This window comes from Podarcis erhardii (assembly GCF_964252035.2).
Source record: "Podarcis erhardii genome assembly, chromosome: 11".
In the NCBI taxonomy this organism is placed as follows: Eukaryota; Metazoa; Chordata; class Lepidosauria; order Squamata; family Lacertidae; genus Podarcis; species Podarcis erhardii.
In genome coordinates, this window is record NC_138501.1 from 32,521,040 (window position 1) to 32,593,128 (window position 72,089).

The window sequence follows — 72,089 nt, forward strand, 5'->3', positions numbered from 1 at the left end:
GTTGTAGTTGCACTGACAGACCGAACTAAAAGAGTGCTCACTGATGGTTCCTTGTCATTTGGGGGGAAAGTGATAAGTGGAATGCCTCTGTCCTAGGCCTGTTGTTGTTCAACATCTTTATAAATGACTTGAATGAAGGTATTGAGGGGAGGCAGTGTCAGCTATTTAGTTGCCAGAAGCGTATTCGTGTGTTCAGTGCACCTTAAGAGCTACTGTAAGTGTGTGCTATGTCAATAAAGAATTAAACTACTGTCTGTTTGTCCTCCTTGGGATCACTGGTGGAGGAACGGGGGGGTGTTGGGAGTGGACCGCCCCCGGCACCACTTTTCCGGTAGGGTGCCATCGCAGTGGCCCCCTGGACACACGCCGCACACACACCATGCGCTGGGCGGCATGCCCCCACAGGCAGTGCGTCACACCCCCAGAACGCACGCCGTGGCCCTGTGGGCAGCGCACCATGCCCCCAGGATGCGCACCACGCACCCGGGAGGCACCAGCCGTGCCCCCCCGCCTGCTCTCCGCCCCCGGTAGCGGTGCATGCAGCTTCGCCACTGTTTGGGATGCGTATGTTAAGAACACACACATAGAGATTCATCCCAAAATCCTATGTCAATATTCCATTTTAATCTTTTGGGTCTTTCTGCCCTCTGAAGTTTAGCCTTCTGGTATTATTTTTGATGCAAAATTAATCTGGCCATCTGATGACATTGCCTGTGCCAATTGATTTGCCGTGATTTGATTCGTTCAAGAAGCTGGAATAGGCAATCTCATGGTGATTAACAGAACAAAGAAAAATGAAGGAACAAACTGAGGTGGGCAAAGAGAAGCAATTCCACCCCCTGAAGCAGAAATAATTAATTGTCATCCCACATGAGGAGTGGGAGAATTTGCAACGGGCAAAAGAAAGTACTACCACACGATGTAGCAATGGCCACTGACTTGGATGGCTTTGAAAGAGGACTCAGTATCAGAGGCAATATTAGAGCTGGGATGGCTCAGTCAGTAGACCATGAGTTGAATAGGATCCAAAAGGCAGCACTCTGATTGGTCCTAGAACAATAGGATTCAGAATGCAGCAGTCTGATTGGTCCACAGGAGCCACCCAATCCAGCTCTAGGTGGAAGGAAATCCGCAACCTGATTGGCCTACAGGAGAATCCCGGAATTAGCCAATCACGTGGGGCCCATTGTGTAAATAATGTATATAAGGCAGACATTCTGGGGGAACTCCATTCCTCCTCACCACTATGAGCTGAATAAAGAGCATGAAATCCACTCTTGACTCCGAGTATATTTCATCAGCTTGTGGGTTTGAGTCGCATGTTGGACAAAAGATCCCTGCAATGCAGGGGGTTGGACTAGATGACCCTTGTGGTCTCTTCCAACTCTACAATTCTATGGTTCTTTGATGGAGCCTCTGAATACCAACTGCTGTAGATCATGCGAGGGGAGAGTGCTGTTGCACTCAGGTCCTGTGTGTAGGCTTCCCAGGAGAATCTGGTTGGCCACTGTGAGAACAGGATGCTAGACTAGATCAGCCATTGGTCTGACCAAGCAGGGCTCTACTTATGTCCTTTTCTTACCTCATCTGATTATACCTCTGGAAATCTGTCTTTCGGTTTGCCTTGGCTTTCAGAGCCAACATTCCATTTCCCTCACACACCATATTTATTTATTAGTAACAACATTCGTAAATTGCCAGCTTCAGTGCCTGCCTTGCCGTGATGCTATCTCCATGTGTTTTTGTAAAAATGTAAAGATGTCCAGAAGAAAAATGATGCTTAAAAATGATGTGGGTACGTAAGAACCGGATTGACAAAACGTAATAAATCATTCCTGGGGAGAAGCGCAGAGCGGCATTTGTAATGAAAGACTTTCGCATGACATCATTTATGGCACATCTGCCAGTGCCCTGTAGTTTAGTGCTAGGGATGTAGCGAGTTTCTGTATGAAACGATGACAAAAAAGGGAGGAAGAAATAAATTTTGCATTCAGGAAGTGCTTGTTTTCAAATAAGGCTAAACCCAGGATGCGGAGCTCTCCAGATGTTGTTGCGTTCCAAATCGCAACATTCCTAACTGTTGGCTCTGTGGTAAGCTGCTACTGATGTGACATTGACTCCAGTAGACTTGACTTCTTCATCCCGGGATAAAACCCTGAAGACAGCAGCAAAGTGATCCAAAGGAATCCCTCAGCCCAGTTCAATAATGCTTTCTGAAGTACTTCAAATCAGTTTCAAGCTCATTTTAATCCCAAATGCATTTCTGTAAAGTTGAGTTGCATTGTAGAGTGGGTGAGAGTGAAAAAGACAGACACCACACACATACACACTACCCCACCCCACCCCACCCCAAACGTGCTGCCCTCCCACTGCCCATCCTGACCTGATTTCCACCTCAAACATGCTCTCTGGCAGGAAAGGAAGTGACCACACGTATAGACTTATGTTTTTTAGGCTTTTGGGGGATTTAAAATGATTTGGGGGGGGGGCAAAAAATCGACCCTAGTTGCCATATGTCCAGGTTTTTCCCGGACATTTTGCTGAATCAATTTCTGGGTATGTCCGGAATTTCCTGGACGTATGGCAACCCTAATTTTACTGAATTTTTTTTTTAAAATACACTACACTACAATATTCTTAACTGTTCAGTGGTTTATAAATATTTCACATACATCAATAAATAGAGAAGCAGTGATCAGCATGGGGATCTGCTTAGTTGATATCTGGCTTGCAGCTGCTGACAATACATAAAAATATCGCAATTATAAGCAAAGCTGATATTGGAAGCACCTTAAAATGGATGGTAGAACAGATTGTGTTTATGCTGTTGTATAAAAAACGTAAAGGGACCCCTGACCATCAGGTCCAGTCGCGGATGACTTTGGGGTTGCGGTGCTCATCTTGCTTTATTGGCCGAGGGAGCCGGCATACAGCTTCCGGGTCATGTGGCCAGCATGACTAAGCCGCTTCTGGCGAACCAGAGCAGCGCACGGAAACGCCGTTTACCTTCCCGCCGGAGTGGTACCTATTTTTCTACTTGCACTTTGACGTGCTTTCGAACTGCTAGGTTGGCAGGAGCAGGGACCGAGCAACAGGAGCTCACCCTGTCGCGGGGATTCGAACCACCGACCTTCTGATCAGCAAGCCCTAGGCTCTGTGGTTTAACCCACAGCGCCACCTGCGTCCCCACATGCTGTTGTATACCATCATGTATTAAACACCTTGCAAATCTCCACTCAGTCACAAAGCATGCTGGATCACTCTCTCTTTCAGGACAACCTACCTTGCAGGGTTGTTGTGAGGACAGCACTGAGTGTGCAAATATGTAAGAATAAGAACCATGCATGAGCTCTATGAGAGCAGAGCAGAGCAGGGCTCTCTCTCTCTCTCTCCCTCTCTCTCTCTCTCTCTCTCTCTCTCTCTCTGAATGATAAAGAGCATTTGCTATTGCAGATCAGAATACTGTCAAGTTACACACTTTGAAGTTCCATTCATATCAGTGGGAAAGTTAAACTCATGCTTAACTTTCTCTCATTGAAACCTGGATGAATTGCAGCCCAAACCACCTCCTGCTTTAAAAGTTTGTGTGAACTTACTGTCATTTTCAGCTGCAGATAAATAATCTGATGGTGAGACCTCCTAGAAGTCAAAGATACTTTTTTTTTTTTAAGGAAAGATTTCAGGGTTCTTAACTTTCCATGGATGCTAGTGTTCAAATACATCCAGCTCATTCATCCTGCAAGATTTATGAAGGTAGAGGTAAATAGTCCTGCAAGACTATATTAGCAGATAAAAAAAGTAATTTCTGCATCTAAAAATAGGCTCTTAAAAAAACACCCTTCTATCTTGCACAGAGGAAATGGTATTGGTAGCCAAAGTGAAATCACAGTTTGTTTGACTTCTTTTTTTGTTAATCAAATATCATGCAGATAAGCGTTCTCTTAATGTAATTGCCTCTCTCATGAGAAGTTTCCTATATTTGCACTGTAATATGAATATTTCTGGGACATAAGCAACTCTGCTTGTTATAGCTATTATAAGCATCTTCCTCTCTTTCACAGGTTGGTACAGAATGTTAGACTGTATTTGGTTCTCAAGGCAAGGGCGACGGAAGAGGTCATCTTGTCGGAAGGAGACAATGGAAAGCACAACAGACCTGATAAAGTAGTTAATGTTCCAGCAAGCTTTATTCTGTTGTATATGGAAATTACCTTATTAGTGACTTCCCTGAGAAAATGAATGTTGCTGTTCAATTAGGCCAAGGCGGCGCTTGGGTTTAATTTGTCATTTCAATATTTTGAAGAAAGCTAATGTATAATGTGATTACTTTGGGGGACTGACGGAAGCAGCATGAGCTTTTGGCTTTCCCACACAATAATTTGTGGTGTACAAAGACTTCTCATTTTGTAGAGTACATCTCTTTCCCCAAGAGTACATGTTTGTTGCAGCGGCCCCTGCAATTTCTTCAGTACTCTAATAGGAGTGCAGTGCTGCTGGGAAATGAGGTCCTTATCCCCAGATAAAGTGTGGTGTAGTGGTTAAGAGTGGTAGACTCGCAATCTGGTCAACCGGGTTCACATCTCCGCTCCTCCACATGCAGCTGCTGGGTGACCTTGGGCTTGTCACACTTCTCTGAAGTCTCTCAGCCCCACTCACCTCACAGAGTGTTTGTTGTGGGGGAGGAAGGGAAAGGAGAATGTTAGCCCCTTTGAGACTCCTTCGGGTAGTGATAAAGCGGGATATCAAATCCAAACTCTTCTTCTTCTACTTCTGCATTGTAATGAGTAGAATGTGGTTGCGCAAAGCATTACAGTTCCTATTGGATAATGCTCCCCATGCTTGCATAATTTTGTAACTTTCAAGTTTGCATTCATTTATTTTTAAAGAAGTAGGGTTCTCTTTAAACCCCCAGTGCAGGAATGTTCATCTTGTGGGATAACCAGCCTCCTATAACCAATATAACCAGTTAATGCATGAAGGGATGAAGATCATAGAATAAGCTGTCCTTAGCTCACGTTGGGAGGGACTAGGTAACCAAGCCTTTGCTCTCTTCCTGTCTACCTGATGAAATCAGTGTGTAACAAGACTAAGCTGGTTTAGCCACATGCCTCTCACAAGTCACTGTTGAGTTCCTATGTCAATAATTAGAAACTTTCATCACTGTAACTAAGTCAAGTTTTATTGCCTGTGCAACTTTTCCTGAATGTTGTATGGAAAAGCAAGAGAATCCAACATTTGGAGAGTTTGTAAGTAAACCATTTTTAACTTACCAAATGTGTGGTCTTTTTCTATGTTAGGGGAAAAGGGAAGTTTTGAAACTCACAAGGGCATATTCTAAGGTCTAACAGCCTATATTTCCACACTTTATTGCATATTTTGTGATTTTAAATCTCTGCTGGGGTTTTCTCATCAAAGAGTACTTGCCCCAAGTGTGAATATTGGCATCCAGGAATTCTCATTTTTTCCCTATTTTTTTTTCTTGCCACCAACACGTCTTGCCATATTTATATAAAAATAAATAACTAAATAGCATGAAGCACCACAAAGCTACCCTCTAGCATCCATTCCTTGCTTCAATGTGTATATAAAGTATGTATAATATAGAGGAGTTCCAAAGTACTCTGCTACTTACAGTACTGTGGTTGATGCTTACATTTTCAGTCAATGTTTCTTTCCGGATTGCCTTCTTATTTCTGTGTTCTATGCTTGTCTACTCAGCCCTTCAAAACACGTACACCCACCTGAAACCCTAAAGTAGTATATTTTTATTAGTGGTACTTGTGTAATTTTTAGCACCGTGTGCCATTTGCTATTGTTCCTAAGTGATTAAAACAATAAAGTTGCAGTTTATTTTGATTAAGCAGACTTTAACAAGATGTGATATTGAAGAAAATGGATTGTTTTGCTAAGCGTGCCATATAGATGGTATTAAGAAAATTTGAACTATAATTGACTGTAATCTGTAGCAAATGTGGAGGTGATGAATTGCCCATTTATCTCAAAAGAACGCTGCTGGGCTGCCAAACTAATTTGGCAGCCATCTTGACTTTTTCCAGTTCTTTAAGGGTGCCAAGGTGGCATCACTCAAATATTGTTTCTCCTAATGTAACAACACAAAAGCTATTGAAAAATATTGGATGGAAAATAATTCACAGTTAATTAAAAAGAGAGAGCAAGTTTTGTAATGGGGCTGATGTCTCTTGCGCCTCTGCAGCATGACTGGCGCAACTATAAATTGACAAGGCAAGCCTGTGTTTAAGGTAGTCTCGACCTAGTGATCATGAAATACTCTGGAAATACTCTGAAAATTAGTAAGGCCAGGCCACTAATTTTAGATGGGAGAAACAATGTAAAAGTTTTAGTGGAAGAACTGAGTGACAAATTTCCATTGGAATAGGGCTGAGTGGCACCTGAGTGGATGGAACTGATTCTGCTAAATACCTAAAGCACTGGATGATGCCTGCCTTTATGTTCTCTGCTGTCCCCAGAGGCGTGTCATGCAACAATTCAGAATGGCTGGACTTGAATTCGTCATATCAACAACAGCCTTCCGAATTAAGAGTTCACAGCTTTCTTGGAGGGCAGGTGCAGAGTCAAACACACTAGCCAGTATTAAGTATGGAGGTGTATTCATAAAGAGCTCTGCAGCCTCAATAGGGGTTGACCCCTCCCCCAAGTCACCCCGCAGCTGCAGCACTGTGTTAAGTGTTCTGTCGAAGACACTGCCTTGTTTCTTCTTCCCTGGTTAACCTGTGAACTCCAGGAGTCACAGGGTTAATTGTGTAGGATGAAGCAGGGCAGTGGCTTTGACAAAAACGCTTATTGTAGAGCAGCAGGAAAGGGATAATAAAAGAAGGGCTTCCAAAGAAAAGGTTTCAACATCGTTTTTGAATGCTCGTATTTGTGTGTGCATCTGGTGAGGCTACAAAGGATTGAGAAGAAATAGGATTGATTTGGAAGATGGGCTGTCTTATGCGGTACCCATGCAATAGAAGATCTGTACCATTATGTACTATATTGTTCTCTTATTCTGAACCGAGAGCTGTTTATTCTTGATTTTTTTTAATGTTAGATACCTGACGTGGATGATCAAGTGAAAAAATCACATATTTGTTGTCTGGTTTTGACAAATTTGTGAGAAACAAAGTTGTGAGTTTTGCAGTTGCTGACCAACAATTGAGGAGAACGTTCATTGAGGATAACATTGTGGACTGTAAAGATCTAATTGGGAATGAAATATCAAAACTATTTGTATTAGTTTGTCTATGCGTATTTATGTACGTATGTATGTATGTATGTATAGATAGATAGATAGATATTGTGCTTTAATGTTGTATTTATGTACAGTGGTACCTCAGGTTACATATGCTTCAGGTTACATATGCTTCAGGTTACAGACTCCGCTAACCCAGAAATATTACCTCGGGTTAAGAACTTTGCTTCAGGATGAGAACAGAAATCATGCTCCAGCGGCACGGCGGCAGCAGGAGGCCCCATTAGCTAAAGTGGTGCTTCAGGTTAAGAACAGTTTCAGGTTAAGTACGGACCTTCGGAACGAATTAAGTATGTAACCTGAGGTACCACTATATAGGTTGATATGACCATGATGGCCGAAACAACAGCAACAAACAATAACAATTGGGCTCTCTTAATACTATTGATACATGCTGAGTTTCTGCCTGTTCAAGACTGAGGAGCCCTGTTGGGTGGTGGAAATGGTGGGGAGGTAACCCCACTTTGCTACAGCCCAAGCCTATTTTCACAAACAGAATCTTGGGGGTTTGAGGTGGAGGAGCTTAAAAGTGACTTCAGCATTCCACATTCCTTACGGTTTAGGTTGATCACAGCAAGGTTCTAGTTGAAAGGAATTAATAGAAAATTGTGCATTGATCATTCAGACAGCAGAGCATTAAATATCAAGAACAAATTAAAGAATGGATAGATGCCTTTTTCCTTTGCATGAAAGTGGAATCAATGCAAAATTTCATTCCTAATCATCTCTCAGTGTCAACTGAGCTTTCTACCCTAGGATGATGAGAAAGCCTATGGCCGCTCAGATGTTGTTGAACTAAAGCTCTCATAATCTCTGACCATTGGCCATGTTGGCTGGGGCTGATGAGACTTGAAATCTAATGGCTGCAAGCTATGATGGCTACGTTCTACCTTTACAGTCAGAGGCATTTTGTCTCCAAATCCCAGTTGTTGGAAACCGAGAGAGTGGAGAGTGCTGTTGCACTCATGTCCTGCTTGTAGGGATCTGATTGACCACAGTGAGAGCAGGATGCTGAACTAGGTGGACCATTGGCCTGATCCAGCAGGCTCTTCGAACTTCAGGAGACCTACTGCAGTCTCCCCATTCCTCTTTCAACTGATTTTTCAGTTCCTTGCAGCAGTTCAGTAAGCAGTCCATATTTAGATCCGACAAGCTGAAACCATTTTGTCATATAAATTGAATAGTATTTAATGGAAGGAACTATTGAAAAATGTGTATTTAATGGTCCAAGGGGTGGATTATCTCCTTGTACTTAGGTCATAGGTATAGTTACGAAAGTAACAAGCTTTTGTGTTTGTCTTTCTGCTGGCTCAGAAGCCATGATCACCTCCAAGATGGTCTCCCTCTCTTCACTGGGTCAAGCCAGAGAAGACGTCATTGGTGCATATATATTTCTGAACTATTGTCAGTAAATTAATTTCATTTGTCTAGCAATATATATTTGTGTTCATGTGGGATTTCCAATAAACCACTCTCCTTTGGCACCCTCACTGATTACAGTTGCTTGATAACAGCAGGAACTGAGATGTGTCTAGCAATAGATGCAGTGGGAGTTGCTCAGTGAAGAGCAGAATGTAAGGGACAGGTGCTGTCTTCTGATATGGCTTTTGTAATGGTATCTTGGGTTAGTGATTGGGAAACTTCCCTTGGCTTGGCGATTCACTCCTTATTGTCTTCTCATTATTGCATCAACTCAACCTGAGTCCCCTGTTTCAACTGCTATATTTCTAAAATGGGATTGTTTGATTGCATATTTTAATTATGGAATTTATATTTTAATGGCGGATCTCAATTATGGACATTTATATTGCAAGGTTTGTGTCACTGGTTTTTAGACTTGTAAACTTCTTAGAAGCCTATTTTGGCCTTAAGCTGTAAATTACAATTCATAACAACAACAGTAACTATTCTCTCACTAGGTTGGGTATGTGTGATCCATCCTATACTTTAAACTGGAGAAATGCTAAGTATCACCCTGGTTAGAGTATAGTGCTGATAATGCCAAGATTGTAGGTTCAATCCCCCTATGGGATAGCTGCATATTGGATTTGGACTAGATGATCCTAAGGGTCCCTTCCAACACTACAGTTCTGTGATTCTATTATTATTAGTCATGGCTAAAAGCTAATCCTCCTTCTACTTCCCAAAGCTTCCTCTTAAAGCTCTTTGCTTTGGTTTTGATGCTTCTTGTAGACTGTACACCAATACACCTTCTCTGAAGCAAAACGAGTAGTTCGTGAATTATATCTGTAGAAACGTCAAGCTGAGAAACCCATTGTTCTAATAGGGCAGCTTTGTTTTTTTATGATCACCACCTGCTTCTCCGTGTACCACCAAGCACTACAATTTTCTATACATGTTCCTTTCCTTTAACTTTCAATAGAATGAGTGGTCGGTGATGTGAAGCTTTTCTTCTCTGAAAACAAGTGAGAAGTGAGGGTGGGTACAGGAGAGAGAGAGAGAGAGAGAGAGAGAGAGAGAGAGAGAGTCAGGTGTGCGTGCAGGAGCCAGACCCTGTGACCAATAGGACTCTGCAGGACTGGGACCTTCCTAAGTTGGTTCTGAAGAGGCAAGGCGTGGCCGCACAGGTGAGGCCTCTTCATAGGCGCCGACTCCATGGGGCCTGAGGGGGCCCGAGCCCCCTCAAAAATTCGTTTGGGGGGGCTCTGCCCCCCCAATAATTAAAGAAAATTATTAGTTATATTATGCTTTGCAAAATCACAAAATTATGTTGGTATTTTTTATTTTCCTTGTTTGACGATAGTTACCTTTTAAAATACATTCAGTAATGAGTTAAAACAAAGCCACTCCCGATCTAGGGAGGGGGTGGGGTTGCGGGCTCTCGACCCATCAACAATCTAGCGGGGATTCCCCCTAGCTCATTAATATTCACCACCCACGGCGGCAGCCAATCGGCTGCCGCAAAGGGCGGGCCCTCACAGGTTCACTTAAGGTCGGGGCAGCCCGGGGCTCGCCCCTTTCGTTCCCCCAGCAGCAGCGGTTTGGAGGTCTTGGCCCCCCCCCCAATATTTTTTATAAGTCGGTATGGGCCCCCGCCCCCCCAATATTTTTTATAAGTCGGTGCCCCTGGGCCTCTTGGTAACTCACTGCACCTGGTGGCAAGAGCCAGGAAGGGATATAAGGTCAGCATTTCTCTTCGGCTCTTTGCCATAGCAACACGTTCCCTGCCTTGCTGTGTTTGGCTCCTTGACTCCTTGCTTCTTGGACCCTTGACTTTGTGACTCCTTGCTTCTTGATCCTTGGACCCTTGGCTTCTTGACTCCTGGCTTCTGGACTCCCATTTCTGCTCCCACCCCACGGTCTTGCCCCCAGTCCCAGTGTCCCCAGTCGGGACTTCAATTGCCCATGAACTGGACCATGACACACACACACATGGAGAAATTCCAGACTGGGCACCAGCAACTCTGTTCGTGTGTGTACTTCCATATTTGTGTTTGCTTGGAATAATTTGCATCAGAAAGACAAGGTTTATGTCAACAAATCTCACCCGCTCTTATCCAATTTAAGTTGTTTTTCACATAATGGAATCATTTTCTAAATCATGCTGATGGAGCTGTTCCTTGAGGCATTACGTAAACCGTGTATTTGGAATTATATTCACTGTCTTTATTGCATTAGCTGCATGCTTGAACTCCTCAGATTTGTGTTGTCAGTTTCAGAAGTTCTTTGTGTTTTTGGGAAAGGGACCTAGTACATTTTTAAGTGGAGACCTCTGCATGGAGATGAGTTCTTGATCATGTGGAGTGGCCAACTTTGATTCATTATTATGAACCCTTCTATACACGAAGTGAAGCAATCTGAAGCTTAACACAGGCAAAATAATGTTGCACCAGACTGTACCGTCATTTTCCATAGCTGAAACCCTGCAAGAAGGCCTGATACACACACCAGAAGCCCATGACAATAGTAAAAACAGAGCAGAGGCAGAGGGGAAAACCCCTGGTGCAATTAAGGGCTTGTTTATTTGAGGCTCGTTCAATGTTTATTTGAGGCTTACGTTCAATGTTGAACGTAAACAAAATGGGATTTCTGCAGAAAATGATTTATGGGTCTGTGACCTTTTAGTCTTACTGCACTTTATCTCTTGGCTTCCATCGAAGAGAATCCTGGGTGGAAAATTCACTCGGAGGTTGTGTCCTTTGTGTCTTTTCTCTCTGCTTAGTCTGGGGAATCTCAGGTCTTGGGGTGTGGATAGAGGCCTCTTTCTGCCCCTTGGAACTCTGCCCACCTATAACCCCCATTCTCCCCTGCTTTGCACCTTTGCTGAGTGTTTTTGCCTGGCTGGGCTGTGTCCTTGATGATGCTCTAGCTTGCCTAGATGAAGGGAAAAGAGGGGTATGTGAATATGAGCAGAAACGAGCTTACAGCACAAAGGTGAAATCCACATTAGTTGGTCTCGCCGCTTTTGCCTCTTTCCCCCTTACAATGGTGGTGTGGGATAGGTTCAGTTGAAAAACAGTCAAAAAAAAAAAAAAAAATCCTTCCAGTAGCACCTTAAAGACCAACTAAGTTAGTTCTTGGTATGAGCTTTCGTGTGCATGCACACTTCTTCAGATACACTTAAACAGAAGTCACCAGACCCTTCTATATAGTGAGAAGGTGGGGAGGGGTATTACTCAGGAGGGTGGTGGGAATGGGTGATTGGCAGATAGCTGTGATGAGCCTGTTGACGACTCTTAACAACTGCAATACCCTGAGTAATACTGAGCAATACCCCTCCCCACCTTCTCACTATATAGAAGGGTCTGGTGACTTCTGTTTCAGTGTATCTGAAGAAGTGTGCATGCACACGAAAGCTCATACTAAGAACTAACTTAGTTGGTCTTTAAGGTGCTACTGGAAGGAATTTTTTTATTTTGTTTTGACTATGGCAGACCAACATGGCTACCTATCTGTAACTTGAAAAACAGTATTTGGCCCAAGATCACTCTGAGAGCTACTGTACATGGTTGTGGGGTGGGGGCAGGATTTGAACCTGTTTTAAGCAGCACCTGCTTCAAGCCAGGGTTGGCAATAGATGAAAGCAGGGATTGGTGTCTGAACGGTGCAGCTATTTTATTTTAAAGCCCAAGTGGTGTTGTTGGCGGTGTTCTTGTTTGGTCTCCATTTGGGCTGCCACTGGCAGGACTCTCTGCTCTGCTGGCCAATTCAACGAGATGCCATTCACATGATAAGTAGCAGACATGGACCCCAAGGATGAATTGGGAACAGGCATGGGCAGTAGGAGGGCTTTAACCTTCCCACGCCTGGTATTTGATTTGATTTCATTTGAACTTCCAATGGTACGAATGGGAGCTTGTCCTTCTGTGCCATCCCTAATTTGACTCAGAGCTGCACCTGTGGGCAATGGGTTAGAGCCCTCTTCCCCCACACTAAGCTCTTAATTCAGGTTGTGCCTGTTGGGAGTAAAACACCAATGCTAAATTACTTGAACCAGTGGCAAGGTGATGGACCAGAAGGCAACCTGTTCCTCCTAATCCTCCTTACTGATTCCTTCTCTTTTTCTAACAAAGGTAAAGGACCCCTAGACAGTTAAGTCCAGTCAAAGGCGATTATGGGGTTGTGGCGCTCATCTCGCTTTCAGGCTGAGGGAGCCGGCATTTGTCCACAGACACCTTTCCAGATCATGTGGCCAGCATGACTAAAACTGCTTCTGGCGCAACCAAACACCTTGACGGAAACCAGAGTGCATGGAAACGTTGTTTACCTTCCCACCGCAGCAGTACCTATTTGTCTACTTGCACTGGTGTGCTTTCAAACTGCTAGGTTGGCAGGAGCTGGGACAGAGCAACGGGAGCTCACCCCGTTGCGGGAATTCGAACTGCTGATCTTCTGATTGGCAAGACCAAGAGGCTCAGTGGTTTAGACCACAGAGCCACCCGCTTCCTAACTACTTGTTGGTAAAGCAGACGGCTTCATTTCAGGCTTGAATTCCTTCCTGCTTCTTCTCCCAGTTCTGTCAGTATGAGTATGAGCTTGTGTGTCTGTTAGTGCCTCCATTTTGGTTGCCTGTGCTCAGAATAGCTTTGTTCGCTGTGACTAATAAACCTTAAATTCCTCCATTCTTTCAACCAGCAGTCTTAACAAACTATTTCTTTTTTTGCAATATATTTACCAAACTTCAACAGTCCGCCCCCCCCCCACTTGCCATTTGGTTTTTTTTTAAGCCATGCAAAGGGTATAAATGGTGCCTCATTGGGTTTGACTGGTACTGACTCTTCCAGGTCTGAAGCAGAGGTTTCCTTCACCGTTTTTAACCAGAGTTGCCAAGAATTGAACCTGGGGAGTTCTGTATACAAAGCATGGATGCCAAAGCCTTGGAGTTATGGTCCTTCTCCAACTATATACAACTTAAAAGCTGGCAGGAGAGCACTTTCTATTCTAGGCACACATCACAGAACTAATAGGGAGATTTTTTTAAAAGGGTGATTAAAATGTAATGTACAGTGGCACAATAAGTATTGCAAAAATAATTCCTAGCCAAATCTTAAAGTTGCATGATAAGAGGACATAGCTCACAGCACATTAAAATGGGATGAACTGGCAGGTGAAATATGATCCTTGAGGTTGCTGCTGCTGGGGGTGTCTAAAAAGGTCCTTTCTGGAGGTGCCATTGACTGCTCAGGTGTGCCATTTTACCTACAGGCTGATCTTTTCCTTATATTGATTATACTAGGAAAGCGATGAAAAATAGGAAACCAGTGTTGCAGAGACTACATCGGTGTATTAATGCTTCCATCACAAATTGACTAGCTGGAAATGCAATAGAGAAAGAATGTTTAAAATCCAGCCACAACTCTCCGCCTCTCTCTCTGGGTCTGAGTTTTCTGCAGCTTCCCACCCCCTTTTTTCATTTTTTGCAATTGCAATTGCCAAGACAATCTTCCTTCTGGGGTTACCTGCAAAATCATAGGGTTGTTTCAATGCTGTATCACGCCACAGGCTTTCCCTTTCCTGTCCCCTTCTCGTGTGCCCCCAAAATCTGCTCTGAAGGGCTCCCCCACCCTCTGGAGCAGATTTTGAGGGTTCAAGGGAGATTTGTAGGGGAGAAGTTCTCTTGTACAAGTAGATCCGCAGCATTGGATATATACAACCCACATATTCCATAATCACACTTCTATTTAAAGTTGGCGTTCTAACAAGTTCATGGTTACTACTTTGGGCCACACTAAACACCACTTTAAGGGCATGTGTGAATCCCATACTTTGGTCTCCCCACTTCTGTTTTCTTTGCAAAAGCAGTTGTGAGCTCTCTGGACCTGGACTGGAACTATTGCATTGTGGAAAGGTTGTAGTCGTTTTTTGTTTGTTGTTGTTTTTTTAAACCTTTCCCTATTTCCCACTGATAACCCCTCTGCAACTGCTATTTGTTGCAAATAGCATCTGGGGAATACAGAGCGAATGAGTTAATCCCACCCCACCTTGCTTTTCTGTGTTTGAAGTGGACAGTGCTGAAGGTGATGTGGCAGAGGTCTCTGGTGGTCAGTCATCTGATGTCTGTTAGATGGGAGTCACACCCTCACAGTATTCATTTGATAGAAGCCTAAATTCATTTGTGTTCTGCACAGTACTATAACACATCTTGCAGTTCTTTACTTTGCTTTTTAAACAGTGGTAACAATATATTCTTGTCTTCTTTCTGCATTCACTTAGGTGACCCTGTCCTGCATCTGACAACATGAGCTTTGACCCACGGAAGCTTATGTCATAAATGTGTTAGACTTTAAAACTCTATTGCAAACTGACACGGCTACCTCTATCGAATTCTACCTCTGCTAGTCTCTGCTTGCAAGTTTCCCAGATGCGAAGCACTTCAAAAACAGCGGGAGAAAAGAGAAAGAGTTTGCGCAGGTACATCTTAGGCAGCTATGCCTCTATCATTACCACCTCCAACTCTTCTAATAACTATTGACTGTCTCCAGCCAGGCAGAGATCAGGATCACAATGTACTTGACAGTGGTACCTGCAGAGAAGTGTCAAAAAGATGGGCAGGAAGCAAACAGATGAAGCAAAGTATTCTTTACGATGTCTGCCCATTTAATCCTGTGTTCATCCAGAAGTAAATTTGCTAGAAGTAAATTGCTACATGCGATGCTGCAGGTCCAGGAAAAAATTCCTAACTTAAAAACTAAAATGCAGCTGTGAATTTGATTGCACTGGTTGTGCCAGAGGAGCAAGGTGCACTCATAGGGTGGATATGCAGTCAAAATGGACTCCTCCCTCCCAAGCTGCTGTCCCACGCGTTGAGGAAAAAAAATATGATCGTCTCCATCTTTCCCCTCCTCCTACAGATGGGAAAAGTCTGGTAGCTGGGGAGGGGGAATATTAGACACATAAATGGTGACTGAAGCACCAGCTTTTCCAGTGTTACTGCGGTAATCAGATTTGCATATGGCTGCATTTCATTAAAGAACTCCAAATATTGGAGAGCACTTATTGGTATTCTGTGTTTGGCCCTGAAAAACCAGCAGCAGGTAACCGCAGTCTAACTTCAGCAAACTATGCCTGATTAAAGCTAGTTGAACCCAAGATAAAGAAATGGCAAGGTGTCACTGTTGGATGTGGGAGACAAGAGCTCAAATTTCTGTCCAAGTGCGAAGGAGGCTGGGTGGCCTGGGACAAAATTTGAAGGCAGATGCGTCAATAACCTTGTTGAAGCTAAGCACGTCAAGCTATAGAATCTAGCATTTAAAATTTGACCAAACCTACCGTATTTTTTTGTGTATAAGACTAGGTTTCCCCCCTAAAAATTAATGTCCAAAATTGGGAGGGGGTCTTATACACGGATAGATCCCCCATTTTCTTAAATCGGAGTCCTCCAAAATAGGGGGCGTCGTATACATGGGGGCATGTTATAGACGGAAAGATACGGTACCTTGACGCTTTGGCCATACTCACTTTGACCTGTGGTCCCTGGAGGGTTGACAATGGGACAATTCGGCTCCCCATCTTGTTTGAGATGGAAGGCTGCCTGAGAACCCACACCACCCTAAGTGCCAAGAGGGAAAGGCAGAAAAAGACTGGAATAAATAAATAATAAATGTTGGCACTTTTCAGATGCACCTATCTCTCAAGGCTGTTGTGAGTAGAAATGACAATTGTAATGTACTTTGCACATGGCAGTAAGCTGAATGATAGATGAGTGGTAATACAAAGAAGACAGCAGCATTCCTTCAGATGTGAATGGGTCCTCCTAATTCTGACCCAAGTTATTAGCCACAATGTGCTTTTAAAATATATCTCCTTTACCTTTTTATGGTGCGTTGTGTGCCTGCAATCAAATTGCAACTTAAATGTAGTTAGTGTTTTACAAACAGCCATAGAAATTGGCATAAAGGGGGAAATTCAGCATAAATGAAAGGATCCTTTGAAATTAATGCACTAGCTGCAGATTCCAAGGTTGCAATGTAACTCATTCAGCTGTTATGAAATGTGCTTGGTGCACTGAATCTCAATAAAGATTTTACCTTCCTAAAAGTATTGCTTCAATGAAGTGCACTTGTGAGGTCTGAATAGGATAGATAATTTATATTGAAATGTAGAGTGAGGTTTTCCAGTATGCATCAGGTACTAAAGCAGCTAGAAAATCTGTGGATTTTCAATATGTTCTTGTTTTCCCCTCAGACACTTCCATATCAAAGATTTCATAGATATTTCAAGGCCAGTCTAGTCTGGTCATGAAGTGATAAAACTGATCATCACTTTAACCCTTTCTATACGATATCTGCATATACCACAAACACATATGGATGGTGATGAAACATTGCAGTGACAGGCTCTACCCCTGATGGATGTGAATTTGTTGTACTGTGTACAGTGGTGGATGTTCTGAGCTCTGGAGGGGAGGCAGGGAAATAGGTTAAGCAAGCCAAATGTGAGAAGGGAATGTTTTCTTCACAACATAATGCAGCTGCTCCATAAAGAGCAAGGAACGAAGCATAGCTGTTGTACAGTAAAGACCCAGTGTGGCAACAGCTTGGATGACCAACTTTGACAGTGCACACATTGCCAGCATAGCATGCAGTTAGGCTCTTTTTCTTGACTCAGATCAAAGCTAGTTTGGAGAAACACATCAAAACACAGCATTTCATAAGAAACAATGGGCTAGATCTGGCCTGTGGCTAACATTGTGTGTACCCAGCTTCCCAAACCAGCAGTGGAAGCAAGTGGAAGCGAGAATACAGCCTTAGATTAAAAAAGAGAATGATATAAGCATACACACCCAAGCCAAAAAGCAGCTGAGAAATGGGATTCCTCAAGCCTTAGAAATACGGAATTGGTAAAGTTAAGCTGCTTCACTTTATAAATGGAGCCAGTTTGCTTCATGAGCAGGCATAAACAAATGGTGGCAGCTTCTCAACTTGTGAGAAAGAAAGAAAGTGGAAGGCCCCAGTTGCAGGAGGCACCAAAGAAGGGAGGCGTCTAGATGCAGGAGAGAAAAAATACTGAGTCCAAGGTGTTTTCAACAGAGATCTCCCTAAGATGCACTATGAATATAGGCAATGAAGAATCTATTAGAATACAAATAATTGATGCAAACTTATAACACATAATACATAAAAGTGAAGTTCAGTTTGAAATTCATTGGGCTCAATAACATTTCTCTTTTGCACCTGGAGACCTCCTACCTCCCCTTTACCCAATTATTGCACACTGAGCCGTAAAATATACACTCTGGCACCCTTGTTACAGCTAATGGTGAACACACAGCCTGCATGTTGCAAATAGGCAATGAACCTCAGAGTATGTACATTTTTAGAGTTTCACTGAGGTGAAACAGAATTGCATTGGTTTCAACCAGTTCAGGGTCCCTTCTTTGGCTGTTCAATCTTTTAGGTTGCAATCCCATACACCAGTGGCAGCTGGTGCCCACTGGGGCTGGCAGGGTTGAAGACTAGGAGACTTAACCTTGGTGGAGCCACAGCCACTGAGGTAACTAATTCTAGTTTTGTCCCCGTCCTCCTCCCTGCTGAGTTCTGCAAGGGCAACACAGAGGAGAAGGATGCTGAGACACTATGCCATCCATATGACTGGTTGCAAGTAAGAAGGCATAATGAAATTGATGGGTCAAGTGGACCAGCCTCCACTGCTATACATGCTTACCAGGGAGTAAGTTCCATTGAACTCAACAGGACTTCGGCCTGTCAGAAGATTGCAGTATTAAAAGCTCCTCTGAAAGTTACTCTCTTTGTTTATAACTTTTCTGCCACTCTACACAATTTCGGCTTAAAGTGTGCCCATTGCAGAGAGGTGGCTGGGTTTTATATATTTTCTTTAGTGAACTCTTAACTATAAATGTTCACTATGCATGAAATTCAACCCTGGGCGGTATGTCATGGCATGTCCCCTTGAATACTTCAGAGACTCTACTAAACTATGAGAGTTTTAAATGTTTGGGTATCCTTTCTGGGTTACTGGAGGACGTGTGTGCTTTATACTATATTTATCTCTATGAAACTTTATTCCCTTTATTCTCTACGTCCTTTTCTTCTTGTGCATTTGTGACAATTTGTGCTCATGATGCTTTTGGGATGGTGATAAGCGATCCTATTTTCAAAGCCTGCGGAGGTTTAGGGGCTGTCAAACTGCTGCAGATTTTCCAACTAGCACATACCCTGCAACTTCCTCCTGAAATCTGGTACCTTTTTACACCACAAATGTTCTGGTTTATTTCTGTTCGAATTTGGCTCCGCTATCGCTTCTCCAGACAGCAATAATGTGGCAGCATCACAGAAGAAACTAAAGCAGAATAAATCACTGCTAACACACTATTATTGTGTCAAGAATATTTTGAAAAATGCACCCACGATTGAGCACCAGTCCGGATGGGTCCTGCATTGATATAAATTATTAGGGACGCATTGTAAAATCAAATGGATTAAATGCGTACTCCATTTTGTAGTGTAACTTTTTCTTTACTATTCAGCCCTGCTCAGCATTTACATCGTACTTTATAATGGGATGATGGATATTGAAAGTGTGTGAGGATTTGGTCCACAGCTGAAGGAAAGCTGAGAATGTTGAAGGATCTGGGCTCTATTTCCATGTATTTTAAAATGGTGGAACTGCCCTTGAAACATAGGTGTGTGCTTCATGATAATCTGATTACTATGCTATAGCAGGGCAAAAGTCTGCAGAAGGATGCTACTCTGAAGACCACAGCATAAAGAGTAATCCAGCTTTGGGATTAGCAGAACCTGCAATAATAAGATTTTATGTCTTATAACTGGATCTCTGAATGCAGTAGATACATTTCAGTTTCCTTACAACTCTATACCAATATGTTATATTTCTTCTTCCATTATAGATATGACAGATGTCTGGAATGCATACATATTTAGATGCTCAGACAAAAAGGCTTCCATTGTACACTCTGCTCTTTCTCATTTTATGAACAAAGAGCACTTTCAATGGTTCTGGTGTTAGTTGCAGGCTTAGATACTATTGAAGGCGGATAGTAATGGCAGCTGTACTTAATCTATCCTTTGCCAATGTGTACAAAAATTCGTTCCTAATTTTGCTTCAATATATTTTGGTCATAACATGAGTGTTTATTACCACCATAATTTACGCACATACACGGGTGCACAGAGAAATCTAATCATCTGGTGGCCACTGGGAGTCATATTATGACTCAGTATTGCCTTTTTTCATAGCTTAAACATGCACTTTTTCCTTATGAAGTTTGCGGTGATGTAATAAAACAATTTACATGTTTATAAGCCATTGGTAGGGTGTGTGTGAGAAAATCTATATAAGCCTCTTATAAAGAACAGCGGCTGTTAATGTCAGTAATTTTCCATTGGTGTAACGTGCACTTTTCTTTTTATAAGAGTTTAAAAGGACAGGGCAAAATCTGGTGCAGCATAATGGCAAGGGGCCTAAGTAGGCGTTACATTAATGTGTAACTTGGCTTGCAGCTGCATCACATTTTTTAAAAATAAAAATATATATATTTGGGGTGGGACAACTTTCATTGGATCTGTGGTGTATGGGGAGGTTTAACCTTCCCTTCCTACACACCACAAAATTGATTGTCTCTGCAACAATTAACAAGAAAGGGGAAAGCTCCCTTTGGTTTTAATTGGACCATTTTCTATCAATAATTGCAGCACAGGAACCAATTTCTGTCAGAATTGTGTATGGGAAGGAAAGGATTAACACCCTCCTAACATGCTGTATTTCCCAATAGAAATTTTTAAAATGCAAACCATGCAGTAAATGTAATAGGTAGTTAGGTCAAAGAGGATGGCTGCACAATCCTAAACTCAGGTCCTCCAGGCTGGACACTTTGGATGCAGCTCTTCTGGGCCCTCCCCAGGTAATCTGGGTTTACATTGGTGGAAATTGCTTGTTATTGTTGTTGTTTAGTCATGTCCGACTCTTCGTGACCCCATGGACCAGAGCAGGCCAGGTACTCCTGTCTTCCACTGCCTCCTGCAGTTTGGTCAAACTCATGCTGGTAGCTTCAAGAACACTGTCCAACCATCTCGTCCTCTGTCGTCCCCTTCTCCTTGGGCCCTCCATCTTTCCCAACATCAGGGTCTTTTCCAGGGAGTCTTCTCTTCTCATGAGGTGGCCAAAGTATTGGAGACTCAGTTTCAGGATCTGTCCTTCCAGTGAGCACTCAGGGCTGATTTCCTTCAGAATGGATAGGTTTGATCTTCTTGCCGTCCATGGGACTCTCAAGAGTCTCCTCCAGCACCATAAGTCAAAAGCATTGATTCTTCTGCGATCAGCCTTCTTTATGGTCCAACTCTCACTTCCATACATCACTACTGGGAAAACCACAGCTTTAACTTTATGGACCTTTGTTGGCAATGTGTTGTCTCTGCTTACCCTGGCATAAATTATGCTGGTTCCTATAGGTTCCCCCCCCCCCTCTGCCCAGCATATATCAGGATGGTCTTTGCCTTATACAAGCCCCTCTCTCTTTTATCCTTATTCTCCCCATCAACAATATGGCATTCGACTAATTTTGATTTACCATATATTATTGTTCTTTTTTTTTTTAAACTGCAGCTTTACCTTGTCTTTCATCTGAAAAAGGGCTTCCAGAGTGGTTTACAAATGTCATTTGCCCTCAGGCTTACAATCCAAAAGATACCACACAAAAGGTAAAATTGAATTCCAGGCATTTGTTTGGGAGTTATAAAATTCTTGAAATGATCAGGTGGAATAATGAAAATTCAAGGAAAAGGAGAATGAAAAGTTTCTGGTCTCCCAGCTGAGCTGACAAAGAGGTCCTGCAGCCCCATCTCCTACCATGCCATAGCCCGATGACAACCATCACAACTAGATGCATGTAAAGTGCTTTGATCACAAATGTGAAATAGTATTTTTTAAAACAACAGCAACACAGAATTTAGTTGAAAGCAGGCCTGTCAGCAGTTGGCACACATTCATATGGACAAATATCGCCTGTTAACCACAGAAATAAGAACTGAAGGCCTACAGCCAAGAATGAAAAGAAGGTGTCAAGAGATCATCTTTTCATGTCTATTTTTCAGCTCTGTTCAATCTTTTGGGTCACTCAAACAAAGGAGACATTCAAGAAGTAAGTGCAGAGGTTGTTCTCTCAGAAGCGTGTTAAACAGGTGTTATATAACGAACTGTCATTAGCACATCTACTTAAGGACTGCAGTTTTAATAGCTTTCATGTTGACAATTGCTGGAAAAAAACAAATATATTTCCTATTCTTGAGCTTCTTGTTAGTGCATGTGTTACTTTGAACCACAAGGGGGCACTGCTTTGTCTAGCAATCTAGCCAGCACTTGTTTGTAAGCATCTATGTAAGTTTGTAAGTTAACTACTCCCCTAAAAGCTGAGCCATTTTGTTTGCTGTTTTCTCCAGACATGATGTCCTCTATTCTTTCCTTCTATCTCCACTCACTCTTTCAATTGGTCCTGCATGAATAAAGCCTTTGAACTCCAGAGACTGTAAGTGATTACTTCAATCTAATTCACGCAGGCTGCAAGGTCTGCTATCAACAACAGTGCTCTGAGGCAAATGCCAGGACCTACTGGAATCTGTGCGCAGCTGCCCTCTGTGGTGAACCACCAAACTGCAGGTGGCAGATTTCTCAGTAAGGAACCTGCCGCACTGACTCCGCCCACCCATATTGGCCATTGAATCCTTCTAGGCAGGAAGGCATGTAAAGGACTTCCTTTCCTAGCTAAATAGTCAAATAGAGTAGACAGGTTCACTGGTGCCAAGTAAATGTGTCAAGAAAATGGAATGTTGGAAAGGAAGAAGAGCCATGGCAACAGGTGCCAGGGAATGGTTGCTAGGGAGGAGGAGACAGGTAGGACAAGGGTGTTAGGAAGAGGAAAAGGGTGTGAATGAAAAGCTGGGCAAAAAGGTTATTTCTTTCTAGGCAGTTTTACAGCTTGTAGATTGGTTTTTAAACCTGCCTTATCACCATGAGGTGGAGTGAGGTGGGATGGCTGTGATGGGCAAGCAGGAGCAGGAGCCTTCCTGTAGGAAAGCCCACAGCACAGCTGGCAGCAGTTGCAGTATATTGCCATTCTATCTGAGACACTGTGTGTGCATGCAGCTATGGAAAGCAATGTACAAAAAGATTACTAGAACAATAAGAGTCCATCTCAGATCCCCATTTAAGTCAACATGGCTGCTCAAAGGGAAGTGCCTTCAGTCTGGGCAATGGGATCTTTGGATCCAAGCTACTATAAATCTATCGCAAAGAGAAAAGCTCTCTGTTCATTGTTGGTGTTTTGAGGATGCTACAGTTTAATGAGTGTTATGACCCTAAACACTGTCCCTGTGATAAAATGACAATTCATTTCGAGGAAGTAAGGTTAAGATCATAAAACTGTGTGCATGCGCTGGTGCTCTGGGAAAGAGAAAGCTCATGCTTTTGGTCTGGGTTGTTTTGTCTGGATGGTTGTATGATAAAGTTCTGAAATACAGAGAGGGCAATTCTCTGTCTTTTATTATGCATAATTATTTATGTAGGGACTTGAATTATTAGACTTGGATAATAAGAATAATTAGGTGGAGTATCATGACACAGAACAGAACAGCTTCTTTCTCTAGACTGTTTTGTACTGCAGCTCTTACCAGTCCCAGCCAGGGATGATGGGAGTTGTAGTCCAATACATCTGGAGGGCACAAGGTTGGGAAAGTCTGATATAGAATATCATTAGACATGTAAAGTGCAGCTGGCAAGAACCATCCAGGAACGTGTGAGCTAGAGCAGATATGATAACTTTGTGGCCTGCTACATGTTTGTTATATGCTGTCTTTGGATTTGAAAAGCCACGAGTTTTGACAGAGTCGAAGGAAAGCTTAAGCAATGTCATTTGTTAGCTTGCTATTTTGGATCTTCCCCATGGAACAACAAAAATCGTGCTTATGCGTGCTTTTTTAGTCTTTACAACTTCTGATTACTTGAAGGAATTTGCTCAAAGTGAGTGAGCCAGGGTCAGAATTGTGGTGTGCTTTGGACGGTGCCCTTTCCTTAGTGGAGAATGAGCAGCTTTATATAGTTGCACAATGTGCATTGGCTGTATTTTTTATTTGTCCTGCAGCGACCTTGCAAAAGCAACATATACCCTTGTGAGCACTAGGCTTGATTAATCATCTCATTCATCACAAGGTTTTTGATAGGGCTGTCCTGTTGCTGGCAGCTTTTTCGGAATACTGTGGCACAATTCCTCATTGATTTGTGCTATCATGATCATATTATGCTTGCCCAGCATTCTTCACAAAGGTGACGTATAAATTGGTGGGTCAACATTAAATTGGCACTCCTGGATGTTAAAACCTTGAATTGTGTTGACCCTGGCAACATTCAATGCTTGCTTGTTTAGCCCCAAGCTAACAAAAATCTATATTCGCATGACACCAGCCACTTAAAAGATCTTGCTATGAATTAGGCTCTCTGTGTGTAAAACTTGTGCTCTTGTTACATATTCTCAAACTACTAAATTGGTCTGAAAAGACATGTTCCTACAAATAAGTATGTTGTTGAATCCTGATGAATCACACCAAAGGTCTATCTAATCCAACATTCTGTTCCTGACAAGGGCCAACTAGAGACCCCTGGTAGTTCACAAGCAGGACGTGAAGGCGCTATTCCAGGAATGGGGAACCTATGAGCTTCCTCCAGATGTTGTTTGTTGGATTCCAACTTCCACCTGTCTTGACCACCATGACTTATGGTCAAAGATGCTGAGAGTTTGTGTCCAACAGCAGCTGGAGGGCCACAGGTTCTTCAACCCTACACCAATCCAAAATCTAGTATTTGGAGAAATACTGCCTCTGAACATGCAGTTTCCACTTAGCTATCTCGGTTAATTTTGTTTTTTTATCCCCTTCCAAATTTGCGCATGGTGGCTATCAAGATGTATGCATGTGCCCGCATTACGGTTTGCTTCCCAGTATCCCATTCAGCAGTTTCCCCCTTGCCAAATCTCCAAACCTCTTCACAAATTCTGCAAACGTTGCAAAAGTGATTCGCTGCAAGAGCTGCTGAGAATGACATTGATGGGGTTTTCAGAGGGGTAGTCATGTTAGTCTGTTGCAGCAGAAAGAACAAAGTGTTGTTCTAACAAAAATACTGATGGGAACACTCAGTATTGCTAGTGTAACAATTTACTCAGAGCAACTGTTATTTGTTTAGAAAGTGTTTTTGTTTTTTTGTACTGAAAAATTCTGAATTTGATATTTTTCTCTTATGACAAGGCAATAGTGTAGTCACCCTGAGATTGCATTTTTAACATACGGCAATGCTTAAGCATACAATGTTTCAGTTCTATTAATAATGAAATAATTATAAAAAAGGACATAAGGTGATATAAATTAAACCCACTTTGCCCTTTACAGTGCTTTTGTTTTTTTTTAACATGGTGAATGGGTTTCCCAAGACAAGTACTTGTCACTCTTTCAAGAGTCTAAATCCTGCCCTTCTACTTCCTAGGCATTACTTTGGACGGCCTACAACTTATACAACCACAACTTCATAATAAAACCAGAGCATAAAGCAAATAAAATAAGACAGGCACAACAGATTAAAAACAACATTCGCTGCACAAAAACACAGTCCTCCTGGCAAGGCAAAAGCCTTCACCAACAGGTGAAAGACAGGAAGAGAAGTGGTTGGCTGAGCTTCATGGGGCAAAGTATTCCATAAATTGGGTGTGGCCTTTGAGAATGCCCTTTGTCTTGTCCCAACCAACCATGCTTCTACCATAGGTGTATAAGGGACCTCTGTTAGGTCACAAAACATGGCTGACAGGTTGCAAACTGTGGGAGACTAGCAGCCAAGCCTAACAAATGCATGTTCTTGCTGGTTAGCATGAGAAGGGGCTAAGTCCACAGAACTGTATTGCAAATAGGCAGATATTAAGACCATAGAAATACATTTGGTAGGGAGAGCTCTGTGTGATGTCATTTCCCCTTTTGGAGAGGAAGGAGCATGTAGTACTTCCTGTTCCTCTCTCTCTCTCTTCTTTTGACCAGTGATGGATGCCAACATGTCTCCCCTTGCTCCAGCTTTATGTGCCTTAAAAGGGCACATGGCAGCCCATATCAGAAGTGTTGATTTTTTGGCGAGTTTCCTAAAAAATAGGTAAAAACCTTATATGTATATATTTGGAGATTTTGCAAAAAGAAAAAAGCTAAACTTTTGTGTCCGGAGTAAGAAGGAAAAAACCAGGTTCTTTCATTAACTGGACTTGCTCAAAACAAGGTTTTATAGCCTAATTCATATGCTTTAAAATTTTCTGCCAAGGATTGGATTTAGAAACTCTGTTCCACCCCCACACATGGGTGCCTAGAGGGATAAATTGCAATCAACACATCCTCTCCTACTCATTAAAAGACATCCCACACAAATACAGTCAAACTTGGGGGAAATTCATGACAAAACAACCATTGCTGAGGGGCAGAGGATCTGCTCTGCATCCAGAAGGCCCCAGGTTTAATCCTTGACATTGCCGGCTAAGGCTTGGAGAGACCTTAGTCTGGCTTCCAGTCAGTGTAGACAATACTGAGCTGGCTGGATCAAGGGTCTGACTCTGTATAAGGTAGCCTCCGATGTTCCCCACTGATCACTTGTAAAATAAAGTTCCCTGAACATCTGAGAGCTTCCCTTTTATAACAAATTTTGGGGGGTGATGTTTTCATTTCATAGAGACTCTAGACTGACCCGGAACGAACATGGAGTCACCTCTAATTTCTGCAAAAGACAAAAGGCCCTCCAGGGTAATGTTGACACTAAAAGCAGAAGTACATATGTGGCAGCATCTCATACATTCTACTGTCGCTTTCTGTGCTCTGTCTCAGTCTGCAGGTGCACTTTTGCTGCTTAATGTCGCACCCAGTGTATTAACCCATTGATTTTCGGGTGGGGTTTTGTTCTTTGGCTTTTTCAACAACATAGAAACCATTCCAAACATAAAATACACAAAGCAACCCCTCCCCCAAAGCAGAGGAGCATGGGTATCAGACCAAATATAAGAAAGCTGTATAGAAGTTAAAGCCATAAGCAGATTTTTAAAAGGAGCTGCTATTAACCCATTCATGGTTCAAGAGTGGCTGACAGACTTCAAGGAAGGCAGTTAAACCTGAAATGCTTTCAAATGGGTAACCAAACCACAGACTGACTCAGCCATAATGGTGCAGTTCTGCCAAGTACTCTAACTTTCAGCTAGATCAGGGGACAGGGAACCTTTTTCAACCCGAGGGCCGCATTTCCTTCTGGGCAACCTTCCAGGGGCTGCATCTCAGTAGGTGGGGCCAGAATAAACAGTGGGAGGATGAATTAATATAAAATTTACTTTAGTGAAATAGCCTAGAGACATCACCTTGCCAACAAAGGTCCGTATAGTTAAAGCTCTGGTTTTCCCAATAGTGATGTATGGAAGTGAGAGCTGGACCATAAAGAAGGCTGATCGCCGAAGAATTGATGCTTTTGAATTATGGTGCTGGAGGAGACTCTTGAGAGTCCCATGGACTGCAAGATCAAACCTATCCATTCTTAAGGAAATCAGCCCTGAGTGCTCACTGGAAGGACAGATCGTGAAGCTGAGTCTCCAATACTTTGGCCACCTCATGAGAAGAGAAGACTCCCTGGAAAAGACCCTGATATTGGGAAAGATGGAGGGCACAAGGAGAAGGGGACGACAGAGGACAAGATGGTTGGACAGTGTTCTCAAAGCTACTAACATGAGTTTGACCAAACTGCAGGAGGCAGTGGCGTGCTCTGGTCCATGGGGTCACGAAGAGTCGGACACGACTAAATGATGACAATAGCCTAGTTTCTATACACAACTCTCCCTTTCCACTATCCTTTCCCTATGGAGTGTGGAGAAATTCAATTCGGTTCTCATTCAAAGGTCAGTCTACTTAATTCATGTGCTCTGTAACAATCCATGAACTGAAACGTAGCCATCCATCAAAATTCACACTTCTCCGAATTTTGCAGTGCAGTTCTCCAGCCAAGTACAGTATGTTCCCAGTGGTGCAATGGGTCAGTGTGTCTGGCTGTTTACTAGATGGTTGTTTGTTTGTGCCCATCCAGGGATGGCTGTGGGCAGGATTCCTGCACTGCAGGGGGTTGAATTAGATGACCCTCAGGGTCTCTTCCAATTCTATGATCTAACTATGGTGTACAAAATGCATATGCTGGATTCAAGTGCACATAACTATGCACATATTAGTGAAAAAACATACAAAAGTGTATTACATTAGGGAACACTGCTTTGCAAAAAATTTTTTTTATTATGAGAAATCTGCACTGAAATCATGAAATTTCATGAGGACTTTCTCTCTCTTAAATCACCCTCTGAACATGTGGAGAACTAAACTTAAGATTGGAAAAATGAGAAATGGAGAGAGGAGCCAAAATGGAAAAATTCACCCTTCTCTACTTTGATCCAAAGCAGAACAATGGCAGGTTAGTTGGCAAGTTCCACCTCTGGCTTTTTTCCTTGGAGGTAAACTGGCCAGAAAAGGGCATCCTACCGCATTGCCTTCTTGCTTGAAAAGAGGCTAAAGGAAAAGTCAATTAATGCTGGATGAATGGATGTCGAAGCGGATGTTTTGTTCCCTGCTGCCCCCCCCCAACAGCAGCCAGACCTCCTCCTCCCTTCTCCCTGGTTTCCTCCTCTCTTCATTCCCCTCCCAGTAGAGACAAAGAGATGAAACTAATAAATTGATTGGGGTGTATAGCTGATGTTTTTTATGCATTGCTAACCCCAGGATGGGATTAAAAACCACTAAATAAATGACAATTGAAGCTGTAATGCAATTCTTATATGTTTCTATGTGGAAGAAAGCCTGTTAAGTTCATGGGGCTTACTCCCAGGTAAGTGTGTATAGGATTGCAGCCACAACAATTTATTGAGGATTGTGTAATGCAGGTTTGTGAATAAATGAACTTTCAGTATATCCACTCGTTTTAAGAACATGTTTATTACACATTATTTAGGTACAAAAAACATCAAGATGAATCCAGCAATCTTATAGTTCTATATACTACTGGCTTGTGTGGGTGGTATCACTGTGTTGCCATGGTTACTCTTTTGTTCCAGTATTGAAAAAATGTTAATTCAGTAAGTTCCAACAATTCTTTCCGTACCTGCCTCCAAAACTTACAGAAATCGTCACGTTACGGTGTTCTCTTTGTCCTGGTGTCATCAAGCTAATTGGTCTAAATCAGGTCTGTTAGATTAAAATCACTATTGTATTGTATGGAAAGGGCAGGTCTTTGGGCTCCCGGAGTCATTTTATTAGCAAAGGCAACACAGAATGCATTTTGTTTTTTCTCACTCCCCTCTCCCAGCCAGTATGGAAGAGTCTTGGGTGCAACAGGAAAGTTTGTTCAAATGATTTCTCTGCCTCTCAAACTCAGGTGTGCAGTGGAGCAGTTCATGAGGACCATTGGAACAAATGTTCAAGCCAACATTGAGCCATGGAAGGGGTGAAGAGAGGACTGCAAAATAGATCTTTCTGAGAGTCGTTACTCCGGGGGATTTTGCATTCTAGATTGCCTACGTTTTACTGTTGTTGTTAACCTGAGGTGTGTACATTTGAGACAGCCTTTGCACATGGGCAAAGGATAGCACATGCACAAATGACAGCTGCATTGCATAGGAGTTTGGGCAGCTGCAAGTGAGGGGAAACAACCAGGCAATGCCCACCTGGCAAAGACATTCCTGCTCCCTCTCTGGTGTGTACAGCAATGTGCAAATGGGACTTGAAATGCAGAAAAGAAAAACGACCTTGCTGCATTTTCAGCTGCTAATGTGTACATAGCTTTAGAGTTGTAACCTTAAAAAAAACCACCTGGGGTTGTAGGATAATGTTGTAAAGAAGGTACTCTTCGTGGCCTCTGGCTGGGTCTCCTGAGAGTAAAAAGGTAACCATTGTGTTTTCTTAAGGTTTTCATTTCAGCAAAGTTACAAGATGTAGTAATTTCATGCTTCTTTCTTTGTGTTCTGTTTATACCTTCTCAAATATATTTATTTGGTTTCATATAGTTGTTGTTGTTGTTTAGTCGTTTAGTCGTGTCCGACTCTTTGTGACCTCATGGACCAGAGCAGGCCAGGCACTCCTGTCTTCCACTGCCTCCCACAGTTTGGTCAGACTCATGTTTGTAGCTTCGAGAACACTGTCCAACCATCTCATCCCTGGTCGTTCCCTTCTCCTTGGGCCCTCCATCTTTCCCAGCATCAGGGTCTTTTCCAGGGAGTCTTCTCTTCTCATGAGGTGGCCAAAGTATTGGAGCCTCAGCTTCATGATCTGTCCTTCCAGGGAGCACTCAGGGCTGATTTCCTTAAGAATGGATACGTTTGCTCTTCTTGCAGTCCATGGGACTCTCAAGAGTTCATATAGTAGAAGGTACTATAAAACCATGAAAGCCCCTAAAACAATTCTGGTACAGATGCAGACTGGGAAAGTTCTCTACTTAAATGCCTTGTTGGAAGAGGAAGGTCTTCAGCAGGTGCTAAAAAGACAACAGAGGCAGTACAGTGGTACCTTAGTTTACAAACTTAATCCGTTCCCGAAGTCTGTTCTTAAACCAAAGCTTTCTTAAACCAAGGCGTGTTTTCCCATAGCAGCGGGGGACTCAGTTTACAAATGGAACACATGCAACAGGAAGCAAAACATGTTCTTATTCCAAGGCAAAGTTCACAAACCAAAACACCTACTTACAGGTTTGCAGCGTTCTTAATCCAAGTTGTTCATAAACTAAGCTGTTCTTAAACCAAGGCACCACTGTACCGGTTTAATATGTAATGGAAGAGAATGCTGAAAGGCAGATGTCACAACACTATTTGCCTGATTTCTATATTGTACAGAACAGACCAGCCAGAATGGCCAATGGGCATGGATGCTTGGAGTTGTAGTGGGGCTACCTTTGAAGGTGACTCAGAAACTACAACTAATCCAGAATGCGGCAATTAGACTGGTGACTGGGAGTGGCCGCCGGGACCATATAACACTGGTTCTGAAAGACCTACATTGGCTCCCAGTATGTTTCTGAGCACAGTTCAAAGTGTTGGTGCTGACCTTTAAAGCCTTAAATGGCCTCGGCCTAGTATATCTAATGGAGCTTCTCCACCCCCATCGTTCAGCCCGGGCATTGAGGTCCAGCGCCGAGGGCCTTCTGGCGGTTCCCTCACTGTGAGAAGTGAAGCTACAAGGAACCAGGCAGAGGGCCTTCTCGGTGGTGGCGCCTGCCCTGTGGAATGCCCTCCCATCAGATGTCAAGGAAATAAACAACTATAAGACATCTGAAGACAGCCCTGTTTCGGGAAGTTTTTAATGTTTGATGTTTTGTCACTTTTAAAAAATTATTATTAATATTCTGTTGGCAGCCACCTAGAGTGGCTGGGGAAACCCACCCACATGGGCAGGGTATGTATGTATGTATGTATGTATGTATGTATGTATGTATGAATAATTATACAACACCATCCAGAGGTTACCACATTAGCTAGCAGCTTCTACGTTTGCCAAGGTGCTAACAAAATTGTGCTTCATAACTTCTGTGGCATAACAAAACCCCATCAAGGATGTCCTGCACATCTTTCCACATATCTCACAGCTAATGAAATGCAATAGCCTCACAACAGAACCTCCCTTTGCCATTTAAAAGCAAAACAAAGAGAAAGAGAGAGCGCCTCATTTACATGTGTGCCAATACCATTAATGTAAATTGGTTATTAGCACTTTGTGCTGAAAAGCAGTAAAACAAAACATAAAGGTAGTTTTTATTAACTGCAATTTTGCCCTCTGAAACCCATGCTAGGAGGCACCTTTGGCAATCAGCCATTCCTCCCCCACCACCTCAAAGATGGCATGACATTTACTCCACCACATTAACATATTTATAAACAAATTACTGCCGCCTTTCCTGCAATTTGCATTTTATAACACATCGGCACTCTGAAGTTAATAGGACAACCACGTGCAATGCTTTTGTAATTCAATTGGAAAGCTGCATTGTAATCTTTCTCCAATCACTCTCAGGTCTATGGAGAAAGGGGTAATTAAGGGGAAAATAGCTTTTACCAGACTATTATAATATAGGAATAACAAGAATGAAATCTGCTTCAATCATTGCTTTTCCCAAAAGTGATTTGAGAAGTGTCGGGTGGTAGGGAAAGCTGAGTTGCTGACAAAGTTCTACTGCAGGCATAGGCAAACGGCCCTCCAGATGTTTTGGGACTACCCCAAAACATCATCCCTGACCACTGGTCCTGTTAGCTATGGATCATGGGAGTTGTAGGCCAAAAACATCTGGAGGGCCGAGTTTGCCTATGCCTGTTCTACTGGAATGGCGGGTGGGCCATTTTATTTGTAGCTTTTCCTATAAGCTATGTTTAGGATCGCCATTGTGGTGGCAACCCTACCATCATTACAAAATCATTTCCATGGTTAGGAAGTAGGAGCCCAGCACTCTTTGTAGACTAAAGGGCTGGCTCCAGTTGGAATGGGAGGGTGATTGTATAGCTGGTTCCAGAACAGGCCATTTTTTTTTGGATATAGCCTGGGTTTCCATCAGGTACCAGGAAAGAAGATGCATGTCTGCATGAAATCTGTTTGTTGTATATTTATGTTATTATCATGACTTGTGATAGCTCAGTTGATAAGAGAATGAGACTCCTAATCTCAAGGTTGTGGGTTTGAGACCCATACTGGGCAAATGATTCCTGCATTGCATGGGGTTGGACTACATGATCCTTGTGGTCCCTTCCAGCTTTACAGTTCTATGATTCCATGATTATAATTGTCTAACTGAGATGGAATTGATGCTTCATTGCCAAATTCAGCTGGAATTTAATTTTTTTCAGTTTAAACAATGATAGGATGTGACTACTTGCTTATCTGCTGGGAGGGTCATTTGGGCCTAAGAAACAGATCCTGCAAACCATAGACAAAGGATGATTCCCATAGTCTTGTTTGTATGCATTCTGCACACTCCTTGTTGGCCATTTTTAGTGGTTAGGATTAAGTTGGCAGAGATGCAGGTGGTCATTGTAATCAAATCCTGTATCAATATGGTTTTCACACTTCTTATTCATCTTGAGCCTCTGGGATGGGGAAGATGACATAGCTAAATGAATACAAGCAGAAGTTATAATAGTACTTTGATTTGCATGCATACAGGACTTGAGTTGCATTTGGATATCTGACCCTTGGATAAAAATGGCTGTAATGTTTTAAATTCACTTTTTTACACAAGTCAGGAGAGTTAAAATACATCACCTGACAGCTCAGCTGTTAGGGCTTGGAAAGCAGTTAGTTAGGGTTTGGAGAGGGTTTGACTAAGGATTTGATTGGTTAGGGGTTTGCTAGGCAGGGCAAACCAGATTGCTTTCCTGAAGGGAAGGAGAAGATCCCAGAAGGGGCTGGAAGGGTTTTATTGGATTAGTATAGCCATTCTAGGAAGAGTCAGTTTATTTAGAAACAGGTTTAACTTGAAAGTTGTAAGTAAAGTTCTTTATTACTTCCGTGATTCTTGTCTGAAACAAAGGGCTGTGCCTAATCAGAGTAACCATTAAGCTCGAACCCTCATTGAGCATGTATGAATAAAACTCCAGGTAAGTTTTCATCATGACTCATATTTACTTTATTACCAGTTTAAGGGATAAGCACAGGTTTCCTTTTAACCTCAATTAAAGTCTTTGCTGCTGAATATTAGTAAATGCTACCACATACAGGGAAGCTTAGACCTCTTAAGTGTTAATGCCAGGTCGTGTCTAATGGTAAAACACCACAAACCCAGTCACATTACTACCCTTCCATCTTTATTGAGGGAGTCTGCTGCAACTTACCTTCAACACAACTTACCTTTAATACAATCATTCACAAATCACACTCCTCTGAATTCATGACAGCTGTAGAGAGCGAGAGAGCACAGCAGGCGTGGGCCACTGCTTGAGTGTGCTGCCTTAAGTATCTGGGTTGTGGTTGTGAGTCGGACCAGCATGGACCATCCCAAGGGCCAGCGTCCTATTGGACCTTCTCTTTCAGAGGACTTTTTCTTGAAAAGAAGTCCAGCACTAAAGTGTGGTGATCATCACCATCATGTTCCCTGTCTACTTGCCCCTATGCAGGCTGCCTATGGTATAATACAAGGCCCTCAATTATTTCTGCCCATGGCAGCGAAAGAGTTACATAGTCAAATGAGTGATTTGATTCTCTTTGAGATACAAAGCAAGTCTGTGAGTTACACCCCTTCTTTTCAGGGGTCACGCAGGGAAATTAAAGTCATATGTTTCTTTTATAAACCAAAAGACTTTTTAAATTCACAGACTTCAATATCCCCAACAGCAATTGCGAATAAGGAGGCCATTTATCCAATTTCAGATTTTTATGTAAGAGACCTACTGAAGAATTGAAATTACTCCATTTAATGAAAGTCACATAGTTGTCTGGAGTTTCAGTCTTCAGTTTTGGCATTAAAGACTAGTATTTATATGATTCATAAATTACACTGTTCTCTAACCCAGTTATGTCTGGTCTTATTAGAGTGATACTAATTATATTTGAGGGCAAAATAGCTCATTTGAAGTGAAGGTGTATTTAGATGCAAAATGTTGTACTCATATGGGAGTTTGAAAGAAGCGTCTGTGTATCTTAATAATTTAATCCCGTAATCTCTTTAATCTCTCCATTGCCAGCTATCTCAGAGTATTTGATGGAGGGCATGCATTTTCTATGCAAAATGATGCAACATTTGCATATTTCAAGAAGTTAAGGATAGATCTTCATGCAATCTTAGCAATTTTTCAATTGCATTGTTATTTTCATACTAAGCAAAAATGAGTCTTCTTACTATTAGCTTCCCCTGACCCTAACTTTCACACACAAGCGTGCGCATGCACACACACACACACACACACACACACAGGAGAGAGGGGGAGAGAGAGAGAGAGAGAGAGAGAGAGAGAGAGAGATATTAAAACAGGCCTTGTTGAGAAAGAAGTGAATGCTGAATTTAGGGAGGTGGTTTTTCTCAACAGACCCATCTTTAAGGTTAGTTAGCTAGTGGACACCAAAGGCTACATCTGTCCAATGATATCATGGATGCTAGCCAATAGTAACCACACAACTTCAAGTCAATCTTCATCTTTTCTCTCTGAGATGGATTACCATTTCCCACGTTCAGTAAGTCCACTATGATCACAGACAGCAGTGGATCGGAAAAACGCAAGCGTTTAATTTCTTTTGTAGTATTTGCTACTCGCTTTTCTATTCACAAGTACCCAAAGCAACATATATACAACATTCAACCACAACAGCCAAACACACACACACACACACACACACACACCACATATACATATGTTGTACATACAACTTGCCCCATTTATTTGGGGGATGTCTGTACACAGCCTGAGAGCTTTGCAGAAAGATCTGGTTAATGTATTTATTCCCTTGCAGCTACACGGGAGTTGGGAATGCCATGTGATTTCCCCTCTTTACTTCAGACCACATGATGGAAAAGGGTCTCCCACGCAGCTATGGCTGTGACTGAAGGGCAACTCATCCCTCACTCCATGGCAGTTTTGCAGGGAGTGCCTTGCTTCCACCCTAGAAGAAAACAGGGCTCATGACCCTGGTGGTTTCAATTGTGACGAGTAGTTCATGCAAAACAAGTTAATAATTGATTTGCCGTCTCCCAGACTTTGTTTTTTAGGTTCAGGAATATATATACAAAAGTGATAACATCTGTTTTTAAACTTTTTTTTTTTGCAGTGAATACAGTTGTTTTCTATCTCATGTCCAAAACAAGTTAAAAATCATAGGTCAGGGAATGGTGATTTGTATTCTATTTTTAAAGAGCCTTTAAAAAAAAATGAAAATAAATAAAAGGGAGAGATGTCAAGGGGGATTGTACAGTATTCAGAACCATCCACCGTAGCTTTAATCTGCTATTGTTTTGTTCAACTTTCAAAGTTCATGCAAAGGTTATGTAACTACCAAGAAGTAGTCTGGGTCTGTGCCATAGCAGTTCTTCAAGGGATTTGTTAAATCATGTATGCTGCTGGAAGTCAAACATTAGCTAGCAGCTTTTGCCAAGTGCTAAATACAAAGGCGCATTATAATCAGAGAGGGGAGCCATATTAGGCCGACATGTGGCAAATAATGTGAAGGCACAGAGTTGTTAATGTATTCATATCGTTTAATTGGTCTCTGCTGGTATTTTACCTTAGGGTTCCCACCACCTGTATGAATTTTGAAGGGGAAAGGGATGAAAAATACACCTGTGCCCACATTCAGGAGGCATGGAGACCTCTGTCCATTTCACTGCCTTTCAGCTTCAAATTTTCCCAGTTCAGTTCTCCACATTTCTACATCAGTGTTTTATTTTTTAATTTTTTAGTCTCCATGAATACTCAGCAGCATTCTGCTGCGAATTTCTGCTAATATACCCATTCGTATGCAATTTTGCCTAAAACACACATTTCTGCAGAGCACTTTCCCCTGCTAGAATGTATTTGTGTGTCTTATTTTCACTAATACACACATTGTTTTGCTCACTCGATATCTGTAGTTTTGTAGACATTACTTTGCTGGCAAGCTGTGTTGCAATATTCAGAGCAGTGCGAATTTCAAAGGATGGCAGCATTTTAGATTGGTTCACCTATAAATGCAAACAGAATCAAGCGTCTCTGTCCCAACATTCAAAATTCGTACTTGAGAGGGTGTGTGTGCATATTAGCTTGAGATTCAGCTTTACGAAGTGGTATCCAGAATATGGTTATGTTGAGATGGATGGGTTTGGCTCTTAATTGGGTTCTGTGGGGTAAAGTAAATTTGGCAGCAATCTGATATGTAGTCACCAATGTCTGGGACATAAGTCACTAGAGGATGACAGGATTTGACCCTCCCTACCATAAGCTTTGTCCCCAGATGCAACATATTTATTTGATCCTGCGTCAGTGTTTTCCACCATGATCTATAGGGCACAGTAAATGGATCACACGCAAGACTACTACACAAGGAAAGCTGTCCCTGCTTCTCCTCACCCCCTGAGACATTGGAAGATTGTTCTGTTACATAGTCCCCTGACACGGTTTGGCTCAGACTCTGTAGACAAGAAAGCATTGTGTTCCCCTAGAACCCTGGCAATATAGAAGCCCTTTCAGGGCTGGCTCAAGACATTTTGCTGCCTGAGGAGACAGATAAGACATTACTCAAGGCGTACATTTTACTTACGCTGGGTTTTAGCCACCCATGGCTATAAGACCCAGTGCAATCTATGACACTTATTTCATTTTATTTATTGCATCTGATTTCTGACATGAAATATTTTGTATTTGCCGTTCATATAACCTCTGACTTTGAGAGGCATGGACCTCTGACTCCAAAAAATGGCTTAGGATTTAGGGAAATGATAAGGTCATGGTTGAAATGGATTTTCTCTCTCCCATGGAAATGAAAACGGGGTCACTTAAAAGAGGCTAAGAGGATATTATCACTACCTTCATTCAAGCCAAATCTGCCCCACATGGACATGCCTTCACAGCAAGTAGCACAGCCTTTAATGACTTTGTGTAATCCTAGCTCATCCTCATCAATGAACCATCTGTTCTGAGTGCTAACGTCTCTGTACTAGCTACATTATGCTGCAGCACTGATATTCAGCGTTGGGGATGCTGAAAGCCATCTTTGTCGGGAACTAATTGGCAGTGGCTGAAAACCTTTCCGTTAATAAATATCCCAAATCAGGATGCCATAGTTATTAGCACTGTGCTGAAACCCTGTCCTCCAATTTCTCAAATGCTTTTCTTGCCCTGAAAAAAGAAACTTCAATTATTCTGCCCTATTCACTGGTACTTAAGTAATGCTTTATAATTTTGGTAGGCATGAGCTGGCCTCACCGTTGTGAGGTTGACCAAGAATGGTGTGTGTGTGTTATTCTTTCCATTAAATACCTCTCCAACCCCCCTGCAGCCTCCCTAGCTGTCCATGCTTCCTGATCTGAAAAAACCCCATGGGAGGAGTTAGTTCATGATATCTTTGTCTGGGCTTTAATAATTTAAAGTATTGTAGGTTGGCTACTGAGCACCTGTGAGCATTTTTAGGAAGTCCTTCCTTTGAACTTTTAGAAAATCTTTCCACACTGACTTCTTTGCAAGGAAAAAGACAGCAACAATTGTGAGTGATTGCCAGGTGCATCATAGGCGGCCATCTACCTTCCTGCAAGCTTAGCTGAGGATGCTATGGGATTTTCAAGAAACATGGGCATCCCGGAAGGCTGCAAGATGCAAACCAGCAGAGATATAACTCATAGAATGAAAGTTCACTCCTGAAACCCCTCACCACCTTGAAAGTAAGATAAGCACAGCAAAAACCCACACCTAACTCATGAGAAGCTGTGTGTCCTACTTTATGGGGCAGCTCTTCCAACATAGGACTCCTTCAAACAGAAGGGCTGTCAGGGGACAATTTCTTATTGGAAGGGCAATTTGGTCCAAATCCAGTTTGAAGATCCAGCCTCCTCAGCAGCCCCCAGCCCATGCCTTCTCTAGTTGAATAGGAGGTGCTGCTTATCTCCTCCAACCCATAGGGAGGAAATGGTGGGGGCTTTCCCCTGGGGTCTCCTGGACTCTGGACCCCCTCAGTATGAGTTGGCCCATTCCAACCCCCCTCATGGCCTTTGAGAGGTCATGTAAAGCAGGTGCCTTGAAGTTATCTACCAGCAATTAGCCCCTGGCCAGGTTGCTGGCATCTGTGAGAACAGGATGCTGGACTAGATGGGCCATTGGCCTGATCCTGCAGTCTCTTCTTATGTTCTTATGAGAGCAGGTGCACAGGCCAGCTGCATATCTAATTAAATTATAGTGATTATTTCTAAATTTATATCTGCAGGTACAAATGAGCAGGTGCATATTTTAGGCAAATCCCTGCCCTCTTTTATCCTCTGTTTGGCAATGTGTACGTGCCTTTTCCCCCACCTGACAGAGATGGGTTAAGTCTTCAATGCCAGCTCGACTGAGTGCTAAATCAAGCGGCTGGCTTGATATTGCAGACTCAGTGGTGCCCTTTAGGAACACGTCAGCTGGCAAGCGTGATGGATGGCCTGGAGTCATGCCAGACCTCAAAACTTACCCATAAATGACATAAATCACAAATCTGGTTTATTGTGCTTTCCCAGTGAAAATGACATTCATATTTACAAAAGAAAGTTGACTGTAGCAGCCAAGCCCAAAACAGAACTGCATTGCTAGGCAGAGAACCTCTGTGTGTTCTTTTCCCATTCTCAGTCAGAGATTCCTGATTTTGTAGGGCTTCGGTGTCTACCCTCCTAAGCTGCTGATTCTGGGGAGGAAGTAGGGCTGGGCCTGTTTCCTACCTAAACCACATAAAACTGTGATTCAGCAGCCAGCCAGACGCTTAACAGGTTCTTTGATATGGCAGGTGGTACTTGCTAGGTAATACTATACCACAACAAGGCTTGTAGCAGCCCAGGGATAGAGTGGATAAGGTGCCATCAGGGGCATAGCATGGGGGGGCAGTGGGTCCATTTCTCTGGGCTCACAATTTTGAGAGGGTGTGAACCAGGTACCCTCACCCAGGGATCCCATCCCGCCCTGCCTGCTGATGGGGGTCTCTGGGCCCTGGAGCCCGGTGGCATGGGGGGCAAGGGCTGGACTGGTGCAGAGGCTTCCGTTCACCCTCCATGCTCCACCTAGCATGCACATGCATGGGCCCTGGGCACTGGCAAACAATGCAACGCCACTGGGTGCCATTGCCAGAGCCTGTCAGGGGCTGCACCGAGGAGGAATGGTGGGGACTGCCCCCCTTCTCCTGAAATTTCCCGAGAACAGGAGGACAATATAGATTTAGAACAGTGGTTTGTAGAAGGTCATAGTTCAGAGGCTGTAGAAAGGAGAAGCTGGGAAATATTTTTTTCCATTTTTTAATTGATTTTCCATTTTTTAAAAAACAAACAAACAAATAAACAAACAAACAAACATAAATCATCACCTTATTTAAATCAATCTTAATATCATTGTTAAGTGACTTCCTCGTATCCCCCTGGTTGAATTTCAGTATATATCTTTTTTGACGGTTTTCCAAAACCAATATTCTCTTAAAATTAACTTAATCACTTAACCTCTTTCTTTCTATCCAATTCTGCATTTAAACATATTAATTCATCACATTACGTATTTAAATCCTAAGCCTATCTGGTATTTGCAAGCTTTCCAATTTAAATTATCTTAACATATTTAGCTAAATAATCTTTGAATTTCCTCCATTCCTCCTGGTAGTCCTCCTCCTTCTGGTCACGAACTCTTCCAGTCAGGTCGGCTAGCTCCGAAAAGTCCATCATCTTCATCTGCCAATCTTCCACTGTTGGTATTCCTTGTGTTTTCCAATTCTTTGCTAACAAAATTCTTGCTGCAGTTGTGGCATACAAAAATAACTGGGAGAGGAACAGCAGGAACAAGAAGCACCAGGGGAGAGACAACCGACAGATTCGGTGTCTTTGGAAAGCATTCCTGACCTCCCTCCCTCCTCCCACGATCAGGTGGACATTGAGGGTGGTAGAACAGAAAGCTCAGAGGCAGAAAACTCAGATTAGCCAATGGAGGGGTGGCGTAGAATAGGAGAGACGGAGGGGGTGGGACTTTACTCGGAGCAACGCCATTATCTAGGAGAGATGGCATTCCTTTGTCATTCTCTGTGAATTTTGAATAAATTACTTGGTAAGAATTCTTCTTGTTTTTCTGCTTCTTGGCTGCCACCGTGGGAGGGATCGATTCCCCGGAAGCCTGACAGCACCTGCCTTCAGGAAGCTCAGTTGGAGACACTTGATCATCACCCTATAGGACAGGAAACATGAAAGGGGGTGAACCAGTATGGAGCCTTTGGTGCAGTGTGGTCTAAAAATAATAATGCCTTGAATTGTGGGGTTGCAATGAATGTGTCCCCTCACTTTGAATAAAAATGTTAATAACAGTCATGGTAGAGGTGGATTTAAGGGTGTATGACTGGTTTGGCAGCACAGGGCGTGCAGCCTTACAGGCGCTGCAACTATGGGGAAGAAAGGAAGATGAGAGGTGGGGGAGAGGCGCTGAATTTTGGAGTTGCATAGAGCACCACTGAAATTTGAGGCTCCAAGGTCTGTTACTGGTCACTGGGTGTTGGGCTGAGCCGTGGTGGACATGCAGCAGGCAGGGAATAAAAGTTTAACCCTCACCCTGCTGTGGTCCCAACAGACATCATCTCCCTTTGAAGTCACTCTCTGTATCAGGTGGGACACCTCTATTGGTTGCTAATGGAGGCCTCCTTCCTGATACATGTAGCAGCTTCAGTAGGGGTGATGTTTTTTTAATTTGGACCACGACAGCTGGGAAGAGGGCTGAGCCTTCTCTTCTCACTCCCTGCAGTTCCACTGCTGCTTGATGGCCTCCTCGCTCCACTATAAGATTGTGTAGGTGTTTATTAGAATATTTGGGGACATTCAAACTGACTGTGTTGTGTTCTCTGTGCACAGCCTGCCTGGATGTTATGTAGATGTTTCACTAAAACTGATGGGGGGGGGGGACACTGCACAACTCCCGTCTCCATGTTAATGTGGCTCGTGCCAAGAACTTCTAGGTGCATTCCACCCTCTTGAATGTATTTTTTACAGTCTATGGGTAATAGGACAATTTGCCAAGAAAGCGAGTAAAAATGCATTTGCATTTACAAGCCTTTTAAAAGAATATCCTCTAGGAAAGGCTTCAGAGGAATTTCTCTTATTGCAGCGTGAAAGATTAGCATGTAGCTACCTACCTTTCTGCTAGTCAACTTTATAACTGTGTAAGTAAAAAAAGAGCAAACCACACATACTAATTACTTTGTATCAGTAATGAATCTGTCTTTACTTAGAAACACAATGAGATGTAATACCTCATGCATGAATGTTCAAGATATAATATGACTCAATCAGTTATGAAAGCAATGGACAATATTCTCTTAATTGTTCCCAGAAGGTTTAACATGATACCATTCCAGCCTCTGGGCACATTTTTTTAATTTTTTTTTTATAATGAACTTTAAATTGAGTTGACTCTCTGCCTTGTGTGTTTTGCAAATGAATCACCTCCTTGAAAATGTCTCGACACGGTATCCTTGCAAGTTTTCTATTCATGGCAGAGAACAAGCACACAGCAAAGGTTAGAGACAAAAGGAGGAACAATGCCGACCAAACCATTTTCAAACAGACTCTTCTTTTCTACAATGTTTTGTTTTGTCTGGATGGTTTGTTGCATGAATGAACCCTGTCAACTTCACACAACTATCTCCCCCCCTTTTGGCCTGGGGGTGGGATGACTTTCTGCTCAAGAAATGAAAGTTCTGCAAAAGTGTGGCTTGAGAGAGGGATGAGAACTAACTGGGTAGATAGGATAAGTTCCAGAGAAAGCTTAGTATAGGGGGTATACAGCCAGGGGGTATACAGCCCCCTTGCATACAGCAATGTTTCCATTTTGCTGCAGTTCATCTTCTGCCAAAAACTATGCTATATGTCTCCTTGTCCTCTGTGGCAAAATTACATGGATTACACAATTAATTATATTAATTACATAAATTACATTGTCATTTATTCTTCTGAGTGCCAGTATAATCAGAATACCCTCAGACTGGTTCCGCTGAAGGCCCTGAACCACAGAGTCCCAAAGTGGAATACATTCTGTTCTCAATTTTCAGCACTAAGCTACTAGTTCTCACAAGCCCCAGTTTTAATGATGTGCTTGGTCACCTGATTGCATAGGGAACTTTTTAACATTTGAGACTCCTTAAATTCCCAGGTCAAGCGACCTTTTAGGACACTTTCATGAGGACCATTAAAGATGGGCAGCTTCTTCCTTCCTTCTCTTCAGGGAGATGTTTTTCCTTTGGCAACCACCACTTTGCATAATTGTTTCTGCCTCACAAGTACACATTGCATGTGCAGGTTTAAGATGGGCTTCTGCACTGTGAGAACAAAATCCTCTGTTATCACTACTCTTGCTGTGTCCTTGGCCTTGGAAGATTTTACTCATTACCAGAAAGGGTCATAATGATGCAAACGCTACGATCCCATCAGTGTCGTTCACCATTGTTGAAATCTTTGTTTCTTACAAATAGCATGGCTGTGTTATTTTAGCATGCAGATGATCGCCTAATTTCGTTTTGCCAGGGAAACAACTGCAGCATCTTATGGAAACAATGCAATTTTTCAAGCATGGAGAACTCAGAGGTTTCATTTCCCAGAGGCTCAGTGCGGAACGACATTTTACAAGGAAAGCATGGTGTTTTTTGGTTCTTGTTTCAAAAACGTCTTTTCCACATGATGTGAACGTAGTGGAGGGGGCCACTTGAACAAAATAATTGGCAGGTGGGAGGAGATTCCTAATCCTTTCCTCAACAAATTATTCTCACCTGAAAAATGCCTCCCCAGCTTGTTTCTCATGCACTTCCCACACCTATAATCTACGCTGTCAGTCTGCATTAGCTAAAATGCATGTTTGGTTTAGAACTAGTTCTAATCCTGTACCCAGATTCAGTCTGTTTGTAAAAGACCAAGAAGGGTATTTAGTGTCATTTGTTGGGGGGGGGAACCCTTGGATTTGTAATTAAATGTAGCAACTACAGTGATTAAAGCTGCTATCCTGAACATATAAACACTGGGGCCTAAGTAGCTACTTGACTGAATTCAGTGTGACTATAACTGTTACTGAAATTTGTTTTTAGAGTGTATATTGTGCTGCATAGGTGGGACCACACACACACACACGGAGCACAGTGGAAAAAAGAGACCGAAAACACTCAGATAGAAGCCACCTCATTTTTTTTTTCCAGGTAAGAAAGAGGAAGTCATGAACCACGGAAGAAACAATTATTGCTTGCTGCAGTGTTTTCCCCATCTAGGGAGACACAGGAACCCACAAAGTGTGTTTTCTTACATGGAGCTTAAAAGGTTATTTGCTTAAAGGGGTTTGTAATGCAAACGTAAAACCGGCCTTGGTCAGAATGCCCATTTGTGTCACACATCAGCAGCAAAGGAATCAGCCTTCTCCTATGTCAGCTGAGAAATCCTCCATCTAGACCAGTATTGTCAGCAGTAAAATCCAGGGTTTTGTGCAGAGACCATAAATGTTTGAGTGAGAGGGAGGACATTTGCTCCAGCTTAGACTACAGGGAAGCATTATAAGCATGTCATATGCAGATTCTGAATGAGCTACTTGGCAGTTCCTTGTGCTTCTTGAGTTTTCTGCTTCTTTTTGTCCTGATTTGACCCACTGCCTATCTTCTATGCATTCTGCCTAGTCTGTTGCCCTGTTCCTTGCCCGCTTGCCCCCAACCTAAATGCTTCCTATTAATCCCCCCACCCAAAAGGATAATAGAGTTGCAAAAGCTACAGAAAGGGGCAACCAAAATGACCAAGGGGGTGGAGCAACTCCCCTATGAGGAAAGGTTACAGAATTTGGGACTTCCTTGCTTAGCAAAAAGGCAAGAGGTGACATTTTGGAAGTTTGTATAATTATGCATGGGATGCGGGTGGCGCTGTGGGTTAAACCACAGAGCCTAGGACTTGCTGATCAGAAGGTCAGCGGTTCGAATCCCCACAACAGGGTGAGCTCCCGTTGCTCGGTCCCTGCTCCTGCCAACCTGGCAGTTCAAAAGCACGTCAAAGTGCAAGTAGATAAATAGGTACCACTCCGGCGGGAAGGTAAACGGCGTTTCTGTGCGCTGCTCTGGTTTGCCAGAAGCGGTTTAGTCATGCTGGCCACATGACCCGGAAGCTGTATGCCAGCTCCCTTGGCCAATAAAGCGAGATGAGTGCCGCAACCCCAGAATGTCTGCGACTGGACCTAACAGTCAGGTGTCCCTTTACCTTTACCTTTATAATTATGCATGGCATAGAGAACATTCCCTCCAACATTCCTCCAATGAAAATAAGGACAGAATACCAGTTCTGAATAACAGTTGCTAGGAACCGCGGGTGAGCAGAGTTCTGTTGTGCTTGGGTCTTGCTTGCTTGTGGGCTTCCTGTGGGCACCTGGTTGGTCACTGTGAGAACAGGATGGTGGAGGAGATGGGCCATTGGCCTGATCCAGCAGGCTTGCTTCATGTTCTTATGTGTTCTGTTAGGCAGAGAACTGGTTTGCAGCCAGTTAGCCAAATTTCCGCTCCATATGATCCCTTCTGGCGTCTCCAAGGCATGAGCATTTGAAGGTACCTGGATACAAGTAGGACGACCTGCAGCTTTTCTCTATCACCTGTGGTCAACGCAGAGCTTGCAAAAAGCGCTAGACTGATCTGGCAAAATTGCAATTCGCCTTCAGTGACTTTGGATTACTCCAGCAGCTAGCTATCGATCGCCAGCCGCCAGAAGCTTTAATCTGATCAGCTGTAGCACAACTGGTTTCTATCCCTGGCGCCTGACTCAGATTTCAGAGCAAGGAAGAAAAGTGTGACATCATCTCTGCTTGCGTCTGTGTCGGGTAGCTAATGAAATTACACAATGGGTTTTGAGGACCATTAGAGTCAATGTTGATTCTGATTATTATTAAGAGCACTTTCAAATTTACTGCACCACAGGGCAGTCTTGAAAGCATCATTTTTCAAAGGTGTGTGCTGTATTGGATTGCAGTGGAGAGGGGGCGGGGTGGGCGAAAGGGAGACGAAGAGATTGAGAGACGATGCTAGAAGCAGGGAGAATAATCTACTCTCAAATTCATCGCATAAAACGGCATGTAGTTTCCTTCTTATCTACAACGGCTTTGCGATAAGTGAACTTAAGGACAACCTTGTGAGAAAAGCCTTTCAATCATAAGTGGAGCTTCTGTTCTGAGAATACAAACACGGTGTGTTCACTTTGTGGCTTGTACATGGGTTTCCTAGAGCAGTACACTGGTCCTCATGATGTATCAGCTGCACTGCTCTGAGTGCTTTCTCTGGCACTTTCACAACAGGCAGAGAAATGGGCTTTCATTATCAGGGCAGATACAGTGAATGAGATAGTTCTCAGGGAGCACATTTTGAAAGGCTGCCTCTCATTGCTCTTTGGCAGGGAATTAGGCAACTTATCAAGCTAAACACTGACTGTGACAATGAAGGTGTGTTGTCTTGATGTGTCAGATGTGAAGGAAATAAGCAGCTATCTTAACTTTAAAAGACATCTGAAGGCAGCCCTGTTTAGGGAAGTTTTTAATATTTAGTGCTGTATTGTTTTTAACACTCGATTGGGAGCCGCCCAGAGTGGCTGGGGAAACTAAATAAATTATTGTTGTTGTTGTTGTTGTTATTATTCAGCACTAATTTGCTTGTTTTATTTGTACATAATTTATTTATTACATTTATATCCTGCCGTTCCTACAAAGAGCTCAAGAGACATGGTTCTCTTCCCCCGCTCGCCCTCCATATTTTCTTTACAAAACCGTGGGTTAGTCTGAGAGATAAGTGAGTGGACCACAAGGAGTTTCATGAGTGGAGAATGAACCTGAGTCTCCACAGTCTTAGGCCACATTCACACTGCAGTGGTACAACTTTACACAGTTATGGCTTCCTCCAAAGAATTCTGGGAGCTTTAATTTACTAAGTGTGCTGAGAATTGTTTATGAAATTGCAGAGCTTTGAGAAATTAAAAAACAAAGTTCGAGATTGGCTTCATTATTGTCAGATAATGGAGGCTTATAAATTGGATAAAAAAATTGGATTCCAGGTGGAAAAATCGAAATTAGAAACAGAATTGTTAGAACCCAAAACTAAGATTTTGTCAAAGATGTATAACTTGTTGCTGAAATGGAATACTCAGGATGAAACGGTGAAATCTGTAATGATTAAATGGGCACAGGATGTTGGACACAATATTATGTTTGCTGACTGGGAACAGTTATGGACCACCGGTTTGAAATTTACGGCATGTAATGCCTTAAGAGAGAATATTATGAAAATGATTTATAGGTGGTACATGACCCCAGTCAAGCTTGCAAAAATCTATCATTTGCCTGACAATAAATGTTGGAAATGTAAAGAGACTGAAGGTACATTCTATCACCTTTGGTGGACGTGCCCAAGGATTAAGGCTTTCTGGGAAATGATTTATAATGAAATGAAAAAGGTATTTAAGTATACCTTCTTGAAGAAACCAGAGGCCTTTCTCCTGGGCATGGTCGGCCAATTGGTGCCAAAGAAGGATAGAACTTTCTTTTTGTATGCGACAACAGCAGCAAGAATACTCATTGCAAAATATTGGAAGACACAAGATCTACCCACTTTGGAAGAATGGCAGATGAAGATGATTGATTACATGGGATTGGCAGAAATGACCGGCAGAATCCGAGACCAGGGAAAAGAGTCGGTGGAAGAAGACTGGAAAAAGTTTAAATACTATTTGCAGAAACACTGTAAAATTAAGGAATGCTAGAGTGATGTTGGATAGCAACTAAGTGGTTTTCAGCTGTAACGCTTAAGAGATAGAAAATAAGGATTTGAAATAAGTAAAAGACTTAATGGTGAGGATTTGCTGAACAAACAATTTGAATTGGAATATAAGAAAGGGTGGTATGAGGAGGTCTGGAAAGTTAGGTAAAAGAAAATATGTAAATGGAATTTATATGTGTTCTCTTTGTTTTTCCTTATTTTTAAATTGTTTTTAATTTTTTAATTTTTGTATTTTTGTTTTTTCTTCTTTTTTCTGTTACAATGTATTAATCTTGAAAACTTTAATAAATATTTTTTTTAAAAAGAGAGAGAATTGTTTGGAGGCTCCTTTCTTCTATCATGGAAGTCAAGCTGGTATAGATGGTGCACACCCTAGGAGGTGTCTGCTTCAGCAAGTTGGTGGCCTCAACTGTCTTCAGATCATACCCTGGGGCTGAAGGTACTAGCTTAGTGCTGCCAGTTTTGACTGGCAGCTGCTCTCCAGGAACTCAGCCCTACTGCCTAATATTATTTTAGCTGACAATGCCAGATACTGAATGGCCAATCCTATGTGTGCAAATCGTGTGGTCTACTCCCTGCTGCAAGGCCTCAAGCTTGGCTTTGTGCAATGGCTTGAGCTTCATTCTGTGCTATTTGGAAACATACATCTTGAATGTGTACAAGCTAAAAGGAGGGGAAGGGGGAACAGGCCCAAGGCTCTGTTTCCCATTTAAGTGGGAAGGGTTTTTTAAATAATAATACTAAAAAAAGACCTTCCAGACAGAGGAAGTGTGAAGTGTTCTATTTCCCTGCCTCCCCTGCTCTGACCTGGGACATCCCAGCTGTATAACCATCTCTGCTCTGCAATAAAACACTCACTGTGGACACTCAGGACCCCTCTAGGCTGGTGGGTTGTGTTTTTGTTGCGGGTGTATTCTGCAACATGTCGGTGACACAATAATGGTGCATTAGCAGCAGATTTATACAAGGCTGTCCACACATCATTCTGCTTTATTAGTTGTTCTGTGATTCCTTCCTAACGTTACCGCTTTGTTGCCAGCTGGAGAGGCACTCTTGCACGATAGTGCAACAAAAGCAGGACCAATAACCTTCCTAATCCCAGGAGTCTCTGCTTCCGCCGCTCCCTCCTGGCAGCTCCTGCCAAAGTTTCAGGGCAGATAGACTGCTTTGTTTCAAATTGGTGCATGTGCCATTAACTTCCTGCTGAGGCCTAAGGCCTCCTGGAAAATGGCAGTGTAAGAATCTATGGGATTTCAGCAGGAAGTTATGGCACTTGCACCAATTCGAAACGAAGCAGTCTTATCTGCCATGAAACTTTTTTGCTGGCACAAACACAGAAAGTGAGATTGTGCATAACTGTGTCCATCATGAGTACAAATCAGCATAAATGCACAGCAAGGAGGATGTCTGGAGGGGTCCTCAGTGTGGACTTCGACCCAATTAGAAACAAATCAAGTAAGGGACTGAAATCCAGGCCAATGCCTGCACAGAGGACAGTGGCTCTTTGCAGGAGCAGCCAGGAGGGAGCATCAGAATCATAGCCTCCTGGGGCTAGGAAGGGTCTTAGAAGCCATCTAGCCCAGCTCTGGTCAGTGGTAGACCTTTTGGTATTTGGGATCAAATGGAGCATTAGGTGAAGCAACCTCAAAGTGCAATGTCTGTGAGTAAGGGAGCATGAAATGAAGTGACCTGCTTTGCGTGTGGTGATGCAGAATGGCAAATGACAAGATGGTGCCTGCTGCTCCCCCATCCGGCTCCTTACAGAAGGCATAGGAGCTGATGTAGCCTCATGGCGGAGGGCCAAACAGCATGTCACCGTTCAGTGCGTCCTTGCACTTAATGTGCAGGGTTTTAAAAAAGCAAATTGCATCAACTGCAGGGTGTGTGTGTTTGATAATTAATGGGATGAGAGCAAGAGCAAGGGAACGATTTAACCTTTTCCTCCCTCGCTGCAGCCCTGAAGCCAGTGTTTGTATCGGGAGGACAGTACAGTGGTACCTCGGGTTACATACGCTTCAGGTTACAGACTCCGCTAACCCAGAAATAGTACCTCGGGTTAAGAACTTTGCTTCAGGATGAGAACAGAAATTGTGCTCCAGTGGCGTGGCAGCAGCAGGAGGTCCCATTAGCTAAAGTGGTCTTCAGGTTAAGAACAGGACCTCCAGAACGAATTAAGTACTTAACCTGAGGTACCACTGTACAAATTTTGAACAAGGAAAGTGTAAGCGGGGTGGAGAATGGCAGAAAGCTTCACACAGAGAGTTGTTGTTGTTGTTTAGTCGTGTCCGATTCTTTGTGACCCCATGGCCCAGAGCACGCCAGGCACTCCTGTCTTTCACGTCCTCTACTGTGTGACAATCTGCCTGAATCGATTTTCCTGAATGTAAATGTGCTTTGCACACCCTGGGAAGCTGTGGCTGCTGCATGTGCAGGTGGGCGTTAAACCTAACAATCGCCACACAGTCCTCGTGTTTTCCTTTCCTACCTGGATGTGCTTTCTGTGTAGGACATTCCAAATGCACTAAGCAGCGCACGGGACTGACTGATAAGTACTGATAAGTACTGCGGACCTGGGTACCATTTCAGGCAGCTCCGGAGCAACCCGTCCTTTGGTGAAAGAGCATCAAACCTAGGCTGCTTTTCATGCTGTCTCAAACTGCACTTTGGGATCTGTGCAGATAAACCTGAGACATTGCTGGAAGTTGCTAAGCCTATGGTTCCCCCCGCCCTGAATAGTGGGCATATTTTCCATTCTTGGGAGCCAGTGTGGTGTAGTGGTTAAGAGCGGTAGTCTCCTAATCTGGGGAACCGGGTTCGCGTCTCCGCTCCTCCACATGCAGCTGCTGGGTGACCTTGGGCCAGTCACACTTCTGTGAAGTCTCTCAGCCCCACTCACCTCACAGAGTGTTTGTTGTGGGGGAGGAAGGGAAAGGAGAATGTTAGCCGCTTTGAGACTCCTTAAAGGGAGTGAAAGGCGGGATATCAAATCCAAACTCTTCTTCCTCTTCTTCTTCTTCTTTCTTGCTCTTCATCAGCCTCATTACAGAGGTTGTTATTTGCACTGCTAGGTGGCTTCGTCATACACCAAGGGAAAGAGGACAGGGCACCGGTGCCTTTAATAGCTGTGTAGAAAGGGTGGGGGACCTCAAGCCCAGGGTCCAAATGCATCCCTCCAAGCATCTTTACCTGGCCCTCAGGACTCTTCCCAAGTTATACTTCCTCTCCCCAGGCCACACACTTTACCAGCCCTACTCCATGCCCTCCTTGAGTGTTTTTGCCTGGCTGGAATATGTCCTTGAACTCTCGGTTGCTTGGATGGAGGACAGAGAGGCATGTGTGGATGCCTCTCTCTCTGTTGGAAACTAGCCTACTGTACAAAGGTAAAAAAAAATATTCATTTGCTACTTCAGCTCCTTTTGCTTTTACCCCTGCACCCAACACTGGCATGTGGCCCCTGGAAGATTGCTTAGCTGGGAATGTGGCCCTCGGTGTGAAGAAGGTTCCCCACCCCCGCTACTTCAGAAAGCAATGACTGGTTACAGATAGCTAGTTTTGAATCACATGGTGAAAACTATATAATAGTTTTTTGTGTGGCACATTTAGCTTAAAAAATGTTCTACCTTGTCCCCTCCTAACAATCTTGCTGGGTTCATTTGTTCCCCAGTGGCTGGGATTGGGTGACTTTCCAAAGCTTGCAACTCCTTAACCACTTGAATCTAAGGGCATCTGCAGAAGTTTATTTTCTTGGAATGGATGTGAAGCTTGGTTCATTTCCTGGCTTTCTGGCAGTCTGGCTATTGCAGAGCTGGCCCACTAAACCGCTTCCCACCGAGCGGGGAATTGCAGACAGATAATAATGTCTAGAACTATATTGCTTTTTTTCTGATGAATGGGGCTGGGACGAGATAATGGGCATTCCATCATGACCAGATGGATTCCACATCTGCAGAAGGTTCTGCTGGGTTAGCATCAGGCATGGGATGGCCAAGGGAGAAGCAAATAACGGCTGCTCCCCATGTACCTGTGTCTATGGGAAGGGCATGCAACCTGGCTGTCAAGGTGGGAGGAGAGAAATCTTGCAGGGAATCAGAATAATGGGTGGCACTTTGGTATCATTTCACTTCATTTTCTCAAAAGGGCTAAAAGGAAGTCATTTGCAGCTTTTGAAGTTTGCCTCCTGATCCCAGCCTTTTGATTTTTCCTTCAGCTGTGAGTCTAATGAAAGACAACTGAAGCAGAATTTCAATATGACACATACAGCTGCTAAAGCTATGGAGTGCCCCTTGCACCTGAGAGATTGCGCTACCTGGGTTTGGCTTCCTTTCTAGGATAGAGCCTCCCCCCACCCCTCACCCTGTGAAGAAGACTTGGGGCACAGAACAAAGATACACATTTGCAAACAATTTTCATATGCAAGGCTGATCGTGGAAGAATTGATGCTTTTGAATTATGGTGCTGGAGGAGACTCTTGAGAGTCCCATGGACTGCAAGAAGATCAAACCAATCCATTCTTAAGGAAATCAGCCCTGAGTGCTCACTGAAAGGACAGATCTTGAAGCTGAGGCTCCAATACTTTGGCCACCTCATGAGAAGAGAAGACTCCCTGGAAAAGACCCTGATGTTGGGAAAGATGGAGGGCACAAGGAGAAGGGGATGACAGAGGACAAGATGGTTGGACAGTGTTCTCGAAGCTACCAACATGAGTTTGACCAAACTGTGGGAGGCAGGAGTGGAAAACAGGCGTGCCTGACCCATGGGGTCACGAAGAGTTGGACACGACTAAATGACTAAACAACAACAACAACAACAATTTAGATCCATAGATGTAGATTTAGACTGACTCTGAAAAGGAAACCAAACAAATGCTGGCACTTGCTGCCTGGGCTTACTTTGAGCTCTCAGATGCCAACAGGGGTTTCTGAACCCAGTGTACTGCCTATGGATTAGGCCCTCTGCTCACCTGTGGGCTATTGGCAAGAACTGCTGCTTATGCAAATATTACAACTAAAAACCAGTGTGGTTTCTAGTGTTGGACTTGGACCTGGATGTCAGGGACTGGTTGGATGAGGAGGAGCAGTGGGAGGCCCCCGCTTGGAAATCCCTTAGGGAAGCCTCAGAGGAGGAAGGCTCAGAGCCCCGGGAGTGGTGGTGGGACACTGAGGACAGGTCAGAGGGGGAAGAAAGGGCAGAATGGTGGGATGCTGAAGAGGCAACAGGCTTTAGTGAGCAAGAAGAGCCAGGTGCAGAAAGCAGTTGAGACCCAGCTGATGATGAAGAAGAAGAGGACAGAGGCTGCAGAAACATCCCAGAAACGTGCTTCTCCTACTGTGCTAAACTCCCCTCTCCCCTTGTCTCCCAAGACACGAAGTTATGTGTGTGACAGAACAAAGAGCACAGATTCCACCCCCTTCCTCGGTGTAGTCTGAGGCTGCTTGGAAAACATCCGGCTGGGGAGGAGGAGACTTATGAGGAAAGTAGAAGGTAGAGACCTTCAGTCCTGGCAATTGTTTCATGGGAGAGGGCACAGTCCTGTTTGGAGGCATTGCTGACTTTTATACTATTGGATATAGAGTTAACTTTCCTGCTCGTCTCTGTGCATCTGAACCAGCTCTGACACTGGGAGAGTTTGCCCACAGCACTTTCCAAGTGTGATCAGCTGATAGATGGTGCTCGGGAAGCTGATTGGTTGTGCCTGCAAAGCCCCTTTCACCTAAACCCTGCCTTTACCTGCCCCACACATGATATTGTATAGGATGTAAGGTAGGGGGCAGATGGCTGTGGCTTGGCTGGAATAGCCTCAGTGGGAGGCCTGGTGGGCCTCATGAGACACACAGGCCAGAAGTTTTCCACAAAGGGTACTGTGCATGCTTTCTAAAGCGATAGCTGAAAGCTGTAGAAAGCTGTGCTCATTTGCTTTTGTGTCTGGAATTGCAGGTCCTTATATGGCCTTGGGTGCTCCTGAACAGTTATTGTTTGTTGAATGCTCTGATGTCACTCAACTGGGCGCTGCAAAGCACCCTGAGCACAAAAGGTGCCATTAAAATCTAACTGCATTCTGCACTTGATGCTAATATAATATTCTCCTGGCTAATGGAAGATTTTGTGCCATGCACTATATTTATTTCTTGCATTAATGTTCCGGGCAAATGTAGATATGCAATGAAGATTTTATGTGGAAGAGGATTTACACACACTTTGTCGCCGTTCCCTCCGCTTTTCTCTTTCATTCTTTTCCCTAATGGGATGTGACAAATTGAGAGCCTAATCGGCTAATCCAATATGGATAAAGTGCTCCTAGGTGACAAGGTATCCACATTTCCAACAATGCAAGGTGTGGCATCCCATGTGGAAGCGGATGCTGTCATCACCAGAAGGAATTGCGAAGGGCGTGTGCATACAGGAACGCCATGTGGATATTTGCCCCTCCAGGCCAGGTACTGACTGTGGGACTGTCCTTTTGCATCCTTCCATTATTACTCCACAATTATATGCTACTTAATTGCCACTGTCTCTAAGTGGTGTGCAGTACATACAAGGCAATGAAAATGTGTAAAAACTATAAAATCATAATTCAGTTAAATGCCTTCTGGAATTAAAAAAAACAGAAGAAGTCATCAGTAGATGCTTCTAAGACAGTGGTACCTCAGGTTACATACGTTTCAGGTTACATACGCTTCAGGTTACAGACTCTGCTAACCCAGAAATAGTGCTTCAGGTTAAGAACTTTGCTTCAGGATGAGAACAGAAATTGTGCTCCAGCAGTGCGGCAGCAGCAGGAGGCCCCATTAGCTAAAGTGGTGTTTCAGGTTAAGAACTGTTTCAGGTTAAGTACGGACCTCCGGAACGAATTAAGTACTTAACCTGAGGTACCACTGTATTGATGTCCAGAATATCAACCTTTGGGGTGAAGCGACAGAAAGAGGGCCTGCCTGACCTCAACTGGAAGAAAGATCCATAACAAGCAAGCCAATCAGGTGCCTGGAGTGGCATGCATGCCTTGCACCCATGGGTGGGGCCAGCCGGGGCAGGACGCTCGTGGGGCCTCCAAGGAGTCTGCCTGCCTCCTCCCACTCAGCCGCCCTACAGCTGAGGGAGATGCGGTGGGTGGACCGTTTGGGGCAGCACAGATCCTGCGGGTGCCCTAGCCACCGCGCCCAAGCCACCACATCACTCCCAGTGAGTGCCGCCCGGCATTTTGTCACCCCCCCCCCAGTGGTGACACCCACCACACCCCCTTCCTCCACCCCTGGCTGGGAACCAGGAACAGTAATTTCCCCAAAGAGCTCGGTGATCATGGGATCAGACCATCTTTGGCACAAGTTGTTAAGAGTTATGTCTTGGTAATAGTCTGTCCCCATCAACAGTCTAGCATTTTGCTCTACTTGGACTCTCTAGACAAGGCTGAAAGGTAGCCCAGCAGAAAGTGCATTGCTGTAATCAACTACAGTGGTACCTCAGGTTACAAACTCTTCGGGTTACAAACTCTGCTAACCTGGAAGTAGTACCTCGGGTTACAAACTTTGCCCCAGGATGAGAACAGAAATCATGCGCTGGTGGCACGGCAGCAGCGGGAGGCGCCATTAGTGAAAGCGCACCTCAGGTTAAGAATGGTTTCGGGTTAAGAGCGGACCTCCGGAACGAATTAAGTTCTTAACCTGAGGTACCACTGTTCTTCTTTTACTATTTCCTGTTACATTGATACATATCCACCCCCATTGTTTCTCCTACTGCTTCTGCTGGGTTTCCCCCATTATTATTATTATTATTATTATTATTATTAAGTTACAGTTAACATTTGTCTTAAGCTCTGGGAGAGGTCGAGCTCTCTGATTCCTCCTCCTTCCCCTTTAACAAAGTCACACATGATGCTGGCACAGAAAACTGAAGAGATCACAACCTCATTACCTCAAGTAATGATCCACATCAGTCATAAACATGAGGAGGTAGAAGAAATCCTGATGTGATACTTAGCCTTTAAAAGGAGAAAATTGGAACTCCCCCCCACCCTTTCGACCCAGAAAGACAAGCATAATGATTAAATATGATTTTATGTACCCGTCAAGAAACATTGCTCAGGCATACTGGAGGGGTTGCAGATCACTTAAGATTCAGATGCTCAACACTTTATGATTTGTTTTGCATCTTCATGTGGGATTTCCCATCTAGATGGAAAAAATGGTAGAAGCAGTTGGCACAAGACATTGGGCGTTTTCACAAGCGACTCAAAACTGCTTTCATTATCACCCACAAGCCTTTGATGTCATCATGTATCAGCCCACAAGGGAGGTATTTCCTCACCATATATCCATTACAGTTTCTCTGTGGTTCCCCTTAAAATGTTTACTATTTTGATGTGTGGTTCAAACCTATAACATTTTCTGTTCAGCTCTGCGAAGGACATAGATGAGTAACATTATGCATAAAGGTAAAGGTAAAGGGACCCCTGACCATTAGGTCCAGTCGTGACCGAATCTGGGGTTGCGGCGCTCATCTCGCTTTATTGGCTGAGGGAGTCGGTGTACAGCATGACTAAGCCACTTCTGGCAAACCAGAGCAGCGCACGGAAACACCGTTTACCTTCCCACCCTTTAAGAGATGAAAACAGGGACATGCTTATAATATTCTATAATGCTCTATATTTCTGTAAGGTTGGGACATTAGTCTGTATGGTCTCCCAGGATCTTTCCCAACTCTATAATGAGAGAGTCCAACTATTAAGATTTCTGTGAGTAGAGCTATTGGGGGAGGGGTTGATACCCTGCCTGACTCAATGCCTCTTAAGTCAGCAGTGGGGAGCCTGCAGTCATTCAGAAGCTGTTGGGTTATTAACTTACTTCATGCCTATAGTATATGCTGGTTAAGGCTGATGGGAAGAGCCACAGGTTCGCCACCTCTTAAGGTATCTTAAAGTATCTTATCTGAAGTATAGTAGGAGCCGATTGGAGAGAGAGAAAGCCTTTTCTGTAGTGACTCCTAACCTTTGGAAAGCCTTCTTCACAAAAGCCTGCCTAGAGACCTCATTACTACAATTTGGACACCAGAGAAAACATTTCTGTTTCCCCAACCTTTTAATAACTGACTCCCTGGAAAAGACCCTGATGTTGGGAAAGATGGAGGGCACAAGGAGAAGGGGACGACAGAGGACAAGATGGTTGGATAGTGTTCTCGAAGCTACCAGCATGAGTTTGACCGAGCTGCAGGAGGCAGCGGAAGACAGGAGTGCCTAGCGTGCTCTGGTCCATGGGGTCGCGAAGAGTTGGACACGACTAAACGACTAAGCAACAACAAATGTTAGAGTGGTTTGATTTTAGCATCAATTTAAATTGGCAGTTGCTGCCTTAGTCTGTTCTTTTAAATTGTTTGTATGTCATATAGATAGATGTGTGTGTGTGTGTGTGTGTGTGTGTGTATAATAAAATTGTAAGAATGTTGTCACTCTGCAGTTCACATGGATGTCATTGTGGGATATTTTGATGCTCTTCCTGTGTAAATTGTGTGTGTGTGTGTGTGTGTGTGTAAATGTCTGTCACCAGTCACTTGGGGGTGGACTATACTGGAAGGGTTAGCTTACTTTGTTTCTTTGTTAGGATCTGCAAAAGAAGGAGGAAGTAGTCCTGGAAGGAAATGATAAACATAGCAAAACTCTTGCTGATGTAGCAAACCTATCACAGTTTTCAGCATATATTTTATTCCATAACTGATGGTTGGTCCTACATGTAGTTCTGAAGTGAAACCTGCAACAAGAGATCATTGCTCTGGTGGCTGATGGGAGATGACTTCTGAGCTAAAAGCCAGCGTTGGGGTTTTAATCAGAAATCAACCACAAAAACCGAGAGATTTGCCACTGAGAGGCAAAGAAGAGGGGGGGAAACTCCAGGTGCTAGAAATGTTATTTATTCTAGGCCTAACCTAATAGGGTTTTTTGGGGGGGGGCGGCGGCATTTGAGAATTTCTGCAAGAAATGTGCCCTAAGTGAAATATTTTTCTCCAAAATGTGTCAGGCCCAGAACAAGTCATATTTCTAGAACCTTTAATAAGACTGCATCCTCAAGTTCAATGCTTGTAGAGAATTTCAAGTATTGCAAATGTCTTCATAAATACTTTATACTGGAGGGTTTCTTTGTGCATTAAGTAAGGATTCCTTAGGTTGCTGGGCTAATTCTATGACTGTGCAAGATAATTTCGTAATTATATTCCGGCATTTGGTTTGTATTGTTTATAGCACATTTGCTTTTCATTGTCTGCTTCCTGTATGTCTAATACACTTCGTTCCCTGTGTCTTGGATTATGCTATGGTATCTGGGTTTTCCACTCTTGCCTTTGCTTGTCTGCCTGCTCCAGAATCACCTAGGTTGTTTTAAAGAGCTCAGAAGTTGCACAGTTTTGAAAATTTTAAAGGGGTTGCCTTGGCTAAGCTATGCAATTGTGCAATGGGCTAGCAAGAAACCCCTGGAAACAGATGGGAAACAGGATTTTCTGAATAGATGAACTATTATTATTTTTTGAGCTAGAGACAGTGGATTGAAATGTGGAGGGTGGGGAAGAGAGAAATGGATATGAGGGTGTGTAAGAACACAACCTCCACCCTACTCATTTTCACCAGTCACAGTACATTTCAGCCCGTACACATTCTGTTGAGTCACAGATTGGAGGTGTATAATTTTAACTCTCTCACCTGGGGAACAATCAAAATTAATCAAAATTAATGTGCACCAAAGCACTACTGCAGACAAGCCCTAAGAGATATCCATTATGCTTGTATGTTTGCCTTCCAGGAGGCATCTCACATTATGAAAACTCCAATTAGATAGGACTAATTCAAGCTAAAATGTTATTTATTGCCAAGAAGTGCAAAGTAAATGTCAGTGGGAGGGAAGCCTCATCAAATTATATATACATCTTACAATCCTACACATGTTTACTTATAAGCTCTCTTACATTCAGTGGGGCTTCACCCAACATGGCGACGAAGGTAGTTACCAAGTAATTTCGCTCACCCTTATCAAAGTTTTTAAGTGGTTTTAAGCGGTTTTTATCCTCCCCTGTTTTTATCCGAGAGTTTTAATGATCTGCTGGCTGTGCTGGCTTTTTATCCGAGATTCAGTGGGGCTTACTTTCAAGAAAGTGTGCATAAGCTTTATATCTACCTGTCTGTCTGTCTAGATTTATATTCAGTGCTTCCCCCCCTAAAAAAATATATGTGTAGGGGTACTCTCATTTTGATTCAAGAAAATCACCGGGAAAGGAAATGAAGCCACCATTGGAGGTGGTAACAACGAAACTGACCAATCACCATGCTAGATTCCAACTCCTACTTCACACATTAAACGCTCGCTTCCGTCTGGGACTCAGGAAACACCGTGACAGGAAATGAGGCCACCATTGTGGGTAGCAATGGAACTGACGATTCACCGTGCTAGAAAGAAACTAAGTTTCGTTTCCCATTAGATTCACAAAATGTTTAGGGGTACGCCTACCCCTGAGTCCCCCCATAAAAAACCACTATAAGACAGCAACCAATACTTTAAGATCTATTATTACACCCCATAAAAAGAGCAAACAAAGCTGTGATTAGCTGTGATTCCTGTATTGCAAGGGTTTGGACTAGATGACCCCTTCCAGCTCCACAATTCTCTGATTCTATGCTCCTAACCATGTTGTCGTATAAGAAGAAGAAGGAAAAACTACATTAGAGCAATACCTTTATTAGGCCAACCAGAACATTATAAAATAGTGTGCGAACTTACAACTTCTCTAGGACTCGTCATCAGTCTAGATCAGGGTTTCCGAAACTCAAGCTGTTTTTGGACTGCAATTCTCATAGTCACTGACCACTGATTCTGCTAGCTAGGGATGATGGGAGTTGTAGTTCCAAAATAGCTAGAGACCCAAGGGTGCATGGGGACTGTGGGTTATGGGAGGCATCAGAAGCCATCTGATCTCCAAGGAGCTTGAGGTTATGCTCACCCCTACTCAGAATAAGAACTTAGCCATATGCAACTACAGCAGCAAGGACACTCGTCGCTAAGCATTGGAAAACCCAAGATTTACCCACACTGGAAGAATGGCAGATGCAACTGATAGGCTATATGGAACTAGCTGAGATGACTGGCAGAATCCGAGACCTGGGAGAAGAGACGCTAGAAGAAGATTGGAAGAAATTTAAGATCTACCTACAAAAATATTGTAAACTATATGAATGTTAAGAAGGATGCTAGAATATAAATAACTGGGCACCATTAAGTTAAATATGTGATATATGAAGATAAGTTAAATTTAAGAAAAGAAAAATTTTTGGAGAATTTTTAGGATATATTTAATATTTTAAGATTTGAATAAAGGATATCTAAAATTAGAGATACAATATTGGAAAATTAGACAACAAGAATGAAAATAAGGGGATAAATTTGCTGGAAAAATTTTTTTGGGTTAGGAACGCAGGAGCGGGGGATGTGAGGGAGTCCAAAGATGATAAGAAAATTATGTTAAGTGATATGCTACATTGTTTTGTTTATTGGTATTGTAATTAAATTTAAAAAATTGCTAATAAAAATATTTATAAAAAAAACCCACAGAATAAGAACTTAGCCATTTCTGCTCTACAAACAGCCTATAGGGATATCGTAGATAGAATGCTGGAAATCTCCACCTAGTCACAAGGCTCACGGAGTGACCTTGGGCCAGTCAACATCCTTCAGCATAACTTACCTCACAGGTTTGTTGTGCAGAAAATAACCTGGGAAAACCCCATTTTTATGCCACCTCGGGCTCTTTAGAGGAAGGGAGGGTGGCATAAATTCAGTACAAGAATACTATACAGCAGTGCTCACAGAAAGATAAGGCTATGTATCATGAAAGATCTGAATTATTATTATTTAAATTTGTATACCTCCCTTCATCCAAAGATCCCAGGACAGTTCACAACAGAAAAATACAAAATGAGAATAAAAAATAAAATAAAACATACCGGTGGCTATGGAACTGAGACAATCAGGTCCTGTGTCTCTGGAATGTTACTGTACAGGGAGAAACAATGGGGTCTGCAGTCTGCAGTATTGCCCATAAATCCTCTTCTCCTTTGTTGTCTATGTGCAGCCAAAGGCAGTGCAGGGCTATTTGAAAGCCCTTTTGCAAACAGCCCTGTGCTGCTCTTTTCAGAGGTTGCCACCTGCTTTTCTTACATCCCCCTCAATCTGCTAAGTATTTATTTGACTTTATTTCAAAGTTTCTGTGGATGAAATGCTGTCTGTAAATGTAAAACCTGATTATGTCTTACAGTGGTGAGCTTCTATGACAAGTGTACAGCTTAGCTTCATTGTTCAAATGCATATATAATTGATGTTTTTCAATTAAAGTGTCTGGTCTCTGCTCCAGCCCTATCCAAAGATCCCAGAGTGCCCATTTATGTAGGACTGTAATGGCCTTATAATGCCTATTTTACAGCTGGCAGTGATCAATACCAATTAATTAACAATATTATTATCACAGCCACCAGAGTCAAAGAAAGCCTGTACGTTGTGTATCAAAACAGTTTAGAGCTTGAATGGTGGTGTTCCTTGAGTGACTTGAATTTTTATAAATATGTTATTGCTGTTCAATGTTTCTTTTTTGCTTCGGGGTGGCTGATCAAATGGCAACGACTGCTAATTAATTAACTGGCAGTCAAGGGTTATGCAGTTTGGACAGGGGCAGAAACATGTTTGGACCTTGACCTGGTCAAAAGTAAGTAAATTTTAAAGTCCAAAGTCTGCCATTGTAGTCAGCATAGACAATATTGAGCTAGACCAGAGGTTTTCAACCTTTTTGAGTCCACGGCTCCCTTAACCAATTACAGTGGTACCTCGGGTTAAGAACTTTGCTTCAGGATAAGAACAGAAATCATGTGGTGGTGGCGTGGTGGCAGTGGGAGGCCCCATTAGCTAAAGTGGTGCTTCAGGTTAAGAACAGTTTCAGGTTAAGAACGGACCTCCAGAACAAATTAAGTTCTTAACCTGAGGTATCACTGTACATTCTTTCTGTGTCACCCCTGTGGGGCTCAGGAGCCCAGTTATGTACCGTATTTTTTGCTCTATGACTCACTTTTTCCCTCCTAAAAAGTAAGGGGAAATGTGTGTGCGTCTTATGGAGCAAATGCAGGCTGAGCAGCTACCCCAGAAGCCAGAACAGCAAGATGGATTGCTGGTTTCACTGCGTAGCGATCCCTCTTGCTGTTCTGGCTTCTGAGATTCAGAATATTTTTTTTCTTGTTTTCCTCCTCCAAAAACTAGGTGCGTCTTGTGGTCTGGTGCGTCTTATAGAGCGAAAAATACGGTAACTCCTAGCCTGCAGAGCTGGCAGCCTCTCACCCTTTTTTGGATACCTTCCCTTGTGGGGTGTTCCCTCAGCCTGTTCTCCTCTCCTCTCTCCTGGGGAGTCCTTGAGGCAGCTGCTGCTGCTGCCCCTGGTCTCTGAGCTGCCCTCCCCTTGTCCCAAAGAGAGTTGCCTCCCAGAGGCACCACTTGCTTGTGGAGTTTATATCCTGGGATGCTGTAGTAAACAGCTGTGCAAGCCTTTGGGAGGCAGAGATGCAAAAGGGCATCAGAGGAGGGAGGAAAGAAAAGAGGGCCAGCGGCCAGTGTTGCCCACGGCACCCCTGACCATCATTCAGGGCACCCCAGGGTGCCACGGCACACTGGTTGAAAAACACTGAGCTAGACAACACTGGACTATGGGAGCTACACCTTTCTACATTCCTATGAATACTAAAGGAGTTTCAAATGTGGATTGAATACACGTGTCCTGAGCAAGTAAGGTAACACACAATAATCAGGTTGATAAATAGAAAGATAGACGGCATATAAAGGAAAAAACCACAGAGTTTCTAATATTTATTTCTCTTGGAGTCAAATGTATGCAAGATTTTTCCTTTGCTGAAAATGATGTTGGCAAGTACAACAGTTGTGTCTGACAAAGTAGCAAATGGGAACAAGCAGCTGAGATGGCACTGTATTAAACAGAATTAAGCAGCTTTCTCCCCCCAACAGGGCAGAAGAATAACATAGAACAGAAAACAAACTGGGGCAGGCCCAAACATATATGCATTAAGAGAAATGAAGAATCATGCCAGAGCCATTAACTTTTGGCATAGCTGCGGTCTTTGCTCTGAGAAGGGGGCAGGGGGGAAACCAGGAGATGAAAATTTTTATGTTTGCCAAGATTGGACACATTCTGTAAAGAATAAACAAAGCCAGGATTGTTGCTGCTGTGATTTGTCTGCAATTGCTTTTAGTTCTTGCAGCTAACTAGATTCCCAGAAATGTGGGCCGGTTTCAAAGGCAGCAAGAGGGACTACTTTAATGTGCTGTCTGGAAACCAAGTCCTGCACAATTCACGGATATGCCTTAAAATATTGCAGGGCTGCTAAGGCTGATGGATAATATTGTGATCTGAAGGAGTGGGAACATATCCAGTGACATATCTAAATGGTGTGGTAGACCCTAATTGACTGATAATAACCTCTACCTTTTCTTTTTCCTGGGAAAATGGCAGATTATGGCTGCAGTTCTAACTCCTGGAAGGGTGTAGCATGTTGGCTAACAATGCAACTTTTGATCTTGGAGGTTGTGGTTTAAATTTCTTCCTAGTCGTGAATTCACTGGGGATGCTTTTGCATAATACATTTATTGTAAAATAAGCAGCCTTTTTTCCACTCACTTTTTCACAGGGCATCTACATATAATCAGCATCCAGTTCTTACTTACTTTGCACATTAAGTATAAAATGTAAAAGAAATGCAATAAATCATCTAAATAGCCAGACAATAAATATAAGAGCCACTCCTTCTCATCCCCAATGATCAGTGGTTAAAAACTTTAAAACTTCAGAGCTCTCCATCATCTAAAGCCGGGCATTTCACTCTCTGGAAATAGCCCTGTAGGTAGAAACAGGACTCCCATTTCACCTTGCCACTATGCATGGCATGGTCTATTGTATCAAAAGTTGCTGAGATACTTAGGAGAATTAACAGTGTTGCATTCCCCGCTCCTCTCTTGATACAGATCATCCATCAGGGTTGCCAAGGTCATTTCAGTGCCAAAACCAGGTCTGAAGGTGGATTGAAAGGAGTCTAAATAACCTGTTTCTTCCAAGTACCCCTGAAGTTGACCAGTCACAACCCTCTGAAGCACTTTGCCTACAAAGTGAATATTTGCAACCAGGTGATAGTTCTTACACACTTCTTGAAGAGGGACTGTAGTAGCATCTCTTTCAAGACAACTGACCACACTGCCTCCCTCAAGGAAGCATTTACCACCCTCACATGGTCAACATCCTCTGTGGAAATCAAATAAGCTAAGATGGACATGGGTTGAAAGAGACTGTGGGGTCCAGATCCTTCAAGTATCCTATCCCCATCATCAGGCTGCAGTATCTGAAACTGCTACCACAAAGTCTGACATAGGTCTCTGGGCACATCTTCCTAATGTGCCTGCTTCTTTTCTAAAATGGCAGCAAAATCCTACTTTGGGGGCTGACAAGTTCTTTCCTAAAACCAAGTTGCAGATCATTTTAAGGCCACTCTTTCATCTTTTTAAAAGATGTGTTGTGACATCTTCAGACCAAGATATGTTTTGGAGCAGTTAGGATCAATGCTGACCATGGTTTGCACCAATTCAATGGCAAACTATGGTAAGGAATCGGGAATACACCTGCAAGGGGAGGGAGGAAGCATGCAAATCCATAGTATGTTTCTTGGAAAACATATTGCCAGAATTACCACAGTGATTGGCTTCCTTCACATCTCTCCCAAGCCCCAGAAAATATAGCTTTGGCTGTGGCTCATTTATGGAACACTCTCTGTAGGAAAACTTATTTGCTGCCAACTTTGATATCATTCTGGTCCTAGGCAAAATGGTCTTTAAAATTTGGCCAGACATCCCAGCATGCTAAAATACGAGTGGCCCCATCACTGTGGATATTCCACTGGCTCCAGAAGACATACCTGTTTAGGTAAGCATTTCCCGGGACTGAACTGTGATGTTATTGTTTTAACTATTTCAGATGTTATGCTGATTGCTTTATTGTGTGTCTTGATAAAGATGTTTTAATGTTATTGTGTGTTTTAATTATGGATTAATGTTATAGTTGTAAACTTTTTAGAAGCCATTTTGCCGTATTGGTGGTATATAATTTAATAAATGCCAAATATAATAATCAAGAATGTAAGCTGTTTTTACACTGAGTTATTGTTTTGTTTGTGACTGCTGTTCTGCTATTTTTCTGCTCATGGTGATTTTTTTTTTTAATCGATAGGCTTTTGTCACTGACATGTGCATCATTCTGAGAGAGTTTTATTCTGAAGCGTAGCAAAGCGATGCTCAAAACAAATAAATATGCGAGCGAGCAAATAAAGTCACCAGCTTTGTAGCTGAGTGAGGATTTCAACTCACACCTCTCTGGTCTAAGGGCTTATCCACACTTTTGCCCCACACTTTCTAGGCACAGGCCTGCACTTTTCCAGTCCAGGTCTGAGCATCTCCCCCCAGAAAACCCACTCCTTAATGCTGAATTGGAACAAACAGCAATTTGAGTCTTCTGCAGATTGCCATTTGTTCTGATTCAGCAGTAAAGAGCTTGTTTTCATGGGGATAACATGGGGGGGGGAGTGCTTGGACACAGACCAAGAAAGCGTGGCCTTGTACCTTGAAACGTGGAGCAAAAGAGCAAAAGTTCTGTGCCTACTATATATAGCACCAAATCACCCAAACCAGGGTAATGTGCCTTTAGCTACCTCAAGAAGCTTATCCAAACACTGAATTCTATGCATGTTTACTGAGAAATAAATCTCATTGCATTCAGTGGGATGTACTTGTGCTGCTGTGGGTTAAACCACAGAGCCTAGGGCTTGCCGATCAGAAGGTCGGTGGTTCGAATCCCCGCGATGGGGAGAGCTCCCGTTGCTCAGTCCTTGCTTCTGCCAACCTAGCAGTTCGAAAGCACGAAGTGCAAGTAGATAAATAGGTACTGTTCTGGCGGGAAGGTAAATGGCATTTCCGTGTGCTGCTCTGTTCACCAGAAGCGGCTTAGTCATGCTGGCCACATGACCTGGAAGCTGTATGCCCGCTCCCTCGGCCAGTAAAGCAAGATGAGCGCCGCAACCCCAAAGTTGCGACTGGACCTAATGGTCAGGGGTCCCTTTACCTTTACCTTACTTTTATGTAAGTGGGCATAGGATTGCTTGTTTTAACTGGATGTAGATCTCAACTCAAGCCCACTATTTCTTGTTTTAATATCTGAACAGCTAAGAAGAGTTTGCTTCTGATGATGTGCAGAATACGGCCCTTTTACTGCCATGGGGTTGTATACACCTCGCTAACAACAGCTCTTCTTTCCCCCCTGCAGCCACTGAGATGCCTGCCCCAGTGTGGGTGGATCTGGAACATGCAAGATTCAGCTGCTGCTTGTGGAAATGAGACAAGATATCCTAATCAGGCAGCCTCTGGGGCACAGGTAAAAAAAGGTGCACCTTAAATAACTGCAGACAGTTTGAACACTTTGGGAACAGGTTGGCCTGATGCAAAAACTCATTTCACTTTGGGCTGGATAAGAATCTGATTTGTTCACCTTGAATCCCATTTCAATGCAGGTTAAGTGCAGATAAGATTGCAGACTTAGCTGCTTCTCCCTCCTTGCTGTCGGGCTCCAGTTCATTTTTACTGCTCACCAGCTAGCGTGCGTTCCAGAAAAGGACTGTTTTCTTACAGAGCATGTGAGTAATTCTAGCCCATGACCTTAAACATTTCAACGCGGTGGAAAAAATGAAGAGGGAAAGAAAGATTCTGAAGCTGCTTTGATAAAGCAAAAGAATGAAGGTTAACAGAGGGGAAGGTTAACAGGATTGACAAGGAGCAAGGAGAGTTGAATTGCTAGATATAAGCTGAAAGGAGATGAACTCATATTTGCTACTAAAAAGGTTTTTTTTTTGTTTTTTGTTTTTTAATCCCCAATATGACCCTTTTTGTACTTACTCTTTTCACACTAGGAATCACATACCCGCCAACACATCAAGGTGAAAAACAGGGACGTTGTCTTTTGGGGCTGCACTGCCACGCGAGTCACGCAAGATTGTGCACGCACGTTGCCATGCTCTTGTGTGACAAAATGGGATGTCCTGATTTTATCGGGACGGTTGGGTAAGGAGTCACCAACCTGGCAACATGGAAGCCAGTGGACCACTTCCTGTAATTTATGATGGGGTGTTTGCTCTTCCTGCTCGGTTCCTCTTTGCCATGGCTTAGTCCCTCCTGCATTGAACATGCCCCCTTAAGCATGCACACATCTCACTGGATTCCAGGAGTGGACACCCAGCTTCCTTTCCGTTCTGAACAAAGGAGAGGGGCAAAGAGCTTCTCTCTGTGAGTGTGACAGTGGGCTGACATTGGTGATCTCCCGCTTGGTTGCTGTTTGGAGGACATGCTCACACCATTTTGTTATCCTGTCTCTTTCTCCTTCAACATTTCTCGGATGAAAATGGGCACGTCTAATAATAATAATAATAATATCCCGTCCATCTGACTGGGGTGCCCCAGCCACTCTGGGCAGCTTCCAACATATATAAAAACATAATAAAACATTAAACAATTTTTGTAGAAGCTTCCCTATTCAGGGCTGCCTTCAGATGTCTTCTAAAGATTGTATAGTTATTTATCTCGGGGGTTACTTGGTTTGGGGGGTTTGCAGAACTCCAAACCCTTCAACATTTCTCTGATGAAAGTAGGGACGTCCTAAGGAAAAGGAGGATATTATGGGATCAAATCAGAAACGGGAACAGCTTCTGTAATTCCGGACTGTCCCTTGATACTAGGGACACTTGGAGGGTCTGACATGAGGCTATGGTGCTCCTGTACCCCTTAATATCCTTCCTGCTCTGTCGTTCTGCCACGATAAATGGCTGCATTGTCCACAGTTTGCGACATTAAAATATAACAGCTCTCTGTGGAGAATTATGGCAAGTGCCCATACCGTTGCAACATTTCTGTGGGGTGTGTGTCTACTTATGCATTTTAATTAAGTGTGAGCAGCAATTATACAGATATAAATTACGTGTTAGCGATATTCCTGCACACACAGTTCTTAAAAACCATTGCCTCCAGGGTCTTCTAGCAAAGGGATTAAGTATAAGGCAGTGTTTCGTACAATACAGGTTCCAGACAAGCGTGGGCCTGATTCACATGCACAGACGTCGTGGTGTGCAAAGGAGGTATCTCAGAGCAGAGCACACCTAGCGCTACAAGCTATCTGATCAGCTTTATCATGTTTCGTCATCTGAACTCCCCCGCTTTCTCCAGCATGCTGGTAGGCAGGGAGCCATGCCTGCCTGGGCTCCCCATTTGCAGTCATAGGCATAAAGGAGGATGGCCTCTTTCCCCTTTGGCCTCGATCAGAGTCACATGAATATTTTTTTGCACTGCGTTCAGCAGCGGAGACAGCTGCTTTGTTAACAAGGCAGCAACTGTTGTCCAAGAAAGACATGTGATTTCATGTAAAGAATCCCTGGAAGATTTTCTCCAATCTGAAAACCGTAAAACAGAAGTTTATGAGAAATGTATGGGTACACACAGTGCTCCCTCACTGTACACATGTTCTCTCTCTCTCTCTCTCTCTCTCTCTCTCTCTCTCTCACACACACACACACACACACACACACACACACACACAGAGAGAGAGAGAGAGACTAGAAAATAGTGTTAGGATGAAGAACTCAATTTAAAAATGATTTTTAAGAGCAGATCTTTCAGGATTTGTCATGCCTTCACATAACCCAAAAATGCAAGATTTTCCCACTGAAATTGATTTGCGGTAGAATCTGGAAAGACATAGCATTTCTTCATGCTATGCAAAAATTAATGAATGTGGATTGTGACACAAGAAGATGTGGTAAAATGCACTAACTTAAGTGCCAAACTGTACATTATGTTAATATACTTTTAAAAACACTTATGCAGCTGCTTTTAGTTTGAATGAAAATAAGGGGTTTTTTTTGGTTTTGGGGGGGCAGGGGGAAATCAGATCATGCTCCCCAATAGAATCGAGGTCACCTGCTGGTTTCTCACCCCAAATCTCTTCCCAAATGCTATTTGATTCCAAATGCGCTGCTTTCAGGGGCAAGTAGCAGCAGGGGAGGGTGGTTTTTTGGCAGCCAACCAGTGCTAATCCCTTATTTGGATCAAGAGCATAATCCCGATCAGGCCCTCTCATGCAACTGTTTTTCCTTCCAGTTTAAGATCTTTCTAAAAGGTGCTTAAAGTGACACAGAGCCTGCTCTTTAAAATATTTGTGTGGGTTATGTTTATATGTGGCTATTAACCCTGTCCAGCCCCCTTTTAAAGCCATCTAAGGGTGTGTTCAAATTGCTACTTTAGAGTGCAGCGAAGTTGTTTGTCCTTCTCTGGTGCATTTCACAGCTGTTCACATCAGCATAGCTTCATTAGACGAATTACAGAGGTGGCTGCTCTGCACTCTGAACCCCGCTATGGACACGACAGCAGCTCCTGGTCACCCCCCTCCTGCTGGCTTGGTCTGGGGAGAGTTCCTGGGGTGGGGGTGGGGGAGGCACATAGGCCAGTGGGCCTGAATTTCCCCATCCTTGTACTACAGTGTTACCTATATGCACTTCATACAAGTATACAAGTTTTTCCCCCCATTTCCCCTCTGTAAAGTTACTTGCCATTACTTGGTTTTGGTTCAATGTTCTATTACTTTTCGGTTTGGGTTTCCTACATGTTTCTGAAAGATAGTAAAGTAGGGGTTTTTTTGTATTGTAAGTGCAGAGAAACCTCATTGAAATTCGTTGAAGTTTCACTGAAATTTCTACAGGGGTTTCAGCTATGGGAAAAATTGCTTCACATTTTGGAACTTTTACAGGGACTGCAGTGGCGCAACTGAGCCGAGCATTTAACTTATGTGTGGTTTCCATTATCTGGAGTTAATAAAATGCCTTTAATTACACCAGTGCCTCTGTATATGGCTTTTTCCCATGCCATATGTTAATGGCCTTCGGGAAGTTATTATTCCTTGGACTGATCTTTAATAAAGGGAACCAAATTATAAATATAGGCTTGCATCTTCAGCTAAACTAAGCAGTAGGTCGGTCATTAATAACCTGTTCTCCCTTCTATTTCTCCCAACACCTTATCACAATGTAAAGATTTTGCTGACAGTGCAATGGCAGTAGGAAGAAATGCATGTGCTTACTGGGTCAATACCCCAAATATGGTCAGGGCAGAAGTTTATTTATATAATCTAATTATGTGCAGGACAGAAATGCAGATGGTCACCAGATCAATAGGCAAAATATAGTCGGGTGCAAAAGGCATTTAGCAATCCTTCATGAGTGCAGCCCTTTATATCTCCGAAACATTCTTTGCATTCACGCGCAGGTGGTGGGGGTATTTATGTATTTATTCAATTGCACTAAGTTCAGTAGCTAATTGCTAATGGGTGAAATTGCTGGCGCTTACAGGGAGACATTCTGGTAACAGATAATTAAGCAGCTAAGTAGTTGAAAATGTCAGGAGAGAAAAATGATCTCTTCACTTGGTTGAGTTCATTTTAAAAAGCTGGGCCAGTTCATCTTACGTTGCCCCCACACAACCAAGATCTCAGCACAGTCAGTGAACTGGAATAGAGCTGTGAAGACACAATGGAAATATGGGTGGGAAAGAAGCCTCCTCACCCATTCTTTTGCATGCTTTGTTTGGAGTTTAGGGCCAGTGTGCCCATTCCATAGAATCAAGAGTCCCAGTCCAGTGTTTGCCAATTGTCTCTTTGGAGCTGTGATTCCTGCATGGCAGGGACTAGTTGACTCTTTGGGTCCCTCCCAATTCTACACTTCCATGTTTCTAGGGATTCTCATGCCCAAAATTCCTGTGTTGACTGGGAAGGTCATGTGGGGGGAACTGTAAGCATGTTTGGCTTTCAGGAAAACAGGAAATTGAGGAAAATGGATCAAAAGTGAGGGCTTGTCCACACTTCCAGTTGTTCTGTGCCTAAAAAGCATGGGTCCAAGTGGTTTTCTGGTTGCCCCAGGCTTTCTCGGCATGGACCTGAGTGGTTTTGCCTTTTCCTCACCGCTTTCCCTCGGAAAAACCTCTTCTTTAGTGATAAATCAGAACAAACGGCAGTCCGTGGAAAATCCAATTACTGTTTGCTCTAATTGAGCACTAATCAACTGGTTTTCCTGGGGAAAACAGTGGGGCAAATAGCAGCATGGCTCAGCCCTCAGTCTTGCCCTTGTTGGCCTTTTTTTCCAGATTTCCGGTGCTGTCAGAAGTGGCATTAGCTTCCTGGCAGGTGGATCACTGCCACCCCATCCCATAAGCAACAGTGACCCACAAATAGGGGATACATAAGGGACTCAATGAAGGCCCTTCAGCTCAAGGTGATGGGACATTCTTGAAATTCAGGTGGTAAAGCCACTTACAGATACTGTTGGTGACACTGTTAATGCTCCATGTTAAAATATACTCCTTCGTAGGCCACTTCTTATCCCGTGCTCCAGTTTAAGATGAGGACTGAGCACCTACCTTCTGTTCAGGACACAAGGACTTTCTTTGGCAGTACATTCGTCTTGCATCTCAGTAGATTTCTGATGAAATGCAAGGCAAGCATTACATAGATCTTGCATCATCGCAGGACATGGACTGACCCTTCATAAATCACATCACACTTCTTCCGCTGCCATAGGCACACTGATGTAATGCAGACTCCTTCTCAATTTAAGAGTTGTCTTTAAATAGAAAGCAATATATTCTAGCCTGGTTATGTTTCGGATTATCGATGTAAAACTCTAGAACTGATTTGGTTGACGACTGAGAAACGCAGGAGCGAAAAGTATTTCACAATCTTCCAAAATATTTGCATCGCAAGACTGCAATATGGAAAGCTACTACAAGTAATCCCATCTGTTCACTTTCTCGCCCTGGCTGTGTGTGTAAAAATAAAGCATCTTTCATGGTAAGCAAAGAAATCTGGCGAGAACTTATAGGAAAAACAAATCTTGACTGAAAATCTGTACTGGGGACGTAGAAAGGGTTCTGCAGATAAAATAGTATCCCAAAATGCTTAAACCGAATTCAACAAATCCTGCCTGTTTTGGTAGGTTTTGGATCTGACCCTGTGTTGAAATCAGTACAGTGATACTGGGTAAAGTAATGTCCCTAACCTTTTGTAACTTGCCTGACAGGAACAATTACCCTTGGCTTGCTTAACATTCTTTTCACCACAAATTTGCAAGTCAACATTAAAAACTAAAACTGCACAGCTTCAAAGGAAGTATTCAGCTCTAATGGGGCAGAAACTATACATTTCCCCCCCCCCCCAAAAAAAATGGCATAAGGACAGATTTATCTGACAGGCTAGAACAGGCCAGCACTTACTGCTTAATTTCCTCCACCCCACACCCCAATTATCTGGAAACTTGAGCTGTAGTGATTGTAGTCATTTAGAGACATCTCCTTACAAGAAACATTGGGACTGGAGTTTAGAGATGATCCCTGGAGAAAGGGGTGAGGGGATGGAGCCTGGCTGGCTAAAGGAGCTCCAGCAAAAACTAGCTATTGTTATAAGCTGCTAATTAACAAAAACTCTATGTTAACTCTTGTCTCCAGATATTGGACACAGATTTATTATGTGGGGAGCGGGGGAAAATCATTGATATAAGTCTTTGAGTTTGGGTATTTTTTTTACCTACTACATCGACTCTTGATATAAAATCCATCACAACTTTTTTATTCTATTGTTGTTTTCTTTTAGACTGCACAGTCACTACATTCAAAGCACACAGCTTCTTCCAAAGCATCATGGGACCTGTAGTTTACCTCCCATAGAACTACAATTCCAAACACCCT